The 72,089-nt window shown below is 39.1% G+C and overlaps 1 protein-coding gene across 1 annotated transcript; it reads left to right on the top strand.

The window, feature by feature from the left end:
* Nucleotides 1-36,544: 36,544 nt before the first annotated feature.
* LOC117377273 (uncharacterized) lies at nt 36,545-62,776 on the top strand. Its single transcript, XM_033973656.2, is given in 20 exon segments — nt 36,545-36,956; nt 51,454-51,560; nt 51,956-52,234; nt 52,326-52,419; nt 52,498-52,565; nt 52,652-52,891; nt 52,986-53,012; nt 53,094-53,204; nt 53,369-53,419; nt 53,506-53,580; nt 53,668-53,736; nt 53,808-53,879; nt 53,963-54,028; nt 54,136-54,151; nt 54,240-54,424; nt 54,762-55,019; nt 56,550-58,163; nt 58,245-58,568; nt 58,570-61,569; nt 61,572-62,776. Coding segments are annotated over 20 exon segments (8,268 nt in total). The 3' UTR covers nt 62,772-62,776.
* The last annotated feature ends 9,313 nt before the right edge of the window (nt 62,777-72,089 follow it).

Here is a 72,089-nt window from a genome sequence, read left to right as displayed (position 1 = left end):
CAACTACCTTTCTCAAAAGACAACAATCAAATGTGTGATGTGACTGCACCCCACTCGCAAAAGATTTCTTTGTCTCCACAGTTGACAGCACTGAAGTTGGATCCTGATCTGGACGGTACCCATCCGACTTGTCACACCGATCCGCCACTGTACACAACACCACAGCCAAATGGACAATTACAATCCCAGCTGAACAGAAGTGATCTTCCTCAGCAAAGTGAAGTGCACTCACAACGGACAATCTCACCAAATGCACCCCTTGCTGTTGCACTGCAGGAGTCACCTCCTATTGCTCACAGATTACGCCAATGACAGGAAGAGACAACATTTAACATGCCCATGGTTGAGGTCTCAGGACCAGAAGGATTTTCTCACACGATTAACTGAACTGTACAACACTCATAGTGGATTTACAAGACCTGTTACATTAGGGGACACTCGTGATGTGTGGGAAACATACTTATGTACGTATTTTTTAAATGGACTAAAGCCAAAAATTGCTTCAGCTGTCAAGCAGTCATGTATTGGGTGGAATGCTGCCCCTCTAACTGAGCTAAAAAGACATGCCACACATGCACAAGAACAAATACTCAACAAGAAAAAAACAAAACAAGACAAAATGCAGAAAGAACTTCATATGGCTGCAATAACCATGTACAAGGCAAACACAAGACATGACTATGGAAGCCGCCATCACAACACACATTTTCGTCATGGGGGACACACAAGGCATGAACTCAAGAGAAGATCAGCCCTTCCTCATGATGTATGCTATCATTGTGGACAAATGGGACATTGGGCACGCAACTGTCCACTTTCTTCAGAAGCTTCTTCAAATACGAGACTATTGGCTATAACTAACACATCAGAGTGACTAGAGTCGGATGGGACCGGAAAGAGACGGGCTCCAGCTGATGAGCCTGATCAACCTACAACTTAAGAGAAAGGTAGTGCACCACATACTCCCACAGTACAAAATAGTACCCCTACAACATATGGTCAAATGTATGTTCAATATACATCTGAAAACTTTAAAAAATTCCCACAATACTGTTTAACAATCACAGATCAAAATGTATCGTTTTTAGTAGATTCAGGAGCAACACATTCTGTCCTAAAAGCCATACAATTTAATCCTAAATCTCCATTAAGTGGAAAACATGTGTATTTAATTGGGTCATCAGGTCAAACAATCAAAGAAAACATCACCATTCCGCTACAATGTGAGGATGGGCCAAATTCAAAATTCACACACTCATTCTTACTCTCACAACTATGTCCCATCAACCTCATGGGAAGAGACCTCATGTGCAAATTAAATCTGTGCTTAATCTCTACACATGAAGGCATTAAAGTATGTAAAATGTCTGATTTGGCTTCTAAATTCTCCAACTCTTTTGTACAATGTGCCACTGAAAACCTCAACTATACTTACTATTGGCAAATGCAAAATTTACAGTTTTTTTTTCTCACACCTTTTAAAGATATTCAAAACAAAATTTGCCCAGTGGCAACAGAATTTCAAACACCGGAGAATCTGCAATGTATCTCCTATGTGTCAGCCGGACCTGATGAGCAATATGAGAAAGGTTGGTGGAGAGAAAGAACTGACACACTTTCACTTGATCATGTCTACTGGAACCAAAACAAATGTGCTGTGTCTGTATCTCTCACACCAACCCAACTCACCTTCTTTTCTATTGCTAGCTCTGTGCCACATATTCCTATGTCTAAACGCACCTCTGATAATTGGTATGATTTGGGCCCTTTTGTTAAAAGTTGTCAACAAGCAACTGATTGGACACAAACGTCTAATCCGTGATTTTTTTTTTTTTTTTTTCTCCATCGCTGCAATGTTTTTGTAAAAAATTACAAGGTATTTTGCATGCATTGAGAACAGTCCAGCTGGCACCTGAAAGCGCTTATGAATCAAGCTGTTTCCTAACGGAAGAACAAGCTGCAGTTGTTCCAGCCCTACAAGAAGTTCCTATAACTCTGTGGGCTGTCAGCAAATATGATGTTGGCCTCATCAAAAATTGTGAACCTGTTGTGATCACACCAAAATCTGACTTCAGACCATGTAAGCCACAATATCCCCTCAAGCGTGAATCAATTGAGGGAATAACACCTGTTTTTGAATCTCTAAAAGCATCAGGAGTAATTGTTCCGTGCGATGACTCCCCTGTGCGAACACCTCTATTCCCAATTAAAAAGATTAGAGAAAAAGAACAGCCTACCGAATGGCGCTTTATTCAAGACTTACAAGCAGTAAACGCTGCAGTTCAGCCTCGAGCTCCAAACGTTCCTAACCCATATACTATTCTGTCCCAAGTTCCTCCTGATTCAAATCACTTTTCTGTTGTAGACCTGTTAAATGCCTTCTTTAGTGTACCAGTCCACCCTGACAGTCAATATTGGTTTGCATTTAACTTCAATGGCCGAGCTTACACATTTACTCGTTTGTGTCAAGGGTATTGTGAAAGTCCGACCATTTACAATGATGCGCTCAGGAAAAGTCTTGAATCCCTAGTCCTTACTCCAGGGACAGCCCTACTTCAGTATGTAGATGACATAATGATCTGCACTCCAACTAAACAACAATGAGAAAGGGACACAGTCAAACTCCTGCAACACCTTGCTGCAGAGGGCCATAAAGCTAGTCTTTCAAAATTACAATTTGTTCAAGAAAAAGTCACATTCCTGGGTCACATCATTACATCAAAAGGTAAAAGTCTGTCTCCAAAACGCGTTGAAGCCATTCAAAATCTTCCAAAACCAATTACAAAAAAAACAAAATGATGTCTTTCCTGGGAATGTGCTCTTATTGTAGACAATTCATTCCAAATTATGCAATTTTAGAAGCCCCGCTCAGCTCCCTAATTCACGGTAAAAATTTGCAATCGCATGACAAACTCACATGGACACCTGATGCTGATCATTCATTTACCACATTGAAAATAGCTCTCCAAACCACTCCCACTCTTGGGTTACCAGACCCAAACCGAACATTCACACAAATGGTTGATGAACGTAATGCTTGCATGACATTTGTTTTGTTACAGGATCACGGGGGAAAAATGCGACCTGTTGCTTACTTTTCAGCCAAACTGGATCCTGCTGCTGGCATGCCAAGATGCCTTAGAGCAGTAGCTGCTGCTGAAAAACCCATAATGGCATGTAGGGACATTGTTGGTTATTCTGATTTAACTCTTCTTCTTCCTCACGTTGTATTTTATTTGAACAGAAAACATCTCATCTCTCAACCGCTCGATGGCTACGTTACAACACTGTGCTTTTACACATGCCTGTCATCACAGTGAAATGATGTAATGTGTTTTATTTGTTACAGGAGATGTGGATGTTGCATATTTTATTTTATTTTTTTTGTCTTTTTCATGTTCATACGACATACTCACACACTAACAACACTAACAACTAACCAATAACAGTTTTTGGCTTCACAAAATGTTCCTTTCAGAACAGCAATTTACATGTTCTCTTGCAGCAGAAGATAACTACGCCAAAATTGACACATGTATATATACATACATATAAATGTGTCAAAAGGAGGGATGTTAGATGTAATAGCGGTGGAACATTGGTTCACTAAAGACAATTCCAATGACACAGGCTGCTCATCCTCCATCAGAACATCCATTTGAACACCTAATGAAGGACTTCACTGAATTGACATCGGCACAAGGTAAAAAATATTGTTTAGTAATGGTAGACATGTGGTCAAAGTGGATTGAAGCATTCCCAGCTAAACATCCAAGAAGTCAAGCGGTAGCAAAAGCTTTATTAACTTAAGTTGTTTCACGATGGGGAATACCAACCAAAATCAGCAGTAATAATGGAAAACATTTTGTTAACACAGCAATTACACAAATAAGCAACTTCCTTGGCATTGATTTAAGAAAACATTGTGCTTATCATCCAGCCAGTGGAGGGGCTATCGAAAGAGAAAACGGCACTCTAAAAAGTAAATTAGCCAAATGTTGTGAAGAAACAGGACTATCATGGATACAAGCCTTACCTATTGTTTTAACTCACATGAGAATGCAAAAGAGGTCTAGAGTAAATATGAGCCCTTTTGAAATCCTATTTGGCAGACCACCATCTCTAGGACTGGGTCCTAGTGTTAGACCGCTCCCCTCCACTGGATTATGCGAAGATGATATGTTACAATACTGCAAAAACTTATCTCCCACTCTCTCATTTCTCAACAGGTGAAAACAGCCCTTCCAACTCCCGCATCCAAACACCTACACAACTTCCAACCTGGTGACTGGGTGATGGTAAAGGACCTGTGGAAGAAGCATTGGTGTTCCAGACGCTGGCAAGGTCCTTTCCAGGTTCTCCTGACAACACACACGGCCGTCAAGATTGCTGAAAGAGCAACGTGGATACACAGCAGCCACTGCAGGAAGGTCCCACATCCCAGAGACGACCCAACATCTACAGAGAACCTCCAAGCACCAGCCGCAGAACCAGCTCCCCAAGGCACAGCCATCTAACGACTACATCTACTACGATGGCAGATCTTTCTATCCATCTTCACGTCTCAACCGGCACACAGCTGTACAACACAGTGTGGATCATATTGGTCATTTTACCTTTGCCCTTGGATACACGAACACTGTCAAGCCTACAAACACTCGCCAACCGTGAGAGTGCAACAGAGATGGATGAGAGTTTTCTGGGAAACTATCATGCCAAACAAGCTCTTACTAAATGCAATCACAACACTGCATGCGCTCAGTTGAACAAACAGGACTTACAGATTGATGGGAACTGTTGGATTTGTCATGCACTGTCAAACGGATGGCAAGCAGAACCATTGACAACAAAGTCAGTGCTACAGACTCAAACAATACAGCAGTCCTAGTCATCTTGCCCTATTCCCCATGGAATGATGCTGCTGCTTCCACATCCCAGATGAATTCAACAATATCACAGACATTATTAAACACATGCAAGACTCCCCCCAGACTGACAGACAACTCATGGCTCTCGTGGCTTCAGTCCTGGAGCCAAGACTGGCTGTCTTGGATCTTAACAACGATCATGCCCATTGTCCATGTCCCAGATGAAACCGAAAATCAAAAAGCCTATCAAACGGACTCTGATTCAGATGATGAATTATTTGTATTGAACTAGTCACATGTGTGTTGTACTACAGATTGACCTTGCAACACTGTGAAACAACAATGATGATGCATTTTAAATCCATTCGGAAATAATGTGTTTGATAACAAGTTGTTTTATCAAAAAAATGCTTCAATTGTATATACATTTTAGGTCATTTTTATCTTTTGCGTTAAGATCTTTGCGTTATTTTAATTTTTGTGTTTATCATTCTTATTGGTCTTGGTATTATTATTATTATTTTTTTGTATTTTTGTTGGTTATGTTCCTGATACAGTAATGTTGAAGTAAACATGTGACATGATTAATGAATAATCAAAAGGAGGGATGTGTAATGTAAATGTAAATATTGTGTCATTATTTTACCTTTTAGAAATCACATGGTCTCATAACTAAAACTAATTTGGTTTGGTCGTCAAAGACAGTGTTAGAAAAACCTTTCATGTCAACCCTTTTGTTCCCTTTTGGTGGCTAGACTTGTTAAGAAGTGTTGTAATGCAAGTGAAAGTAGATGCAACCAGACCATACAGTCAGCCTTCAATCCCTCCTTAGTGACCCCCTGAGGGGACCCAACTCATGAATATCTGCAGGAGCTAGTCTGACCACACCTCAGCAGAAGTACCACACTCTCTCCCCTGAAGTGTTCCATATCTAGTATTGTTTCTACTCCACATGCTACTTCACACCTTGTATTGTCTCTACTCCAAATGTTACCTCCTGAGGGGAACCGGCTCCCGAATGTCTCCAGGAGTCGGTCTGACCACCCCTCAATGGAAGTGTCACATGCTTACTTTGAAATGTATGTCCTCTGGTCATCTCAACCTATATAAACCGTGTGCTTTCCAGCATTCGGGGTCTGACATAAGGGGGAGATGCTGTCGGACCTATTTCTTGCAAGAAATAAACTCTTGTCTATGCTTCAACATTCACCAGAGCCTGCAAAAGGAGTCTTATTTCCACGACAGTCCTCAAATCCGTCACCTCATCAGAGATTCTGAGTTTGAAAACTCAATGAACGAAGTGGAACTGCAAGCATGGAAGGCTTTTGTTCTGGTCGTGAAGAACTTTCTTGGCAACAACAAGGCCAGGAACTATGCAGAACTTGTCACCAATATGCTGACTGCTTTCAGAAACCTTGGATCCAACATGAGTATCAAAATGCATTACTTATTCTCACATATGGATCGGTTTCCTGAGAATCTGAGATCACTGAGTGATGAGCAGGGGAGAGATTCCATCAGGACATAAAAGAGATGGAGACCAGGTATCAGGGACGCTGGGATGCAGTCATGATGGCTGATTACTGTTGGACTTTGAAGAGAGACATCCCTGCTGCTGAACATTCAAGGGGTTCAAAGAAACGGAAGTTCATGTCCTGAATTTTGCACAATGATAATGTAACTTTCAAATTTACATGCACTTACCTTTATCAATTAACATAACGTAACATTTAATTAATACATTCTGTTAGAAAACTATTTTTTTATCTCCTAAAACATTTTTTGGATGAGAAATATTAAGGAAAATCAACTGATAATGTCACAAAATTGTAATCAATTTAGTCAGAAGATCGGACTTTTCTAAATCAAATTAGCATAAAAACTTGACCTGATTGTGAAAAAATTGATATCATTTTTGGATTCAGCGGTGCAAAATTGTCCAAATTCAGTTGAAAAAACACAGACAACTTTCACATTTTTTTTTTTTTTTTTTGTAACCCAGTGTTATAATTATGCAGACAGGACATATGTCAGAAGACAGCAGGTGAGTCAGTTTATTATACTGGCTGTTTTTGATTGTGGTTCATCCTTTTGTGATCTAAACTGTGAGGTGATGTGAGTGTAGTTAAAGCAAGCTCTTGTTGTCAGATAAACAAAGCTGATTATGGCAGAAACCTGACTTTGTTACATCTGCTGGACGAAAGAACAACCTGTGAGTGACTCCTGAATGCATTGTGAATGCTCATTAAAAGGGATGCACCAATACCACTTTTTGCAGAATGAGTACAAGTACTTTGTTTTGAATATTCACCGATGTCATGTACCGATACCAGACATTATTTGTACTGGTCTTTTTAGAGGCTGCTTTAAAATTCTACTGTAATCACTGCAGTTAGGTATAAATCCAATATATTTTGTTTAGATAAGCACCTGTATTTACCACTTCATCTTTGCAGATTGCACTCTGCGCTAACTGCTAATGGGACATTGTTAGCATAACAGGGAGTGTTGTCTTTGTTTTACCACAGCCACACTTTCACCAATATGGACATGTTATAGCTCTTTTAAAAGCTCTGCTCTATTCAGTCACTAAATTTGTTCCTAAATTGCAATATTGTACAATGCGCGCAAAAGCAAATAATCACCAGCACCACTTAGCAATGTTAGCATGCTACTGTTATAAACACAAACACTGCACTATCCTTTGTGAACTATAAAAAAAAACTAACCTAAATCTTTTTATAGTTCATGTGACAGTCACAAATGACTGAAACTGAGCTTAATGTGCAGAGCAATTAAAGCAAAACTAAGTAACTTTAGTGGTAGTGCTCCCCCTACAGGTTGCTTGTGAGAATGCACTGCCTGGGTGCCGCCTGGCACTGCAATTAAAACACTATAAAAAAAAAAAAACATATGTGATCAGTAACAACATGGCCAGATGTGCGTGGCTTCTCTTTCCTTGAGTGGTCTCCAGACTGACTCGCGCGTGAGTCAGTCTGGACTCACGTTTTCTATTTCCTTGCGTCCTAGACAAAGGCTTCCTGTCTTTTATCTAGCTGTGCCATGACACCTCATAAATGAACATTGGACATTGGACATTTATTCTTGTTGTGAACTGTGTCACTAGCTCAGTTACCTGTGTGTATGTTGTGTATATTGAAGTGCTGTAAAGCGATTTGTCAAAGCAAGAACGAGAACAACTGAGAGCTGACCTCGAGTCGGTGGCAACCAAATTTCATATCTGTTTTTTTTCCCGCTCAGAGACAGCGGCGGACTCAGCAGACCTGTCAAACAACCCAAAATCACCTTTGTGACCAAGACATTAAATAAGTTTAAAATGTTGCTTAGTTCTGCTTTAATGTGCTTCTTTATGTTCACTAGGAATGGAGAGAGGGAGAGATAGGGGGAGGGAGATGCTCTGATTCACTGCTAGAGACAGAGAGAGAGAGAGATACTACAAAAATACAGAGAAAGAGAGGGAAACTACAAAAATACAGAGAAAGAGAGGGAGAGAAAGAGAACAACTACAAAAATACAGAGAATGAGAGGAGAGAGAGCGAGAGACTACAAAAATACAGAGAGAGAGAGAGAGAGAGACTACAAAAATACAGAGAGAGAGACTACAAAAATACAGAGAGAGAGAGACTACAAAAATACACAGAGAGAGAGAGACTACAAAAATACAGAGAGAGAGAGATATGTTCAGAGAATACACAAGAAGAGAAGAAATATACAGAGCGAAACAGAGGGAAAAGCTGAGAGAGGGTGAAAGAAAGCAATGAGAGAGAACAGAGAAGGTGGCAGAGAATTAGAGAAGAGAGACTGAAATAGGGAGAAAAATACACCTCTGATCTAGTGAAAGAGAGAGAATAGTAAGAATGAAAGGATACGAGGAGGGAAGAAAAATGAAGATACACAGATACAGGGAAAAGAGAGAAAACACTGATCCACTACTTTACTCACAGATATAGCTGTGAGAAAAGCCTGTAAAATGACTACTCAAAAAACAAATGTGTTGTCAAATTAAAGCCCCTGTACCTGAGTTTTACTGTTAAAAACAGGACAAACAGAACTTGCAATGGCTGGTTTGCAGGGGTCCAAAATGATGACTTATGCAGTCTGAGCATCCTAATTATTACATTATAAATGCTCTCAGAGGCTGTTGTGGAGCATGCCATCACAGTAGTGCGAAAAACAACTAGCATGCTAACAGTAAGCTTAGTGATTCCCAGATGACAAAAAACAGTTCTGATTAGATCTGCATCTAATCACAGTACACAACAGCGATAGTTTGACCTCAAGAGCTGCTTCTACAAAATCTGTGCTAGGACATGACGCACAAAGGTTTTTCAACTCAGATAATACAAATTGCATTATCTGAGTTCAAATGTCAGGTAAATTCCATACATACCTTCTAAGTCATTTTTCATAAATAAATAAAACCATTGTGTTGAGTTGTTGATGTTGTTGAGTTTAGTGAGATCTAGTTCAGCTTCCCCCTAAAGGCTCTGCTCTCAAATTTCATTTTCATTTTACATTATAGTTCAACTTCTTCTATTGTATATTTACATAATAAAAAAAATAAATAAAATAAAAAACATCAATTAAACATAGCAACTGTTTGTTTAGGCAGTCTGCGTGTTTATCATCATGTTTCCGCATCGCAACCTCACAATCTGTAATCTGTTCTATGTTGTCGCACTGGTCTGTAAGTAGTGTGCAGATGATCCAGGTGTTGGCAACAGCTGAAGTTACAGGACAGGAACAGGCTCAATCCCATAGACTACTGCTCAGCGTTGCTTTCAATTTGGACTATTGGTTTGTCCCAGCCTTATCAGTGAACTGGGTAGCTTAATCACACCCCGTTACTCCCCATCAAGCAGACGTTGTTACCTCAATAATGAGGTTTTGTTTTGGATTTAATTATTTTGTTAACAATTCTGTGGTAAATTATTATATTTAGATTTGACTTATATCATGGTTTATTTTGTTTGAGTAAAAAAGAAAAATAAATATAAGTATAAATAGTCACCAGTATAAATAGTATATATATGACAAATATTATTATAAATGTTAGCATGATTTGACGACAACAACAACAACAACGACAACAAATTGTATTATTGATTGGATATTTCTTTGAGGTTTTTCACCTTTTGGAAATAAACAGAGTGAAACCATTCTGTGTGAAGCCATTCCTTTCCAGTGGGAAAGCTTTAAGGTTAAAAAGCACTTGACACTGTATGCCAGTAGTGGAACAGTATTTGACATGCAATCAAAATGTACACATGTTAGTCAGAAAGAGATTTCCTTTCCACACACACTTCCTCCAGTTCTTCTGGTTTCAGTGCAGTCAAAAAAAATCTTAATTTCCAGTTTCTTTGACAACCACACATGGCTTCACATTTTATGAAGGTTACATGCCACTGGCCACTATAGCCCCCTTAAAATGCTGGGGCTGTTGCTGGTCAGAGGCGGGTGCGTGGTAGGACTGTGTACAAAGTGGCTTGTAGCTTTAAGTTCTGAATTTCATTTACCTGTTGCAGTTTTCTGTATTATTAGAAGAAGTGTCCAAACTATTGTTATCAAAAGCCACATAATGACATGCAGACAACCATAGACTGGTTGTCAACACAGTCAATAATTCAAATTCAGCACAGGTTAGACTGAGTAATCAGAACTCAAAGGATTCAAATCTACATGAGACACACTTAAGGCCAATGCACACCTGAACGCTTTGTCGCTCTGCAAAAATCAGTCTCCTCCATTATTTTCTATGAGCATGTGCACACCGGGTGCTCGCCGCACACTGCCCGTGTGCAACAGCTGCAGTAAAGACAAAGAAAGGCCCTGCTCCTCTTCCACTTTTCTCCCACTCCTCTTTCGCTTCTCTCCCACTCCTTTCCCGCCGCTTAAGAAATCAAACATAGAATAGAGCACACAGCATAGCAGGGACCGGAGAAGATAAGGATGGACTGATGTGTTATGAGTCAGCTGTTTACATGTTTTTAAGTAGACTGTATGAGGTTAGGTCTCTGATGCTGCCATTGCTGAGAGAATGTGATAGAAAAAGCACTCTGACTGAATCTACTTTTCCTCAGAGGAAGTATGCAGTCTGCTGCACTACCCCTTGAGTGAGTCCACAAATTTTTATCCAGTATTTTTATTGTTTACACAGTGATTCTATGGGTTTTAGGGTTGCTTGGTTTGCCTGATATCAAGTTGTTAAACAGAAAGTGATGTGTGATAGAATTAATAGTTTTGTGCTTTGCTCACTGATTCCACAGAAATCCACAATGTCTGTCAGTCCTGTGTATTTTTTCCCCCCACTTCGTAACTCATTATTTGGTAAATTGCTTCATTTGAAACCCATCACAGAGGCACAAATAATGGAGAAAATGTATGTATTCATCATTTATCTTTAATTTGTGGTAAGAAAATTAGTTTGGCACAATTGAATATGGGTTCAGATTATATTTTACAACCATGCTTGTTTATGTGTTATGCATCCACGTTTCGTTTTTTACCCAGACATAGTTACAAATCTGCTGCAATGCAGCTTTATTGGAGTCACAAGCAGCACTGACAGTTTTTACAATATTCTTTACCATTTTAGGTAGAATTATATCATGATATAATATAATAATATGACAATATAACAATATACTAATATTCAAATATAATAATGTCTTGCCCCAGCAAACCTCCGATCTGCAACTTTCTTGCACACTTTAAAAACTCTCTCTCGCACACTTTAAAAACTGTCTTACACAGTCTAAAAATTTTCCCATCACTTTCCAAAACGTGTTGACACTTTCCATAACGTTCCCATCTCTTTCCTAAATCTAATAAAAGTCTGTTAGTCCATGGTTCTTTTGTCATAGTAGTAGTTCAATTATATTTTTAAGTTGTCAATTTTGCAGTGATGGAGGAGCTACTATATTGTTGCAAATAAATTTGTGAGACCGAAAACCTAATTTTCACTTAAAAATAAAACTTAAGTGACCATTGTTAAAGAAAAAGAAATGGAATCACTATGTAAGTTATTGCAATTTCCTCTTCAGGTGAGGGGGAAAAAAGCAAATGTTGATAGGAGACAGTGGGGGCAGGGGTGATAAGACAGTGAACAGACGAGGATAAGGTAAAGGAGGGGTGAGGGGCAGAGAAGATTTAGTATGACAGGGGGTGATAAGACTCACAATAATGGTACTATTCACTAAGTACCTACTTGAGGAGAAAGCCAAAATTGTAATTGAGTACAAACTGTCTCTTTCCACCACTGCAATTCTGTTCGTCTCTAAGTCTGTTTTCACCTTTATGTGATATTATGATGTGCATTATTAACTTTTTAATAAGTTGCATACCACGGTAAATTACGTAGATAAAGCCAGTGTGGCTACAAGTTTTTCAGAAAATGACATGTTTGCAGTAGCTAGCGCCTGATGCTAGTAGACTTTTCCCCGGCTTTTTCCTGCTAATAAGGCTAATGTGGCATTACCAGTGGTTACAAACATTAGATGTTACATTTTTTGCAACAATGCCAGAACGTAATTTTCAGATTTGTACGTATAAAATTACAAAGTTGTAAGCATAAAACGATATTTGTAAGCGCAAAACGAAATTTCCATCCATCCATTTTTTTCCACTTATCCAGGGCCGGGTTGCGGGGGCAGCAGTCTAAGCAGGGACTCCCAGACTTCCCCTCACTCCGGACACAGTGTCCGGTGTTGCCAGTGTGTAAATCAATATTTAAACACTCAAATCTTTTGGAATTGTACATTCATACTCAATCACCCCCTCTATCCACTCTTGAAAAAAAAAAAAAAAAAAAAAAAAAAAAAAAAAAAAAAATATATATATATATATATATATATATATATATATATATATATATATATATATATATATATATATATATATATATATATATATATATATATTAGATTCAAAAGGACAGGTTTCATTTTTATTTTTTATATACTATTTTTGTGAGTAAATCTAAAGAATCATCTCTGCGGTTTTGCAGAGCTTGGAAAGCAGATTTCCAAGAGGACATAACAGATGAGGAATCGACAAAAGCATGTCAGTTAGCTCAGACTCTGTCCATAACTACACACTCAAAGCTGTTGCAGTATAAATGGGTAAGTAGATGGTACATAACACCGATTTAATCCCAGTATACCAGAGAAGTGCTTGAAATGTAAAGACCAAAAAGGTACACTGTTTCATTGTATGTGGAAATGTCCCCTCATATTGTTATTTTGGGGTAATGTTTTGAACATTGTTAGTAGAATTGTGGGTAAGGATGTCCCTATTCATCTTAATCCTAAAATGTGTCTGTTGAATATTTATTCAGTAGATTTGCCTAAAAATATGGTATCTTTGCTGTGTATTTGTTTTCTGGAAGTCAATAATTGAATAGCTACATCGTGGAAATCAGGTATCCTTTGTACTGCTTCTCAATGGTTGAAAGGAATGACTTTCTATCTGGCATTGGAAGAGATAAGCTACTTTACAAAAAACAAACTTCACAAGTTTTGGGAAATAAGGACAATATTCTACAATTTTCTTGTGAATAACAACATGTCTGTTGACGGCTGGGTAGATGATACTGGTTAATTATTTTGTTTTATATATTTATATTTAATTAATTTTTGATCTGGTTTTACTACTATTATCATTATTTGAACTACTAATACATCTTTTTTTTAATTCATACCACCTTTATCATCATTATGTCTATGTGCCTTGTTTGTTCTTTGTTCATGTTGTTAAATGGAAATGAAAAATGAAAAACACATGTTTAAAAAACTTATTACCATATTACTCTGCTGTTACCTGAGCAAAGGAGGATGATGCTTTACATGGACTCAGTGGCTAAAACATGAGTGGTACCATTCAGTGGTGCAGGGTGCAGTCCCTCTGATATTGTGTCCTAAATTTCAAAACCAAAACTTACCTGACAGGAGCGGGGTCGAAATTTTGTAACAGCCTGCCACCACCTTCCTTTTCAGGATCCCGTGCCTACGACATAAAGTTATATATATTCACTCTTCAAAGTTTATAACATTATATTTGGCAAACTGTGAGCTTTAGTAACTTACTGTGTGTTTTGGCAGACAGAAATATGACCTAATATCCACTCTTGTAACAGTGTATCAGAGCATCTCCCTTCTTTCTCTCTCTCCCTCCCTCTCTCTTCTTGTAGCAGTAGTCCTAGATTATGTAGATTTTCACTTCATGCCAGCAAACTGAGGAAGTCACTCAACTTCTCTTTACTCCTTTCTTTCAACTGTCTCTTCCTTCATCTCTCGCTTTTTCTTCCTCTGCTCTTTTATTTCTTCCTCTTTGTCCCCCTTTCTCCCTATCTTTTTCTCTTATCTTTATCTCCTCTTTCGCCTTTACTCATACACTTGCTTCCGCCCTTCTCTTTCACTTCTGTTCCCTCTTTCTCCCTCCTCGTACCAACCTTATGTTTTACTCCCTTCTTTCACTCCCCCTCTTTTCCTCTCCTCTCTCTCCCTTCTCAATCTTTTCACCATCTTTATCTCTATTTCCCTCTCTCTTCTCCCTCTCTATCCCTTTACTATTTTATATATCTTCCTCCCTTCTCTTCCCCTTTTTTCTTACTCTCCTTCCCCTTCTCTCGTCCCCTTGTTCTCTCCCCCCCCCCCAACCTTTCTCTCTCCATCTCTCACTCTTCCGCTCTCTCTCTCTTCCTGTCTCCCTCTGTGTCTTATGAGGATCATGCACCCGATTGTCCTCACTCGAGCACTCAAGCTTGAGGTGTGACACGCAGCAAAGGATCTTTGTAGGAAATCCGCTTCCACTCCAAATTTCCACAGACTACACTGAGGGAAGGAGACACAGAGAGAGAGAAGGAAGAAAGAGAGACAGACAGAGGGATAATGTGTGCTTGCTTGTTTAAGGTGATACTTGCATTGCCATTTGGTGCATAATACTTGTTTAATCCTGGTTTAGTCCTGGCTTAGTCCAGGTTTATTTCTGCTTTAGTCCTAGCTTGGTACTCTTAGCCTGTTTAATTTATCTCACATGAGTTACATCTTGGGATAAGCTGGACTACAAAGTGGGTTAGTAACTCACTTCTCATTTGATTATCAGCGATGAATTACACAAAACTACAAATATATTCTGAACAATTGTTTTATAAAATACACGAACATTTTCAAATGAACTTGAACCATGTTTTGAATCTGGCTAAAATGTACTAGTTAAATTTTTATGTTTTATTTTTTTTCTGCTTTGTGCAACTGCTAAACACATGGACGTTTTGCACCATTGACTGTAGAGTGAGAAAAAAAAATGGGATTGAGATTAATGTTAGTTAAGGTTATCAGTCAATACCCTTCTGGCTTTTAGCATCCTGCACCGTTTGCTGTCCTCTGGTAGTCTTTATCATTCAGTCTAAGAAATTGAAGTTATCTCCCCCTGAATGCTATGTGCTAACAGAGCCATGCTTTTGTTGTAAATACAGTTTGACTGTAGAATGAGTCCAGTGACAAACTTAAAAAACTGTGCAGGAGAAGTCTGGAGTTTTATTTGTGACACAACTAAACTGGATGTGAACAGAGCATAAACACAAATACAACTCTAGGTATGTTTTTGATGAGGGGACATCAATATAACACTGTTAAAATGCATAATATGTCCCTTAAATCTTTCTTTCTATTATTCTCTCTTTCTTTCCCTCCCTCCTCTCCTCCACTCTAGTGTGAAGTATCACGCTGAGAGGATGACATGCTGTTTTGGCAGTGACTCAAGGGGAATCCTCTCTCTCTCTCTCTCTCTCTCTCTTTCTCTCTCTCTGTGACCATCCCTCTCTCCAAATCCAAATTTCTCTCCCCTCTCTTCACTTTCTCTCTCTCTCTTTCATGTATGCTCTCTCTCTTTCTTCTCTTTTTATCTTCTCTCCTTTTCCTCTGCCCAGCTCACTCTTATTCCTTTCACCCCTCCCATCTCTCTCTCTCCTCTCTGTCCCCTCCCTTCTATGTCCTTCTCCCCTCCTTGCCTATCTCTCTATTTCCCTTCTCTATGTCTCGTTCCCCCTCCTGTTGGTCCCTGGTGAACTGTCATGGCCGATTGGTTGAACAGCCTGGAGAGGACACATTTGGCCAGTTCTTTTGATGAGATCGGGGATGACATTATGTTTGGAGGCACTCCAAACATAACAACTCTCTCTCCTCTGTCTCCCTCCTATCCAACCAATGACTGAATTTACTTCACAAATCATCAGTGGCTATATATATATATATATATATATATATATATATATATATATATATATATATATATAGCCTCTGATGATGAGAGATAAATCAAGGCCAGTTATGTCGCTGGAGCCAGGCCTGTGGTGGGTGCACCTGGTGGCCGGGCTTCTACCCACGGAGCCCGGCTGGGCTCAGCCCAAAGGAGTGACATGGGGCCATCCTCACATGAACCCACCACCTGCGAGAGGATCTGTAAGGGGCCAGTGCATGGAGATCTGGGCGGCGGTCGAAGGTGGGGGCCTCAACAACCGGATCTCCAGACATGGAGACTGGCTCTGGGGACATGGAATGTAACCTCGCTGGGGGGGAAGGAGCCGGAGCTTGTGCGGGAGGTTGAGGTAGACGTTACCGACTAGATAAAGTCGGCCTCACCTTCACGCATAGTTTGGGCTCTGGAACCCAACTCCTTGAGAGGGGCTGGACTCTCCATTTCTCTGGCATTGCCCACGGGGAGAGGCGGTGAGCTGGTGTGGGCTTGCTCATTGCCCCACAGCTCAGCCGCCTCGTGTTGGGCTTCACCCCGGTGAACGAGAGGGTCGCGTCCCTGTGCTTTCGGGTCAGGGACAGGTCTCTCACTGTTGTGGCGGCCTGCGGGCCAAACAGCAGTGCAGAGTACCTGGCTTTCTTGGAGTCCCTGGGAGGGTTACTAGACAGTGCACCGACCGGGGACTCCGTTGTTCTCCTGGGGGACTTTAATGCCCATGTGAGTAACAACAGTGACACGTGGAGGGGCATGACTGGGAAGAACGGCCTCCCTGATCTGAACCCGAGTGGTGGTCTGTTATTGGACTTCTGTGCTAACCACAGTTTGTCCATAACGAACACCATGTTTGAGCACCATCAGTGCACGTGGCACCAGGACACCCTAGGTCGAAGGTCGATGATTGACTTTGTTGTAGTGTCATCTGATCTCTAGCTGCGTGTCTTGGACACTTGGGTGAAGAGAGGAGCTGAGCTGTCAACCGATCACCTGGTGGTGAATTGGAACCACTGGCGAGGAGGAAGCCGAAACCCGGTGGTGGACAGTGGAAGTAAGGGATGCCGTCACGCTGAAGAAGGAGTCCTATAGAGCCTTGTTAGCTCGTGAGACTCCTGAGGCAGCCGATAAGTACTTGCGGGCCAAGCGTGCCACGGCTCGTGTGGTCACAGAGGCAAAAACTAGGGGTTGGGAGGAGTTCGGGGAGGCCATGGAGGAGGACTATCGGATGGCCTCAAAGAAATTCTGGCAAACCGTCCGACGCCTCAGGAGGTGGAAACAGTGCTGTTTACAGTGCGGGTGGAGAGCTGCTGACCTTGACTGGGGATGTTGTCGGGCAGTGGAAGGAATACTTTGAGGATCTCCTCAATCCCCCCATCGTGTCTTCTTAAGAGGAAGAGGAACCTTGGATGGACTCGTCCATCACCCTGGCTGAAGTCACAGAGGTGGTTGGCAAGCTCCTCGGTGGCAAGGCTCCGGGGGTGGACAAGATCCATCCCGAGTACCTCAAGTCTCTAGATGTTATGGGACTGTCTTGGCTGACACATCTCTGCAACATCACATGGCGGTCGGGGACAGTACCACTGGACTGGCAGACCGGGGTGGTGGTCCCTCTGTATAAGAAGGGGGAACGGAGGGTGTGTTCCAATTACAGGGGAATCACACTCATCAGTAAGGTCTACTCCAGGGTACTGGAGAGGAGAAACCTCAGATCCAGGAGGAGCAGTGGACCAGCTCTCTACTCTCCATCGGGTCCTCGAGGGTTCATGGGAGTTTGTCCAACCAGTCCACATGTGTTTTGTGGACCTGAAGAAGGCATTCGATCGTGTCCCTCGTGGTGTCCTGGGGTCTCTGGGAGTATGGGGTCCAGGGCTCTTTGCTAAGGGTAGTAGTAGTTAGTTTATTCAGACACACACAGAAAAATAAATAAAACATTGTCACAGTCACATACACAGAATTTGTTCATTGTGAGTGAAAGGCATTGGCTGAAGCTAAGCTGCCTGCCTAATTCCACATATAAAGAACAATATACACAACAAGAGAAAACACAACAATTTCAAATAATTTTACAATACAGAAAAAATGTATTTGTTTTTATATTCTTATGGTTACCTCTGGGTTTATATATATATATATATATATATATATATATATATATATATATATATATATATATATATATATATATATATATATATATATATATAGGAGCAGGAGCTGTGTTCGCATTGCCGGCAGTAAGTCGGACCTCTTCCTAGTGCATGTTGGATTCCGCCAGGGCTGCCTTTTGTCACGGATGGACAGAATTTCTAGGCGCAGCCAGGGGCTGGAGGGGGTCTGGTTCAGGAACCACAGGATCTCATCTCTGCTGTTTGCAGATGATGTTGTCCTGATGGCTTCTTCGAGCCAGGACCTGCAGCAGGCACTGGGGCGGTTTGCAGCCGAGTGTGAAGCAACTGGGATGAGAATCAGCTCCTCCAAATCTGAGGCCATGGTTCTCAATTGGAAAAAGGTGGTTTGCCCTCTCTGAGTGTGTGGAGAGCCTTTGCCTCAAGTGGAGGAGTTCAAGTGTCTTGTTCACGAGTGAGGGAAGGATAGAGCGTGAGATTGACAGGCAGATCGGTGCAGTGTCTGCAGTGATGTGGTCGCTGTATCGGTCCGTTGTGGTCAATTTACCGGCCAATCTACGCTCCTACCCTCACCTATGGTCATGAGGTCAAGATCGCGGATACAAGCGGCCGAAATGGATTTCCTCCGTAGGGTGGCTGGGTTCATCCTTAGGGATAGGGTGAGGAGCTCAGTCACACAGGAGGAGCTCGGATTAGAGCCGCTGCTCCTACACGTCGAGAGGAGTCAGCTGAGGTGGCTTGGGAATCTGCTCAGGATGCCTCCTGGATGCCTCCCTAGGGAGGTGTTTTGGGCATGTCCCACCGGGAGGAGGCCCAGGGGAAGACCCAGGACACGCTGGAGGGACTATGTCTCTCAGCTGGCCTGGGAACGCCTTGGGGTCCCATGGGAGGAGCTGCAGGACGTGTCTGGGGTGAGGGAAGTCTGAGAGTCCCTGCATAGACTGCTGCCCTCGCGACCCGGCCCCAGATAAGCGGAAGAAAAAAAAAAATATATATATATATATTCCTCAGCGTAAAAATCTTTGGACTGATGTCTCAGCCAGTCGCTCACAACACTTTTGACTTCATCGTCACTTTCAAACTTCGTGCCTCTCGTGAACGCTTTCAAGGGACCAAACAGGTGAATGTCTGAAGGGGCAAAGTCTGGGCTATAAGGGGGATGAGGGAGCAGTTCCCAGCCCAGCTCATTGATGGTCTGCACCGTACAACATGTTATTGAGTCACTCCTCTGTGACTCATAGATCTACGTGAATGGACTCGTTTCAACAGTAACTCAGAGTGAATCATGCTGCACATTTTAGCCTCAGTATCACATCCCCAACTGGAGCATGACTACTCTCTTTAGAGAACACATATTTTAAGTACAAGCGGCACATTTATAAGACAAAATTCAGTGAAATACTTTAATAAGTTTAATAACTGCAGGTTATAATATTGGTCTTGTGGTCATTGGTTACCAAATAGCTGATTAGCCCTGAGTTTTCAAACTTTTAATATACAATTTTTATTTTTATTTTTATTTTTTTTTAAACTGTGATTCCACCCATATAAAATGTGTATATTTCCAAAATTCGCATCAGAACACCACATAACAAATGTGACTTTCCCCATTTCCATTAAAGCATCTGAGCACATAACTGGGTGTTGGTTACCTGGTTACAGGTGCTGCTGTCTTCTGTGTCATGACACCGCTAATCCCACAGAGGGAGCGCTGTGCCAAATTTGGTTTGGCTTGGCCGGAGACACAATTTCTCTTGCATTTAGGTGTTTGCTCTACACATCTATGTCATGTCTAATAGTTAGTATGTTCTTTACATTGTAATAATGCTATAGATGTGTTTTGCCACAAAGCTAAAGCTTGCTGCCTCAGTCTTTGCCAAAGTACGGCACTGAAGATGAAAAAGAACGACTTGCTTTAGTCCCGCAACAATCACTAATGAAGATCTGATAGTGTAAATGTGTCCCTGGGCAAGTCATTAGTTGACCACCATTGTTTTTAACTTGATCCTCAAAAATTGTGCGAGGTAACAAAGTTTGTTTAGTGGTGCTTCTCTGGAGAATTTTGGGCCAACCATAACCAACATGGCGGGACTATTTTGGCTTTGTTCATCACCAGTAGCCCCTCTGGTCCAATGGAGCTCTATATTCACTATGTGAGTGAATGTATATGTATTTTCACCTTTCAAATGGGCTTTAATGTGATTTATCTTAATAATAATAATGGCTTACACTTGTAATGTGCTTTACAGACTTGTCAAAGCCTCTCAAAGCGCTACACTATGGTCATCATTCATTCATTTCCACACTTGGTGATGGTAAGCTACTATTGTAGCCACAGCTGCCCTGGGGGCAGTCTGACAGAAGCGAGGCTGCCAATCTGCGCCATCAGCCCCTCCGACCACCACCTATCATTCGAACACACACCACTTTCATACTAGGCAATGTGGGTGAAGTGTCTTGCCTAAGGACACAACAATCTTAAATCAAAATACACCTGAATAGAGCGAATAAACTTTTATATGACTTTCTTATTACTTGCGTTATTTGTGCGAATCTTCAAAATGCAAAAAAATTATAATTTAAAAAATGATGGTAACACAACTACTGTTGAGCTCTATTAGCATAGCATTCACAGAGGATAAGGACTTCATCTGTTTATTTTCTGTTTGTCTCTTCCCATTGCTGACAACAGAGGCAGCTACAATACCTAAATGCCCCATTGAAAATGGAGGTGCAGTTTATATGTACACCATGTAGACATTATTTTAATTTAGAAAATGTGAAATACTTTTCCCAGGGTCATCCTCTGTCATCAACAAAAATGAAGAAAGAGGTCACATTATTCAACCGTAAAGACATGATTGTTATCACATGAAAATAGGTTAAATCCCTAACTATTAACGTTAAAATTTAACATTAGAGGACCATAAGTTTGGATGTTTCAATCTCCCATAGAGTTCTACAGACTGCTGAAGTAATGACATTCCGTAACATGAATGCATTTATTGGCTCCTTTGGGCAAAGAAGCACAAAAATACAAAACCAGGTTGAGGGCAGTGAATAAAAGCATCAGGAGAGAGCCCTTGAAGGGAGAGGTTTAAAGTGCTGTGTTTGAGGAGGTCACAGCAATTCATATATTAGAACTCGACAGGTTTCTATGGTTATACACAGGAGAGGAGAAAAAGCTTTATATCAACCAAGAGAGAACTATGGTGAAGTAAACAGTTGCATGGGACCTTTTAAATACATTTATTTTGTATAGCCCAAAACCACCACATACATATATAGAGGGATATCAGTTGGGTCACCTCTCCCTTCTTTGCATCTTGAACCAGAGCCAAATATGGCTGCCCAATCAGATTTGTTTATTTCATTGCATGTGAAATGAAGGAGCCCCTCAGTTGATTCTGCAGAAATTCACAATGTTTTAGTCCCGTTATTATTATTATTATTTTTTTTTTTTTCTTTTTTCCTCGTAAGCAGCCATAGTTGTTTTAATACGGGCGGATGCCGCATGTCCCTGACTGGCATCAATCAAGCCCATCCGAACTCGGGGAGATTCACTGGAGCCCAGGCTCACATGTTCACAAAGTATTGAAGAAGTGTGTATTCTGGATCCTGGGCAAATTGTGTGGAACATTCCAGGCAAAGTAATGACATCTCCATGGTGACAAGCAGGTGACGCCTAATTCTGTAGACTAAATCCTAACTATGTTCTACCACAATAGCATATAACTCTAGAACTATTGTTCTTGTTCAAGTGGTTTTTCAAGATGGCTGCCTGGTTTTGTCGACCAGCGCTGTTGACTTATGCTCCCCAGTGAGCTCCACTCTCATACATCAGAGGATAGATGTAAACGCACATGGATTAGACCGCAATAGTGGTCTATGTATAAATATATAAACTAGATTCCCTATTCACTCACCCTGTATCATATATCCGGCATTTGCATTCTAATGTGTCTATGGTCTCTCTCTCCCTTCCATTAATTTTACTGTTGTCAATTAACTATGCAGATTTTCGCACCTCGCAAAAGGGGGAGGGATCAGGAAATAAATGGCATTTGCATTCTAATGTGTCTATGGTCTCTCTCTCTCCCTTCCATTAATTTTACTGTTGTCAATTAACTATGCAGATTTTCACACCTCGCAAAATGGGGAGGGATCAGGAATTAAATGGATGCTATTATGATTGGAATATTTATTAACTGATTAAGCTTTTAGGTTTTAGAATTATAATGAGTAGTGTCATATAGTGTTTAAGTGCAGGAAAGACAACTCCATTAGAACACAGGTAACACGATTTTATATAAGTGGGAATTCGAGTCATTTCAATGGAGAAGTTTTGCTGCTAAAATATGATATGGAGTAGGTTGATTTGTGTAAAATGTTCCATGTTCATGTGACCACCAATTCAACACTGCCTCTCTGGGAGGCTTTGAAACAGCTCTGTAGTCCATACAGAACTTATTTGCTGTCAAAATAATACAACCCTATTGACATTGGTGGCACCCACGGTAACTTCACAGTTGATTTCTAGCTTTTTTTTTTTCTTTTTCTTTTTTTTCCCCATATCATTAAACAAGAGACAATTACCTTTTTTTTTTTTTTTTACCACAAATTGTATCAGATATGTAAACAAATTCATAATTATTGGAATATCACTGTGTATATCGCACTAACTGCTGGTTACAGCTAACACTAGCTTCTTACCTCAACTTTGTACACTTACAGACACATTTATAAACTTGTTTGATTTAAATGACTGCAATCCATCTTTAATGTAAGATGTTATTGCTAAAAAAAAAGAGGAAATTATAAACATGTTCACTGATGGACCTTGAACCAGGAAGTGACATCACATTTAACGACTACACTAACCACTCAAAATAAGAGTTCTGTCAAATATATTACTTGTATTATTATATTATTATTAACTTTATATAACTATATATTATTAACTTTATTAACTAAACGCAGTCATCTACCTGCTGCACCGCTCACTGTCTCACCTGGAGAACCCCGGCAGCACTGTGAGGATTCTCTTCTTTGACTTCTCCAGTGCTTTCAACACCATCCAGCCACTGCTCTTGAGGGACAAGCTGGAGACCGCCGGGGTGGACTGTGACCTGGCAGACCGGATCCCGGACTATCTCACAAACCGGCCCCAGTTTGTGAGAGCCAAGAACTGCGTGTCTGATCTCAAGACCTATGGTGTGGGGGCGCCCCAGGGCACTGTCCTCGCGCCCTTTCTTTTCACCCTTTACACTGCAGACTTCAGACACAACACGGACAGCTGCGTCCTGCAGAAGTTCTCTGTTGACTCTGCCATCATTGATCTCATCAAGGATGATGACGATGTGGAGTACAGAGGACTAACGCAGGACTTTGTGGACTGGTGTCAGCAGAAGCACCTCATCATCAATGCAGAGGAGCAAGACCAAGGAGATGGTGGTGGACTTCTGCAGACGCCACTCTACTGCCCCCTCAGTGAACATCCAGGGAAGGGACATTGAGAGAGTGGACTCATACAAGTACCTGGGTGTTCATCTGAAAAACAAACTGGACTGGACTCACAACACAGATGCACTGTACAGGAAGGGCCAGAGCAGGCTCTATCTCCTGAGGAGACTCAGGTCTTTTGGAGTGAGAGGGCCACTCCTTGAAGACCTTCTATGACTATGTGATGGCATCAGCCACCCTGTACGGTGTGGTCTGCTGGAACAGCAGCATCACAGAGAGGGAGAGGAATAAGCTGGACAAGGTCATCAAGAAGTCCGGCTCCGTCCTGGGCTGTCCTCTGGACTCAGTGCAGGAGGTGGGGGACAGGAGGGTCCTGGCTAAGGTCATTTCTATGCTGGACCATGAGTCTCACCCCCTGCGGGACGCTCTGTCTGCCCTGGAGAGCAGCTTCAGTGACAACTGATTCACCCTTGCTGTGTGAAGGAGAGGTTTCGCAGGTCTTTCCTATCTGCTGCTGTCAGACTGTACAATGAACACTGTTAACACTGAACATGTGTCATTCATCCATACCTATGTGCAATACTCAAGTCACTTTATGAAGATGTTATATTAGAGTCTATTTTTCGTTTATTTTTAAGTATATTTTTTAAATTATTTTAAACTATTTATCTATTATCTTGTTTTATTGCATGTACCATTTTCCTTCTGTTCTTTAACTGTGCGGTGCAATACTGGAATTTCCCCACTGTGGGACTATTAAAGGCATATCTTATCTTATCTTAAAGTTATGGTCTGAAAACAGGTCTGCGAAGTAATGTTACTAAGTACTACACATCTCATACAAATCACAACTAAATTCTACCACAGTTACTCAATACAAGATCAATTATTTCAAGGCATTTCTTGTTTTGCTGGGCAGGATTTGGTATGGTTGGGGATAGATAATTTTTATTGACTAAGATAATCATTGTTAATATCCCTCTCTCCTTATTTCCACAGCAAAGCCCCATGAGACTTATCTGTCTGCGATATAGACTCAGACCTGGTTTATGGGTCAGTGCTAATCCAGTGTGCTCCTGGTATGCTGCAAAAACAGGAAAAAATTGTTTAAACTTGTCAGGACAACAAAATACCCTCCTCCAGAACTGAGCCTGGATCCTGGTCAGTAATAGATGTCCATATTTATTATCTGTACATGTCAAGTGAAATATTTATTTGCCTGCTTAAGTTACAACCTCAGTAGAGGTAGTATTAGGTCGTATTAGTAGCAACATCAGTAGTAGTAGTAGTAGTGGTGGTAGTAGTAGCAACAGCCAAAGTAGTAATGAGTAGTTATCTTGGTCTTAAAATGTTCATATTAACCTGGTCTGTTTTTATTTCACTATTTTGTTTGTGATTCAATATATGAATCAATAACCCACAAATCAGATGCCTTATTTGCCTTATGCTGCTAGTGTTAGCAACAGGTTTAACTGACAGCGTTGCTAAGCAACCTCTCTGTATTAAACCAGCGGTGTGGGCGGGAAGGGGTGTTACTTTCAACAGCCTCTCTCCGTTTTGGTTCTTTTGTTGCTATGATACTCATGGTTGAAATTCCAAATTAATTAGTCTCCAAATTTGCCGCCATAACTGCGAGCCTCGATGAGCATCATTTAGCTTAGTCCACTTCTTTATGGATTGACAAAGTAATTTTTTTATGTACCATTAAAAAATTTCAAGGTATGTGTAAATTGCATATCTATGCACCAAGATCAAGATTTTGAACAAAATGTATATGAATGCCGGAAAATGGAAAACTGCGTGTTTGAGCTACGGGCCATTTAAAACTTCAAAAAACTTCTTATTTATTTGCAGGCTGGCCACACCCACATTTTATGATGTAGAAAAATCCAAGACAGTTCCCTATAATCCCACATGGGTCTAGTTCATTTTGACCAATTTGCAAGTTTTTTGAATGAAAATCCAAGGCGCAAAAAATCCAAATGTGAGAGGTAAAATTTTGAAAAAATGAGGTTCCGCCCACAATGGACGACTTACTGTAGGGTTTAGGGTGGGGTCATAATATAATTTTTTACTTGTCTTCATATGTTCTAAGTTTATACCAAATTTCATTTGTCTACGATGAAAAAGGTCTCCCATTGCCGTAATGTATTTCAAATTTTAAGGTGGCGCTATTGAGTCAATTTGAAACATTAATTTTTTTAAACATCATAATAATACATTTTTCGCCAACCTTGAATTTTGGGTGCAATTAAAATTAACTTTTCGTTAACGTTCAGGGGGTCAAAAGTGGCTTCAATTCGGCCACCAAAATAATAATAATAATAATAATAATAATAATAATAATAATAATAATAATAATAATAATAATAATAATTATTATTATTATTATTATTATTATTATTATTATTATAATAATAATAATAATTAAAACAGCAAGCAGTGATAAAGGCCCTCGCCACCCCTTGCGACCGCGGGGTACACGCCACCACGGAGATCCTGCCTTTTGTTCCCCATTACATCGCCCCTCCTCCCAAAATCAGCGACTGAGTAATACTACTCCATTCATTCCAATGAGACCATTTATGACATTGTCACGCCTGAACGGTTGGAAATAGAAGTTTGTCTTCATTGGCTTTTTTGTTCAGTATAATGAGAGGAATATGTGTACCAAATTTCAATGGTCTATGACAGAGTAAATATTTTTCATCCTATTTAACCAAAACCCATGTATTTCAATGAGAACTGTCAGACGTTGCCATGGCAACACCTTTAAAAATGGAGGTATAGTGTCATGGACTTTTTTGTTCAGTAACAGAATAGGGATGTTCATGCCAAATTTCAAATGTTTGTGACAAAGTATTTTTTTTACATGCCATTTAAAAATTTCAAGGGGGCGCTGTGGAGCAATGTAATATTTGAGATGTGTAAATTGCATATCTATGCACTCAGATAAAAAAAATTAAAAAAAATGTATATTAATGCCGGGAAATAGGATACTGCATGTGTGAGTTATGCTCACTTTAACACGTCAAAATATTGCTTTTTTCTTTGATTGGTGGCCACACCCACATTTTATGATGTAGAAAAATCCAAGATAGTTTCTTGTAATCCCACATGTGTCTAGTTAATTTTCACCAATTTGCAAGTTTCTTGAATGAAAATCCAAGGCGCAACAATTTCAAATGTGAGAGGTAAAATTTTGAAAAAATGGGGTTCCGCCCACAATGGCCGACTTCCTGTAGGGTTTAGGGTGGGGTCATAATATAATTTTTGACTTGTCTTGACATGTTCTATGGTTGTACCAAATTTCATTTGTCTACGATGAATAAGGTCTCTCAATGACGTAATGTATTTTGATTTTTGAGGTGGCGCTATTGAGTCATTTTGAGACATAAATTTTTTTGCACATGAAAATATTTTTTTATTTGCCAAAATTGAATTTCAGCCATAGTTTGATGAGTGTAGAGCATCTATTTAGTCTACAACAAAGTCCAGTACTCTGAACCCCATTCATTTCAATGACACATTTATTATGTTACCACGGTAACATAGTTGCAAATAGAGGTATGTTCTCATTGACTTTTTTGTTCAGTATGTCAAGGAGGATGTATGTGCCAAATTTCAAATGTTGCAAAAAAAAAATGCATTGGGGATGTAGGGGGCGCTACTGAGTCATTTTTCAATATTTTTACAAACAAAGGTAGACAAAAATTTTTTTACACCAGTCTTGAATTTTGGGTACAATAAAATTGACTTTTCGTTAACGTTCAGGGGGTCAAAAGTGGCTTCAATTCTACCACCAAAATAATAATAATAATTAAAACTGCAAGCAGTGATAAAGGCCCTCGCCACCCCTTGCGACCGCGGGATTTATGCCACCAAAAACCATACCACCATCCTACATACATACATAACTTCCATTGTATATGTCACACTGCTGTTTGTACACCTGGAGAGCTAGCAGCCTGATTCCTGAGATGGATTTGGTCTGAGCGGGACTCGATCCTGTGACCTTTGGGTTGGGGGACCACCGCTGTAACCACTGAGCCACTGTCTCCCCACTAAAAACTGTACTTAGTTTGATATTTCCATTAGGTGTTATATCTGCAGAATCACAGTGGTCCAGATATATGTGATTTTATTCTTGTTCTTGTTCTGAATTGTGAAACTATTCAGGAAAAGTAAGTATTTGTTCTGTGAATGTGGCTTTTTCAGTTTTGCTACTTGTTCAAAGAAGTAGGTAAATTCTATGTTTTATAATGATTTGTATGTGATTTTAATGAGTATCATTTCTTGTTTTTTGGTATATGTGTTTTTGACTACTCAGGACTCAGAGTTGGGCCTGTCATATGTAAAATTCTGGAGCCATTCACAGCTTTGACAGCTTTTGGTCTTCTGCACAGTCCACAGCCATAAGCAGTGTTTTACATATGTATGCAGATGAAGCTCACCCTGAGAACATGATAAACTACTAATTTATAAGTATTTGGAGTATGTTTGTTTCACTATGTATTACTGGTTTCAGTAGCTTATAGTCTGCAACTGTATTTAAGAGTAAATGGTAACATAGAGCTGTAGGTACAGTCTATAGGCAAACATGATGAGTCAGTAACTGCTCTGAGGCTGTGTTAGAACATATATTTTTAATGTTTGTATTGGCCTTGTAATGATCAGAGACAGCAGTTTGGATACAGATTGAATAATTTGTGCATTCATTATGGCACAACAAGGCGAGCACATGTATAAAGGTATATATTTAGAATATAAATGATTATTATATGACTAAAGAACTGGAAGGTGAGCTTGTTCTCACAGATGTGTTTTTAATTCATGTAGAAGCTGATTCAGACAGGTCAGAGTCAGAGTTTAACTCAACACTTTGTGGTGTTTAATTCAATGGACTGTATTTTTGTGAAATTGCAACAACAGTTTCCCCTTTGCCCTGTTGGAATCATTGATTGAACCAAGAAAAAGTTAGATTAGCAACATTCATAGTTAATGTTGTTAATGCTAAGCACTGCTCCTAGTCATGTGTTCACTTCAAGAAACAATTATATTTACATTTGTGGGAGTGTCCTTAGTGTGGAAAGTAAGTAATGACACATATATATGTGTAATTTAGTAGATGTCTTGGGTAATGTCCTTTTTAAGAGTATTAAAGATGTACTTGTAATTCAGTATAATTTCTAAATTAAAAAAATAGTTACATTTAAAAACACTGGGTTGTCTTACACGCTAGCAGCCTGATTCACAAGCACACACACAATGACAGAACTTGGTCCAAGCAGGACTTGATCCTGCAACCTTCAGGTTGGGGGACCAACACTCTAACCACTGAGCCACTGTCTCCCCACTAAAAACAGTACTTGGTTTGATATTTCCATTAGGTGTTATATCTGCAGAATCACAGTGGTCCAAATATATGTGATTTTATTCTTGTTCTGATGCAGTGTAACTGAATTGTGAAACTCTTCAGGAAAAGTAAATGTTTGTTCTGTGAATGTGGCTTTTTCAGTTTTGCTACTTGTTCAAAGAAGTAGGTAAATTCTATGTTTTATAATGATTTGTATGTGATTTTGATGAGTATCATTTCTTGTTTTTTGGTATATGTGTTTTTGACTACTCTAATGGAGTAATGATTTATGTGGTTTACTGTACTGTATTTTCCAGCTAATTATTTCAATAATCTTACCTACATTGTTTTGTTGTAGAGGTAAGATCTTAAGCCCAAGCCCGAGTCCGAACCCGACCCGGCCCGAAATTCAGGTCGGGTCGGGCCTAAATGTCAATCATTACGTTCGGGTCGGGTCGGGCCGGGCTTCTCTCTAGCTGACTTTTTTAAAATAAATATATGTTTATAAAAATGTATACTAAAACGATGTGTGGATACTAAACTTAGGAATTAAAGAAAAGTACATTTGTCAGAGGAATTACATTTGATGCAAAGGACCAAGGTATTAGAATGAGAAGATATCTGTGTATTCATGAAGAATACAGTATAACATTAGTCATAAGAACAAGCTACTTTGTTCTTATATGTATTTTCTTCTATGGTAGTCTGAGGTTTTCTGTTTTTTTTATAGTTGCATTTGATACATTTATGATGATGTCTGTACAGTGCAAAACAGAAGTGTTGACATTAAAATGTCTGGTCAATGAGAATGACTTGGGGTTGGGGGGTAGAGTTGTGATAGGGCTATTTGACTTGTACTATTCATATGTAATCAGAGTCATTACAGCTGAGAGTTTGGGCCCAACAGCCATCAGCAGAGAATACAATAACATATTAGTCTTGTTTCCATGTGAATACAGGTCAAGAAGTATGTAGCAAGCTCATGTCCAAAGAGGCTGAAACTGAATTTGATTTCAGTACTAACATTAGAGTCTATTCCTAATTACAGTTTTGTAATTTACTGTAACTTTGTGGTTACTATTTAATGAGTTTATTAAAGGTAACATAAAGTTGCATTATGTGGAACGGTGGTGTTCATGTAAACCTGATCCTATTATTTTATGTGTAGTATATAGTATGTCCATTTTATATCATTATTTATGAACGTTGATATTGTGAGAGCAGTAGTGTTTGAACAGAGATAAACACTGTGTTTGTAGCAGGAGGAGTTCAGAAATGAAGGGCAAACACGTGTATCTTGCTTAAATATGTTGGTGTTGTCATGGTGTTTATCTTAATAATATTAGTTATTATAAGTTTGGATTTCTGTTGTTTTATAAGCTTATGAGACAAGCATTTGTTCTTTTGAAAGGGCAGTTTTTCAGGATGATATTAATAACATTAATGTTTGTAAGGATAATGAACATATTATGATTATACTATGAATGTTGGCATCTTATTTAGAGTTCAGCTCAGTTTTTGAAACATAACTATCAACATGTATTGTACATGTGGCTACGAAGTTGTTGTAGTTTGCCAGAAGAAAATAGAAGAAAAATAAATAAGACAAAGGTGGAAAGTTGCACCTAAAGGCTGCAAATATCTGGAAAAAAATATCTGAAAAAATGGGGCTGGGGGAAGGGGGCTGGGTTATCTGCAAGGGGTGTGGCCACACCTGGGAAGACCAGGTTAAAAGTCAGACATTCGAAAGAGCTCGTGTCTTTGATTGGCAAGCCATTCAGAAGACTCCCATTCTGCGAGGAAGTTTACTTTTTCTCAGTTTGGATACTTTCCCACTCTACGAGGAAGATTACTTTCTTTTAGTGTGGACCATTCACTTTTACTTTTTACTTTGATATTTTTGCGACGACTACTATCAAGTCACAGCTTCTTTTGACTGCATCAAGGTATGTGTACTACTTTGAATTATATACAGTTATAATGTCTGTTTTTATGTCTAAACTGTGTTGCCTTTTTAATGGTCTACTATTATTACTGTCAGTCTACTTTAATACTTGAAAAGGAACCATAGTTATGTTTTTGGGAAAGTGCATCTGATCTCATCAGAGCCAAATAAACAACATGATGTTTCTTGGACAAATTACTAACCTCCTAGGTGTTTAGAGTTTGTCTTGACATTATAATGATAATGATGAATTGATTACGTACTAATTTTGTATTTTCAACCATTTAAAATGTTTTATTTTTGTTTGTTGTTTCAGGTGTTTTGAACAGGTGCTGTTCAGGTGTTCTGTTCTAAGCACTGCCAGAGTTTCGTGATGTCTCCTGTGTTTGGTATGGGTTTATTTTGTATTATATTATTACTGATTGTGTTGTGTATGTGAGCAGTTTAATTACAAGTTGAGAGATTAAGAATACAATCTTTTTGTATCTTTATAGCGCCGATCGGGACGGGATGGCGTCCTGCTGCGCGCCACTGGACACGCTCCTCTTTCACCAGGAAACAGCTGAGAGTCTGCATCCCACCTGAATCCCCCAACAAGGAGGTATGTCCAATTTATTTTAAAAGTTTATAGTGTGTAGACACAGTGATGTGACATTTTTAAGAGGTTATTTTAGTCTGTCAGCCAGGTGTGTAAATGCAGTGCTGCCAGCCTATGCATATTAATTGTGCACATTAACCATGGCTCAACAGCCACCATCATCTCCATTAACATATGAACTGGCATCAGCAGAGTTGCGAAATGTTGTTTTGGGAGTTGTTAAAAAAGAAAACATGGTTGTATTTCACACTGTAGCAGCAGATGCAAACACATTGTACATTTATTGGTGTAAAACAAATCATGGATAGATTATTAGTAAACTGTTAACTAAAATTAAAAATAAATTGGGTTAATATTAAACACTTCAGTGTTTAATAAATGCTGTTCTTGTTTTCCAGTTGGTCTTGGTTATCGGGGATTCACATCTCAGATCCTTCGTGGAGAGAGATGTGGACATCAGAGCAGATGGCCCATACTCCTTTGGGTACATTTGCTCCCCTGGTGCTACATCTGACACCCTAGAGACTGACGTACGCCATTCCACTGTTGACCAACGCGTGTCAAAATGTGTGGTGCTGGCTACGGGCAACGACTCTTCCACCAGGGGCCAGACAGTGGAGCGGGCACAGAAGAACTTCCAGAGTCTTCTGTCTACAGTAAAACATCTTTGCCCAAAGGTATGCACTCCCGACTGTGTCATATTTGTTATCACCAAAACACACTGTCACCTCAAATAGTTTGTGAGCTAAACTTTTGTATTTTTTTTAGACATGTGTGGTGGACTTCCCTGCTCGTCATGTGGTCAGTGTGACGAAGCAGAACCAGTTTCGTGAAGCATACATGGAATCAGCAGAGGCAGAAGGTAAGACAAAGTACATGTGCTTGAGTAAAAGTGAAATATGTAAGAGTATATTTTAAATTGTATTATGTCTTTTTGTAGGGCTGCAGTATGTCTCCTGTGTGCACCACTTCCCTATGAAGAACCTGCGTCTCTGGGCTAAGGATGGTGTAAGTAATACAAATACTTGTTTGTGTGTTGACGTAATGTATGTGTGACATAGCAGTGTAATAATTCATGTTATTGTCTTTATGCAGATCCACCTCAGTGTACCTGAAGGCATGCGAGTCTTGTCAGACTTGATCTGTAAGGCCATCAGGGAGCTGTCTGAGAGCACCGTGGATTCTGCCCACCCAAGCCCGAAGACACCTGCCGCCCCGTGTGTGAAGCCCCTGCCGAAGACCCCAGATGTGGTTGTGACCTGTCCCACATCCAGAGCAGTCCGAGTCCCATCTACCACTCCACAGACGGACTCTGAGGGCTGGGAATTTGGAAAGGTAGAGAAAGTGTACAATAGAAAATATATGCTCTGTTATATGTGCCGTGGCCAAATTTCTTATGTGAAAGTGCTAACTGACTTTATGTTTTCAGAAGAGAAGAAATGTTCCCCTGCGACAGGTTAGTAAAATGTTAACATTATTTTTCAATTCATCAATCAATGTTAGGTCTAAAAATCCTCACTGAAACCATATTTTTCAGGTCACTGGTCTGTGTGCTATTCCCGTGTCTGCTGGCCGCTTTGCTGTTTTGTCTGCACCGCAGAAGACTCCTGCAACCTCAAAGAACCCAACTACCCTGGCAACAAAGAAGGTAAAACAAATGGGCAAATCTATTGATTGTTTACATTTGTGAATGTAAAACATAAAACTGTTGTTTAAATATAGTTTTTGTTTGTGAATCTAAAACATAAAAATGTCGTTTAAATATAGTTTTTGTTTGTTGATCTAAAACATAAATGTGTTATTTCAATATAGGTGAGTGAAGCAAGGACTGCCGTGCCAAGTAGAAGTCAGCCAAAGAGACAGGTATATCTCAAGATCATGTTTATATGTGCTGTTGAAAATGAAATTGAAATCTGTTTGACAATAACTACCAATATCTATGTTTTTAGATGAAGCATGCAGCCAGAGTTGGGGAAGCAGCGAGCTCAACATCAAGCTGGCAACCTCGAGTTGTGCTGAAAAAGGTTTGATAAAATATTTACTTCATATTTGGATAGAAAATACATAATACAAGATTTAATTTGTCTGATTGGTATTTGGTTCTTTTTTAGCTGGAGACAACTGTGGCAGAGACGCCAGTCAGACCTGCTATCAACACAGCACCAACAGAAGATCAGCAGGTATATATCATTTCAAAATATTTGTGGGTGGGGTGTCTGGATATATCTAAATCTGACATCTTCTGTTTTAGGTGCAGACTGATGCTGTTTCAGTGATACCACGTCCATCTACCTGCACAGAGGCTGAAGTGACTGTAGAGCTGGTATGTTCAGGCAAAATGTTTTATATCGAAGTAAGTATTATTTGGTTAAGTCATGTTCATAACAATATCTATTCTGTGTGCAGGTGAAGCCTGATGTGAAGAGACCCCGGAGGACCTCCAGTCCTGTTCACAGAGAAGCAGATGTGCAGGTGTGTTAATAAAGTGCTAATAATAAAAATTGACACGCAATATAATATTGATTAAACATTATTGTTTAATTATGTCTGTATGTGTCTGTATGTGCTGTGTTTCTGAGTGTGAATGCTACATGTGTGCTGCTGAGTGTGTATGAGTGTCTTTTTTAATAGAAACTGTTTCAAATTAAATGGTAATAACATTGTTGTTGATGTTTTTTTAGGTACAATGAAGAAGGTCTGCTGTGGAAAGCAAGTCCCTGTCGTCAGACTGCAGCGGCTGTCACCCAAAGGGGGCAAAGCAAAAGTGGCCAAGAAGGATTCCTGCCATGAAAAACAAGCATCTGTCCAACTGCAGCCTCTGCAGCATGAAGACAGCAAAGCTAAGTCTCCTCACTTTGATAATATTGTTGGGTCATTTCATCAAGGACACACAATATTTAATCCAGAAAGTAGAGGAAAGCAGTGCACGGCCATTGCTTTGGCTGCAATTGTTAAACACACATACCAGTGAGAGGTGTATAAATGGTCTCAGAAAGATCTAAACATGACTATTGGAAGGTGATCGCCTGTACAGAAGGAAGAAGCCAGCTATTACTGGGGGTCACTTTTATTTGGGAGCTTTTGATTTTAAAAATGAGGAGAAGTTGTTTGGCAAGACGTTTTGTTTGTATTGTCCCTGTTATGGGACGTCTGCTTTCAGTCACCATCCCTTTTGAGAAAGTATGCTTTGTTACTTTGAAGACAGCTCTGGAAGAACATCTTGCTACTGACAACGCTTGTCTCTTCACCATGTTAGCCACTACATATGCTATTATTGCTAAAAATGGCATGTATGCTATTGTGGACTCCCATGCACGCAGTAAATCTGGGATGGTAGATGGTAATGGTTCAAGTGTTGTTGTGTTTTTCAAGCGCATCAGTGAAGTTTACTACCACCTAATCCAACTTGCAGGAGGATTTGGTGTGCCAAATGTTCAGTTTGAGCTTAATACTGTGACAGTGAGTTTGAAAGGTGAGAGTGAATGTGATGGTGTGCCTGCTGAACCTGCAGCTGTCGAGAGTGTATGCGAGGGTGTGTCTGCTGAGCCTGCAGCTGTTGAGAGTGTATGCGAGGGTGTGTCTGCTGAGCCTGCAGCTGTTGAGAGTGTATGCGAGGGTGTGTCTGCTGAGCCTGCAGCTGTTGAGAGTGTGTCTGCTGAGCCTGCAGCTGTTGAGAGTGTATGCGAGGGTGTGTCTGCTGAGCCTGCAGCTGTTGAGAGTGTATGCGAGGGTGTGTCTGCTGAGCCTGCAGCTGTTGAGAGTGTGTCTGCTGAGCCTGCAGCTGTTAAGAGTGTATGCGAGGGTGTGTCTGCTGAGCCTGCAGCTGTTGAGAGTGTATGCGAGGGTGTGTCTGCTGAGCCTGCAGCTGTTGACAGTGTGTCTGCTGAGCCTGCAGCTGTTGAGAGTGTATGCGAGGGTGTGTCTGCTGAGCCTGCAGCTGTTGAGAGTGTATGTGATGGTGTGCACAGAAAGCGAACCAGGGTAGAGTTAAAAAGTGGATCTTCTATTGTTCAAGGCAACCATATTGTGAAGAAATCCAAAGTGTATGATGCCAATGACATCACAGTTGTTGGTAGTGAGGAAAATACTTTGCAGTTTAATCCTCTTTCAGAAAACGTGTGTAAGACAATTTGCAAATTTCTCAGTGTTGAATTTGAAAATTGCAATGTTAAAGAGTCCTTATGCGCTGGTGATGCGGGGGTGCCATGTCATAATGAAAGCATTGTTGCCGATGGTAACTGTTTTTTCCGTGCCATTTCTCAAGCCATAAGTGGGACACAGAAACACTATAGGAGAATCAGACTGAATGCAGTGAAGCACTTAGAAAAGAATCCGGAAAAATATCACTGCCTTTTGAATCAAGAACATCAGCATTTGTCTGTGGCAGAGTACATTAAACTGCAAAAAATGTGTTATGTCAACACCTGGGCAACACAAGCTGAAATTCAAGCCACAGCTGATTGCATTGGGGTTGATATTTACACTTTCTATCAAGGCAAATGGTTAAGATTTAAAAACAGTGAACAACAACTGTCAGCTGAAGGCATCTACCTACAGAATCATGGAGATCATTATGAACATGTTGTTTGTGTGAAACACGGCCAAAGAAATGACTGTTATAAATTGTGTACATTTGGTGAGCCTCAGGGATATATCACCAGATCGAGACATACGGACGAAGGGGCCTTCAGTGCAATTCCTGATGATTCTATTGGCAGATCACATGATAATAAATACATCGTTTTGTCAAAGTATTTAAGGAAAAGGAAGGCACAGAAGAACAGAGAATGTAAAATGGTGAAATATCACAACGAGGAGGAATATCGATTGAAAGCAATAGAAAGCAGTATGAAATACCAAACAAATTTGGAATATAAAGAGAAATTGAAAGCACACAGTTACAAAAAATACAAAACGGACATGGAACATCAAGAGAAATTGAAAGGATACAGCAAGGAAAAATACCAAACCAACCTGGAACGTCAAGAGAACTTGAAAGGATACAGCAAGGTAAAATACAAAAGCAACCTGGAACATCAACAGAAAGTGAAAGCATACAGCAAGGACAAATACACAACTGACCTGGAACATCAAGAGAAAGTGAAGGCATACAGCAAGGACAAATACACAACTGACCTGGAGCATCAAGAGAAAGTGAAGGCATACAGCAAGGACAAATACACAACTGACCTGGAGCATCAAGAGAAAGTGAAGGCATACAGCAAGGACAAATACACAACTGACCTGGAGCACCAAGAGAAAGTGAAGGCATACAGCAAGGACAAATACACAACTGACCTGGAGCACCAAGAGAAATTGAAAGCATACAGTTGTGAGAAATACAGAAAAGACTTGATACACCAAAATAAAGTCAAATGTGAAAGTGTCAAAAATTATAAAGCAAATCCTGATCTTCGACAAAAATTGAAATCAATAAATAAAGCCAAATACCACAAAGACAGTGCTTTTAGACATAAAGTCCTGGCTAAAAAACGATTCAACAGAAATCAAGATAAAGTACTAACTGATCAGATTAATTCTGTAATGAATGAGTTTTTAAAGAAATCAAATGATGGACCTGAATTTGTTTGCTGTGTATGTTTCCGATCCATGTTTAAAGCAGCAGTAGTTCCATACAAACAAAAGAACTACAAAAACAAAGCAGCTCAATTAACGGCAGAAACATGTGTCTCGGATGAGTATTTGCATAAATGTACCTCTCAGTGCAATACACCATGTTCATTACAAGAATCAAGAGGCGAGCTTTGGATGTGCAAGGTCTGTCATTCAAAGATCCGAACAGGTGTAACCTCAGCAGAATGGTGGGGAAACAATTTACAATTGGATTCAATTCCTCTTGAGTTATCTTGTTTGAATCATCTGGAAAAACATCTGATTTCTTTAAACATTCCATTTATGAAAGTGTTAGCTTTACCAAAGGGTGGTCAAAATGGATGCCACGGACCAATTTTTTGCATCCCTTCTTCAGTAAATAATACTTGTTCTGTTTTGCCTCGGTCAAATCTAGAAGGTTGTCTGTTACGTGTTAAATTAAAGCGCAAGCTATCTTACAAAGGACATTATGAATATCACTTTGTTGACACAAATCACCTGCAAGAAGCACTTAAATATTTAAAAGAAAACAATCAATATTATCAAGACATAGAAATAAATGAAGAATGGGTGAATGAGTTTGCTAAGGAAGAAGAAAACCAAGCACAAGACAACTCTAATGATAATGTACAAAAAAACAGTTCCCATGCGGATGCAGAAGACAAATCTCAACATGAAGAAGAAAAACATACAGAAGAAGTCTCAAACAATAATTCAAAACAACCTGAGTCTCCTGATGAAGAAGATGAAACTCTACATGACCGGCAGAACCACTGTATTTATCAAGATTCTTGTTCCATGCCTGTTGATCTTGGTCAAGAAACTCTTGATCAGGGTTTTGAAGATATAATTAATCTGGCACCTGCTGAAGGAAACAATCCTGTGCGTATTTTGTCAGATAAAGATAATGAAGCAAAATCCTTTCCATATCTTTTTCCATCAGGGAACAATACTTATCATACGCCCAGACAGCACTACTTGACATTGGCACGATATTTTAATAACAGAATATTGCACGCTGATGGAAGGTTTGCAAAGTGCGTTGAATACATTTTTTTTTGCACAGTATATGTCAGAAGTTCAGCAAGTCATTCAGCAAGTGTCAATAGCATCACGCAAAGGACACACAAATCCTGCAGGCCAAAAAGACAATGCTCCACAGAACATTGAGTCTTTGCAGGACATCATTAAGACTGATGAAGGATATCGTTTTCTGCGGCCAATAAGAGGTACTCCAAGCTTCTGGCAAGGTGCACAAAAAGATTTACTTGCCATGGTGCGGAATCTGGGGAAACCAACGTTCTTTTGCAGTTTTTCGTCTGCAGATTTGCGCTGGGGAGGGCTTTTAAATTCAATTTTGAAGCAAGAGGGGAGAACTGAAACTTCTGAGAGTTTGGAGTATGCTGAAAGGTGTGAACTGTTGCGTAATCGTCCTGTCACTGCAGCACGCATGTTTGACTACAGGTGGCATCTCTTGTTGAATTATGTGTTACTATCTTCATTGAATCCAATAGGAAAGATTAAAGATTACTTTTATCGTGTAGAATTTCAACAACGTGGATCACCCCATGTACACGCTTTATTTTGGATTGAAGATGCTCCTGAAATTGGAAAAAACACAGATGAAGAAGTGGTGCAATTCATCGACAAGTACATAACATGTGAAATACCCACACAAGATCAGCAATTAGCTGAAACTGTTACCTCCGTACAGCAACATTCTCAACGGCATTCGAAAACCTGTAAGAAAAAAAATACAGCCTGCCGGTTCAATTTCCCACACCCTGTATCTGAACGTACTTTCATCACCAATACACAGAAAATACCAAAGTGCCCAAAGTGCCAGGGTGACACTGCAACAAACTGCCAAGAACAAAATAAAGACACTGTTGAATGCATATGCTCTCAAAATGAACAGAACTTTATGAAAGAAGAGGATGCAATGAAAATACTGACAACTGTTAAAAAAGCACTTCTGGATAAAGACAATCCCATTACGAGTATCCAGCAACTGTTTCAAAATGTTGGCATTACGCAGGAAGTATGGGAGAAAGCACTTAAATGTGTTGAAAAACGCATGCAAATTGTCCTGCAAAGAGATGTCAATGAAATTTGGATTAATCCATATAATCCACTTTTGTTGAAATGTTGGAATGCCAACATGGACATCCAGTATGTGGTTGATGTATATGCTTGTATTGTTTATATTATAAGCTATATGTCCAAATCTGAGAGAGAGATGGGGCTGTTGTTGAAACAAACACATCAAGAGGCCACAAAACAGGGAAATGCTGATGCCAAAGAAGCTATGAAGAAGATTGGTCAAGCCTACCTCCATAACCGTGATGTGTCTGCACAAGAAGCTGTGTACAGAATCACTCAAATGCACCTCAAAGAATGTTCAAGGAAAGTTGTGTTTATCCCCACAGGTGACACAATTTTCAAACTCACCAAACCACTAAATGAACTGAAAAAGTCAGGAAACAATGACATTTGGATGACTGGATTTGTGGATCGATATAAGAACAGACCACAGAATGACACTTTTGATGATATGTGCATAGCCACATTTGCTTCAGAATATCGTGTGTTAAGTACATCAGAAAAGAAATCCAAAAATGTGATTAAGTTACAGAATTCATGTGGATACATTTCAAAACGTTTCAGAACCAAACCTGCTGTTGTGCGCTATGCACGGTTTTCGGAAACAAAGAATCCTGAGCTATATTACAAAAGCCTGTTACAGCTGTTTTTTCCTTATCGTCATGATAACGACCTGAAACCTTCATCATTTCATTCTTTTGAACAGTTCTACAAAGAGGGCACAGTGCAACTTGGCAACCAGACTGTTTCAGTGATGTCAATTGTGAACTCAAATAGATCTCACTATGACATTGAAACTGAAGATTTGGAAGAGATTAAAAATAATCTGGACTCTAATGAAATATTAGAGGATGCTTGGGCCATGCTTTGTCCTGAGCAAGAAGCTGAACGTTTGGAAGCCACTGATGAACTTGCACAGAGTAAACTGGATGATGAAGACCCCTTGCTCCATATTCCAGATTTGGGGATAGCTAACAGAGAAACTGCTCATTTAGAGAAACAACACAATGCGATGACTCGAGCTGAAGGTTTGGATTTAATTCGATCTTTAAATGACATCCAGCTGTCTATATTTTTCAAAGTACAAAAGTGGTGCATACAAAAAGTCAGTGGAAATGATCCAGAACCTTTACATGTGTTCATCACTGGTGGTGCTGGCACAGGGAAAAGCCACTTGATTCGGGCCATTCAGTACGAAGCCAATCGTCTGTTTGCTCCAATGCGACGCCACCCAGATAACATGAGTGTTTTAATAACAGCACCCACTGGTATGGCAGCATACAATCTAAATGCATTTACACTTCACAGTGCATTTAGCATTGGAACAGATGTGACACTTCCCTACATACCATTAGGTGAAGAAAAACTCAATTCTCTCCGTGCCAAATATATTGACCTGAAGTTAGTAATCATTGATGAAATATCAATGGTTTCTCATAAACTGCTCACATATATACATGGACGGCTGAGGCAAATCAAGCAAAGAGGTGATGTTTCCCCTTTTGGAAATGTCAGTCTTATAGCAGTTGGTGATTTCTATCAGTTACCACCAGTTATGGCAAAAGGCTTGTACACTGACAATCTACCTGTGAACTTTTGGTCAAATTTCCAAATGGCTGAACTGAAAACAATTGTCAGACAGAAGGATACCACATTTGCAGAATTACTGAACAGATTAAGAACACGATCGAAAGGGACACCCATGCTTCATGAAGACATCCACATTCTACAAAGTCGTGAAACTGGAGAGCAGTCTTCTGCTCTACATATTTTCCCAACAAATTCACAGGTAAATGAACATAACTTTAACCAGCTCCAAGCCACTTGTCCTGACTATCAAACAATAGATGCACAGGACTATCACTACAACAGGAAAACTGGAAAAATGGAAAGCAAAGTCACACCTCACAGTAAAGACAACTTCACCAGTCTGCAGAAACAGCTATTTTTGGGGGTGTTCCTGCTAGAGTTATGCTGTGTAAAAACATTGATGTGGAAGATGGATTAGTCAATGGAGTCTGTGGAACTGTAACACATATTAGTGAAACAGAAATAAATGGACTTCCTGAAGCTGTGTATGTTCAGTTTGATGACATCAATGTTGGTACACAGAGACGAAAGAAGTACCCATCCACTGCACCTGCTTTAATAAACTCAACACGGATACAGCCAGAGGAGGAAAGGGCTAACAGCAAAGGGGGAAAACGTCGTCAGTTTCCTCTTGCACTTGCCTGGGCTGTTACAATCCACAAAGTACAAGGCCTGACTGTTGACAATGCTGTGGTGTCGCTAAAGCAAGTGTTTGCCTCAGGACAATCTTATGTGGCTTTAAGTCGTGTAAGAAGTCTAGATGGCCTTATTATCCAGGACTTTGATGAAAAGGCTATTTATTGTAATGACGAGGTAAAACATGCCTTGGAAGCTATGCCACGCTTTTTGGACGAGAATGTGTCACAAGCCAAACAGTCAGCTGATGTGTTCACCTTGTTTTTAATGAATGTTCAGGGTTTAGTAAAACATGTACCTGATTTGATGTCAGCCACACAGCATTTACAGCCTGACTGTATAGTTGTGACAGAAACATGGTTAACATCTCAGTCTGCACTTCATAGTGTTGACATAGACGGTTACAGTTTTCACAGCCGTCCACGAAGTCTGGCATACGAACACAGCAAGCATCCGGCTCTTACTACACTCAAAAGTCAACATCACGGTGGAGTGGGTATATACTGCTCCTACAACACTAACTATCACTTTCCTGATGTTCCCCAATTTAATTTGGAGTGCTTAATTTACAAAAATGTAAATCATCAGGTTTTAGTTGCTGTTGTGTATCGTCCACCAACATATCCCATGTCAGTGTTCAAGCAGAATTTGAAAAAACTGCTAACTTGGCTACAGGCACAAAGCCAGTCCATTGTGGTTATGGGAGATTTCAATGATGACATATTGAAATCGTCATCAGTGTGCAATTTTATGACTAGTTACGGATATGTTCAAAATGTCACATCTCCAACTACAGAAAGAGGCACTTTGATTGATCATGTCTATGTCAAATCTGAACAATATGAGATTTCATCAGAAGTTGTTCCAACATATTTCAGTGATCATCAGGGCATAGCCTGCTCTCTTAAGCTGAAGTCTGTTTAGATTTTTTTTTTCTAATCCAAATGTTTTTTATTTTTTGTTCAATATGAATTCAGACTGTATTTTCTGCTTATTGTAAATGTGTTCATTACTTTATATGTAAACGTCTGTAAGTAACATTTGTTCTGTCAATTATTATTTATTATTATTATTTATTATTATTTATTATTATTATTATTTATTTATTTATTTATTTCAGGGACAGTGCATATTAATCAACATCTCTGTAAATATGCCAGAATTAGCCAAAGGCTATTTTTCATCCATCGTCCCTTGACAGCAGATACTGTCCACCTAAAAATACCTAAAAACAAGAGTAAAAATTACAATACAATAAATACATAGAAAACAGTCGAGAAATATTACATAAAATGGCAGACTCACAACAATCATTCAGCTATACACCACCACTCATAAAGAAAGCACATACATACACACGCACACACACACGATAATCGCACACAGACATAGGGCAAGAGACCAGCAGGGGCAGTGACAGTGGATAAAGTCAATGTTCATAGATCTGGTTTGCATTTATACAAAATAAAACCTCTGTACATAGATCAACAAACAAAATGTGTCTACTGCTTTTGTAAGAATCTCACATTACATATATTGTAAATTTAAAGGTATTAATATATCTGTAAATAAATTGCAAAAAAAACAAAAAAAAACAAAAACAATTCCTCTAGTGCTTTTCTCAGCATTTTTTATTATATTTATGCACAAATTAAGGGCTTTCTTGGAATATTTATTGAGATATCCTCATTAGCAAACACTTTTTGGCATTTTAATTTTAATTTCTAACATATGTATTTCAATAGGTTTTTTTTGTTTGTTATTTTCGATTACCATGGCAACATACTTGCAAATACAGATATGTTCTCATTGCCTTTTTTGTTCAGTATTGCAAGACGGATGTCAGTGCCAAATTTGATTTGTCTACAATAAACAAAATATGGTGGCATCTTTCAAAGTTTCAAGGGGCCAGTGTAGAACAGTTTTATATCATATCTATACAAGTTTAACATCGCTATGTTCAGGTCATCAATGCACACAAATTGGGTCTGGCTCAGTTCGACATCACCTATGAGAAATACAAACGTTTTTAATCTTTTATTAAAATTTTAATTTTTGTAGGTTTGAAAACATTTGGCCTCTTCTTCCATTGGCAGTTATTTTGACTTTTTAAGGGGGCGCCATGGAAACTTTTTTCATCTTTTTTAATTGTGCTTTTGGATTACTCCTTCTGTTGGGAAACTTGAATTTTAGGCCAGGATTAATGTAGTGCATCTATTTAGTCTACAACAAAGTCCAGTACTCTGAACCCCATTCATTTCAATGACATATTTTTTTATGGTACCACAGAAACATGGTTGCAAGTAGATGTATTTTCTCATTGGCTTTTTTGTTTAGTTTGCCAAGCCAGATGTCCATGCCGAATTTCCAATGTTTATGACAAAGTAATTTTTTTCGATCCAATTTGAAAGTTCAAGGGGGCGCTGTGCATCAATGTAATGTCTCCCCTATGTAAATTCTATACCACTGTGTTCAGATCAAAATTTTAAACAAAATGTATATTAATGCCGGGAAATAGGACACTGCATGTTTGAGTTACACGCAAATTAATATTTAAACAAATGACAGTTTTGTTTGCAGGCTGGCCACACCCAGATTTTATGACTTTGAAAAATCCAACAGCATCGAATATAATCCCACATGGGTCTAGTTCATTTTGACCCATTTCCCAGTTTCTTGAATGAAAATCCACAGCGTCAAAAATGCAAATGCGAGAGGTAAAATTTTTAAATAATTGGGTTCCGCCCACAATGGCCGACTCCCTGTATGGTTTAGGGTGGGGTCATAATATATTTTTTTACTTGTCTTGACATCTTCTATGTTTGTACCAAATTTCATTTGTCTACGATGAAAAAGGTCTCTCATTGCCGTAATGTATTTCAAATTTTGAGGTGGCGCTATTGAGTCATTTTGAAACATTAATTTTTTTGAATATCAAAACACACATTTTTTTGCCAATCTTGAATTTTAGGCCATAGTTTGATGAGTGTAGAGCATCTATTTAGTTTACGACAAAGTCCAGTACTCTGAACCCCATTCATTTCAATGACACATTTATTATGTTACCACGGCAACATAGTTGAAAATAGAGGTATGTTCTCATTGACTTTTTTGTTCAGTATGATGAGAGGAATATGTGTACCAAATTTCCATGGTCTATGACAAAGTAATAATTTTTCATCCCAGTTATCCACAACCCATGTATTTCAATGAGAAATGTCAGACGTTGCCATGGCAACACTTTTGAAACTAAAGGTATGGTGTCTTTGACTTTTTTGTTCAATATAGCAATATGGATGTCCATGCCAAATTTTAAATGTTTATGTCAAAGTAATTTTTTTGGTCCAATTCAAAAGTTCAAGGGGGCGCTGTGGAGCAATTTATTGTCTGACCTGTGTAAATTGTACATCTATGTGTTCAGATTAACAATTTGAATAAAAAAGTATATTCCTGCCGGGACATAGGACACTAACTGTGTGAGTTACACGCCTTTAAAACATTAAAAAAACGTCTTCTTTCTTTGCAGGCTGGCCACACCCACATTTTATAAAATAGAAAATTCCAAAAGAGTTGCTTATAATCCCACATGGGTCTAGTTCATTTTGACCAATTTTCATCTTTCTTGAATGAAAATCCGAGGCGTAAAAAATTCAAATGTGAGAGGTAAAAATTTGGAAAAATGGGGTTCCGCCCAAAATGGCCGACTTCCTGTAGGGTTTAGGGTTGGGTCATAATATAATTTTTTACTTGTCTTGACATGTTCTATGTTTGTACCAAATTTCATTTGTCTACAATGAAAAAGGTCTCTCATTGCCGCAATGTATTTCAAATTTTGAGGTGGCGCTATTGAGTCTTTTTGACACATTAATTTTTTTGAACATCAAAATAATAAATTTTTCACCAACCTTGAATTTTGGGTTCAATAAAATTGACTTTTCGTTAACGTTCAGGGGGTCAAAAGTGACTTCAATCCGGCCACCGAAATAAAGAATAATAATAATAATTAAAACTGCAAGCAGTGATAAAGGCCCTCGCCACCCCTTGCGACCGCGGGATTTATGCCACCAAAAACCATACCACCATCCTACATAACTTCCATTGTGACACTGCTGTTTGTACACCTGGAGAGCTAGCAGCCTGATTCCCGAGCGGGATTTGGTCCGAGCGGGACTCGATCCTGCGACCTTTGGGTTGGGGGACCAACGCTGTAACCACTGAGCCACTGTCTCCCCACTAATAACAGTACTTAGTTTGATATTTCCATTAGGTGTTATATCTGCAGAATCACAGTGGTCCAGATATATGTGATTTTATTCTTGTTCTGATGCAGTGTAACTGAATTGTGAAACTATTCAGGAAAAGTAAGTATTTGTTCTGTGAATGTGGCTTTTTGAGTTTTGCTACTTGTTCAAAGAAGTAGGTAAATTCTATGTTTTATAATTATTAGTATGTGATTTTAATGAGTATCATTTCAGGTTTTTTGGTATATGTGTTTTTGACTACTCAGGACTCAGAGTGGGGCCTGTCATATGTAAAATTCTGGAGCCATTCACAGCTTTGACAGCTTTTGGTCTTCTGCACAGTCCACAGCCATAAGCAGTGTTTTACATATGTATGCAGATGAAGCTCACCCTGAGAACATGTTAAACTACTAATTTATAAGTATTTGGAGTATGTTTGTTTCACTATGTATTACTGGTTTCAGTAGCTTATAGTCTGCAACTGTATTTAAGAGTAAATGGTAACATAGAGCTGTAGGTACAGTCTATAGGCAAACATGATGAGTCAGTAACTGCTCTGAGGCTGTGTTAGAACATATATTTTTAATGTTTGTATTGGCCTTGTAATGATCAGAGACAGCAGTTTGGATACAGATTGAATAATTAGTGCATTCATTATGGCACAACAAGGTGAGCACATGTATAAAGGTATATATTTAGAATATAAATGATTATTATATGACTAAAGAACTGGAAGGTGAGCTTGTTCTCAAAGATGTGTTTTTAATTCAAGTAGAAGCTGATTCAGACAGGTCAGAGTCAGAGTTTAACTCAACACTTTGTGGTGTTTAATTCAATCGACTGTATTTTTGTGAAATTGCAACAACAGTTTCCCCTTAGCCCTGTTGGGATCATTGATTGAACCAAGAAAAAGTTAGATTAGCAACATTCATAGTTAATGTTGTTAATGCTAAGCACTGCTCCTAGTCATGTGTTCACTTCAAGAAACAATTATATTTACATTTGTGGGAGTGTCCTTAGTGTGGAAAGTAAGTAATGACACATATATGTGTAATTTAGTAGATTCTTGGGTAATGTCCTTTTTAAGAGTATTAAAGATGTACTTGTAATTCAGTATAATTTCTAAATTAAAAGTAATTTGTTACATTTAAAAACACTGGGGTTGTCTTACAGTCCTGGTTGTCTCAGAGGCTAGCAGCCTGATTCACAAGCACACACACAATGACAGAACTTGGTCAGAGTGGGACTTGATCTTAAGACCTTTGGGTTGGGGGACCAACGCTGTAACCACTGAGCCACTGTCTCCCCACTAATAACAGTACTTAGTTTGATATTTCTATTAGGTGTTATATTTGCAGAATCAGTGGTCCAGATATATGTGATTTTATTCTTGTTCTGATGCAGTGTAACTGAATTGTGAAACTATTCAGGAAAAGTAAATATTTGTTCTGTGAATGTGGCTTTTTCAGTTTTGCTACTTGTTCAAAGAAGTAGGTAAATTCTATGTTTTATAATGATTTGTATGTGATTTTAATGAGTATCATTTCTAGTTTTTTGGTATATGTGTTTTTGACTACTCTAATGGAGTAATGATTTATGTGGTTTACTGTGCAGGTATTTTCCAGCTAATTATTTCAATAATCTTACCTACATTTTTTTGCTGTTAGTTGTTACTGTGTCTAGTGTTTCCTCTGTGGGAGCTGTTTGCACCAGGAGTCGTTTGCACAATGGGCCTGTCATCAAACCATTATTTTGGAGTCAGTACATTTGAGCTGTGTTTTTTTTTTAAAGTGAAATAAAACTCTTGAGGGGGATCTTTTTTGTAGTTGTAGTAGTTGTAGTAGTAGTAGTAGTTAGTTCTAGTATGTCGTGCTCCTTTCTGTTAAAGGAAAAATTTTGCTTCTTACATAAAAGTTAATGCCACAGCAGGCACAGGTGGAGAAATGTAAATGTGAATTGAAATGAGCTGAACCCAGGACCTTGTTGGACAACAACATCAGGCCCTGTGCATTAGTGAAGCTCAGCGAAGACTTCACTTAATGTGACTGTGCTTAGATGTGTAAAAAAGAAGACACTGAAATTAGTTTAAATTGAAACTGCATTTGTATTGTCTGTAGTAGTACTGACAGAGATGAGGCTTTGAGTGTTATTGGGGGAGGACTCAGAGTTGGGCCTGTCATATGCAAAAGTCTGGAGCCATTCACAGCTTTGACGTTGGTCTCCTGCACAGTCCATCCACACATCAGCAGTGTTTTACATATGTATGCAGATGAAGCTCACCCTGAGAACATGTTAAACTACTAATTTATAAGTATTTGGAGTATGTTTGTTTCACTATGTATTACTGGTTTCAGTAGCTTATAGTCTGCAACTGTATTTAAGAGTAAATGGTAACATAGAGCTGTAGGTACAGTCTATAGGCAAACATGATGAGTCAGTAACTGCTCTGAGGCTGTGTTAGAACATATATTTTTAATGTTTGTATTGGCCTTGTAATGATCAGAGACAGCAGTTTGGATACAGATTGAATAATTAGTGCATTCATTATGGCACAACAAGGTGAGCACATGTATAAAGGTATATATTTAGAATATAAATGATTATTATATGACTAAAGAACTGGAAAGTGAGCTTGTTCTCAAAGATGTGTTTTTAATTCAAGTAGAAGCTGATTCAGACAGGTCAGAGTCAGAGTTTAACTCAACACTTTGTGGTGTTTAATTCAATTGACTGTATTTTTGTGAAATTGCAACAACAGTTTCCCCTTAGCCCTGTTGGGATCATTGATTGAACCAAGAAAAAGTTAGATTAGCAACATTCATAGTTAATGTTGTTAATGCTAAGCACTGCTCCTAGTCATGTGTTCACTTCAAGAAACAATTATATTTACATTTGTGGGAGTGTCCTTAGTGTGGAAAGTAAGTAATGACACATATATATGTGTAATTTAGTAGATGTCTTGGGTAATGTCCTTTTTAAGAGTATTAAAGATGTACTTGTAATTCAGTATAATTTCTAAATTAAAAGTAATTTGTTACATTTAAAAACACTGGGGTTGTCTTACAGTCCTGGTTGTCTCAGAGGCTAGCAGCCTGATTCACAAGCACACACACAATGACAGAACTTGGTCCAAGCAGGACTTGATCCTGCAACCTTCAGGTTGGGGGACCAACACTCTAACCACTGAGCCACTGTCTCCCCACTAAAAACAGTACTTGGTTTGATATTTCCATTAGGTGTTATATCTGCAGAATCACAGTGGTCCAAATATATGTGATTTTATTCTTGTTCTGATGCAGTGTAACTGAATTGTGAAACTCTTCAGGAAAAGTAAATGTTTGTTCTGTGAATGTGGCTTTTTCAGTTTTGCTACTTGTTCAAAGAAGTAGGTAAATTCTATGTTTTATAATGATTTGTATGTGATTTTGATGAGTATCATTTCTTGTTTTTTGGTATATGTGTTTTTGACTACTCTAATGGAGTAATGATTTATGTGGTTTACTGTACTGTATTTTCCAGCTAATTATTTCAATAATCTTACCTACATTGTTTTGTTGTAGAGGTAAGATCTTAAGCCCAAGCCCGAGTCCGAACCCGACCCGGCCCGACCTGAATTTCAGGTCGGGTCGGGCCTAAATGTCAATCATTACGTTCGGGTCGGGTCGGGCCGGGCTTCTCTCTAGCTGACTTTTTAAAAATAAATATATGTTTATAAAAATGTATACTAAAACGATGTGTGGATACTAAACTTAGGAATTAAAGAAAAGTACATTTGTCAGAGGAATTACATTTGATGCAAAGGACCAAGGTATTAGAATGAGAAGATATCTGTGTATTCATGAAGAATACAGTATAACATTAGTCATAAGAACAAGCTACTTTGTTCTTATATGTATTTTCTTCTATGGTAGTCTGAGGTTTTCTGTTTTTTTTATAGTTGCATTTGATACATTTATGATGATGTCTGTACAGTGCAAAACAGAAGTGTTGACATTAAAATGTCTGGTCAATGAGAATGACTTGGGGTTGGGGGGTAGAGTTGTGATAGGGCTATTTGACTTGTACTATTCATATGTAATCAGAGTCATTACAGCTGAGAGTTTGGGCCCAACAGCCATCAGCAGAGAATACAATAACATATTAGTCTTGTTTCCATGTGAATACAGGTCAAGAAGTATGTAGCAAGCTCATGTCCAAAGAGGCTGAAACTGAATTTGATTTCAGTACTAACATTAGAGTCTATTCCTAATTACAGTTTTGTAATTTACTGTAACTTTGTGGTTACTATTTAATGAGTTTATTAAAGGTAACATAAAGTTGCATTATGTGGAACGGTGGTGTTCATGTAAACCTGATCCTATTATTTTATGTGTAGTATATAGTATGTCCATTTTATATCATTATTTATGAACGTTGATATTGTGAGAGCAGTAGTGTTTGAACAGAGATAAACACTGTGTTTGTAGCAGGAGGAGTTCAGAAATGAAGGGCAAACACGTGTATCTTGCTTAAATATGTTGGTGTTGTCATGGTGTTTATCTTAATAATATTAGTTATTATAAGTTTGGATTTCTGTTGTTTTATAAGCTTATGAGACAAGCATTTGTTCTTTTGAAAGGGCAGTTTTTCAGGATGATATTAATAACATTAATGTTTGTAAGGATAATGAACATATTATGATTATACTATGAATGTTGGCATCTTATTTAGAGTTCAGCTCAGTTTTTGAAACATAACTATCAACATGTATTGTACATGTGGCTACGAAGTTGTTGTAGTTTGCCAGAAGAAAATAGAAGAAAAATAAATAAGACAAAGGTGGAAAGTTGCACCTAAAGGCTGCAAATATCTGGAAAAAAATATCTGAAAAAATGGGGCTGGGGGAAGGGGGCTGGGTTATCTGCAAGGGGTGTGGCCACACCTGGGAAGACCAGGTTAAAAGTCAGACATTCGAAAGAGCTCGTGTCTTTGATTGGCAAGCCATTCAGAAGACTCCCATTCTGCGAGGAAGTTTACTTTTTCTCAGTTTGGATACTTTCCCACTCTACGAGGAAGATTACTTTCTTTTAGTGTGGACCATTCACTTTTACTTTTTACTTTGATATTTTTGCGACGACTACTATCAAGTCACAGCTTCTTTTGACTGCATCAAGGTATGTGTACTACTTTGAATTATATACAGTTATAATGTCTGTTTTTATGTCTAAACTGTGTTGCCTTTTTAATGGTCTACTATTATTACTGTCAGTCTACTTTAATACCTGAAAAGGAACCATAGTTATGTTTTTGGGAAAGTGCATCTGATCTCATCAGAGCCAAATAAACAACATGATGTTTCTTGGACAAATTACTAACCTCCTAGGTGTTTAGAGTTTGTCTTGACATTATAATGATAATGATGAATTGATTACGTACTAATTTTGTATTTTCAACCATTTAAAATGTTTTATTTTTGTTTGTTGTTTCAGGTGTTTTGAACAGGTGCTGTTCAGGTGTTCTGTTCTAAGCACTGCCAGAGTTTCGTGATGTCTCCTGTGTTTGGTATGGGTTTATTTTGTATTATATTATTACTGATTGTGTTGTGTATGTGAGCAGTTTAATTACAAGTTGAGAGATTAAGAATACAATCTTTTTGTATCTTTATAGCGCCGATCGGGACGGGATGGCGTCCTGCTGCGCGCCACTGGACACGCTCCTCTTTCACCAGGAAACAGCTGAGAGTCTGCATCCCACCTGAATCCCCCAACAAGGAGGTATGTCCAATTTATTTTAAAAGTTTATAGTGTGTAGACACAGTGATGTGACATTTTTAAGAGGTTATTTTAGTCTGTCAGCCAGGTGTGTAAATGCAGTGCTGCCAGCCTATGCATATTAATTGTGCACATTAACCATGGCTCAACAGCCACCATCATCTCCATTAACATATGAACTGGCATCAGCAGAGTTGCGAAATGTTGTTTTGGGAGTTGTTAAAAAAGAAAACATGGTTGTATTTCACACTGTAGCAGCAGATGCAAACACATTGTACATTTATTGGTGTAAAACAAATCATGGATAGATTATTAGTAAACTGTTAACTAAAATTAAAAAGAAATTGGGTTAATATTAAACACTTCAGTGTTTAATAAATGCTGTTCTTGTTTTCCAGTTGGTCTTGGTTATCGGGGATTCACATCTCAGATCCTTCGTGGAGAGAGATGTGGACATCAGAGCAGATGGCCCATACTCCTTTGGGTACATTTGCTCCCCTGGTGCTACATCTGACACCCTAGAGACTGACGTACGCCATTCCACTGTTGACCAACGCGTGTCAAAATGTGTGGTGCTGGCTACGGGCAACGACTCTTCCACCAGGGGCCAGACAGTGGAGCGGGCACAGAAGAACTTCCAGAGTCTTCTGTCTACAGTAAAACGTCTTTGCCCAAAGGTATGCACTCCCGACTGTGTCATATTTGTTATCACCAAAACACACTGTCACCTCAAATAGTTTGTGAGCTAAACTTTTGTATTTTTTTTAGACATGTGTGGTGGACTTCCCTGCTCGTCATGTGGTCAGTGTGACGAAGCAGAACCAGTTTCGTGAAGCATACATGGAATCAGCAGAGGCAGAAGGTAAGACAAAGTACATGTGCTTGAGTAAAAGTGAAATATGTAAGAGTATATTTTAAATTGTATTATGTCTTTTTGTAGGGCTGCAGTATGTCTCCTGTGTGCACCACTTCCCTATGAAGAACCTGCGTCTCTGGGCTAAGGATGGTGTAAGTAATACAAATACTGTTTGTGTGTTGACGTAATGTATGTGTGACATAGCAGTGTAATAATTCATGTTATTGTCTTTATGCAGATCCACCTCAGTGTACCTGAAGGCATGCGAGTCTTGTCAGACTTGATCTGTAAGGCCATCAGGGAGCTGTCTGAGAGCACCGTGGATTCTGCCCACCCAAGCCCGAAGACACCTGCCGCCCCGTGTGTGAAGCCCCTGCCGAAGACCCCAGATGTGGTTGTGACCTGTCCCACATCCAGAGCAGTCCGAGTCCCATCTACCACTCCACAGACGGACTCTGAGGGCTGGGAATTTGGAAAGGTAGAGAAAGTGTACAATAGAAAATATATGCTCTGTTATATGTGCCGTGGCCAAATTTCTTATGTGAAAGTGCTAACTGACTTTATGTTTTCAGAAGAGAAGAAATGTTCCCCTGCGACAGGTTAGTAAAATGTTAACATTATTTTTCAATTCATCAATCAATGTTAGGTCTAAAAATCCTCACTGAAACCATATTTTTCAGGTCACTGGTCTGTGTGCTATTCCCGTGTCTGCTGGCCGCTTTGCTGTTTTGTCTGCACCGCAGAAGACTCCTGCAACCTCAAAGAACCCAACTACCCTGGCAACAAAGAAGGTAAAACAAATGGGCAAATCTATTGATTGTTTACATTTGTGAATGTAAAACATAAAACTGTTGTTTAAATATAGTTTTTGTTTGTGAATCTAAAACATAAAAATGTCGTTTAAATATAGTTTTTGTTTGTTGATCTAAAACATAAATGTGTTATTTCAATATAGGTGAGTGAAGCAAGGACTGCCGTGCCAAGTAGAAGTCAGCCAAAGAGACAGGTATATCTCAAGATCATGTTTATATGTGCTGTTGAAAATGAAATTGAAATCTGTTTGACAATAACTACCAATATCTATGTTTTTAGATGAAGCATGCAGCCAGAGTTGGGGAAGCAGCGAGCTCAACATCAAGCTGGCAACCTCGAGTTGTGCTGAAAAAGGTTTGATAAAATATTTACTTCATATTTGGATAGAAAATACATAATACAAGATTTAATTTGTCTGATTGGTATTTGGTTCTTTTTTAGCTGGAGACAACTGTGGCAGAGACGCCAGTCAGACCTGCTATCAACACAGCACCAACAGAAGATCAGCAGGTATATATCATTTCAAAATATTTGTGGGTGGGGTGTCTGGATATATCTAAATCTGACATCTTCTGTTTTAGGTGCAGACTGATGCTGTTTCAGTGATACCACGTCCATCTACCTGCACAGAGGCTGAAGTGACTGTAGAGCTGGTATGTTCAGGCAAAATGTTTTATATCGAAGTAAGTATTATTTGGTTAAGTCATGTTCATAACAATATCTATTCTGTGTGCAGGTGAAGCCTGATGTGAAGAGACCCCGGAGGACCTCCAGTCCTGTTCACAGAGAAGCAGATGTGCAGGTGTGTTAATAAAGTGCTAATAATAAAAATTGACACGCAATATAATATTGATTAAACATTATTGTTTAATTATGTCTGTATGTGTCTGTATGTGCTGTGTTTCTGAGTGTGAATGCTACATGTGTGCTGCTGAGTGTGTATGAGTGTCTTTTTTTAATAGAAACTGTTTCAAATTAAATGGTAATAACATTGTTGTTGATGTTTTTTTTAGGTACAATGAAGAAGGTCTGCTGTGGAAAGCAAGTCCCTGTCGTCAGACTGCAGCGGCTGTCACCCAAAGGGGGCAAAGCAAAAGTGGCCAAGAAGGATTCCTGCCATGAAAAACAAGCATCTGTCCAACTGCAGCCTCTGCAGCATGAAGACAGCAAAGCTAAGTCTCCTCACTTTGATAATATTGTTGGGTCATTTCATCAAGGACACACAATATTTAATCCAGAAAGTAGAGGAAAGCAGTGCACGGCCATTGCTTTGGCTGCAATTGTTAAACACACATACCAGTGAGAGGTGTATAAATGGTCTCAGAAAGATCTAAACATGACTTTATTGGAAGGTGATCGCCTGTACAGAAGGAAGAAGCCAGCTATTACTGGGGGTCACTTTTATTTGGGAGCTTTTGATTTTAAAAATGAGGAGAAGTTGTTTGGCAAGACGTTTTGTTTGTATTGTCCCTGTTATGGGACGTCTGCTTTCAGTCACCATCCCTTTTGAGAAAGTATGCTTTGTTACTTTGAAGACAGCTCTGGAAGAACATCTTGCTACTGACAACGCTTGTCTCTTCACCATGTTAGCCACTACATATGCTATTATTGCTAAAAATGGCATGTATGCTATTGTGGACTCCCATGCACGCAGTAAATCTGGGATGGTAGATGGTAATGGTTCAAGTGTTGTTGTGTTTTTCAAGCGCATCAGTGAAGTTTACTACCACCTAATCCAACTTGCAGGAGGATTTGGTGTGCCAAATGTTCAGTTTGAGCTTAGTACTGTGACAGTGAGTTTGAAAGGTGAGAGTGAATGTGATGGTGTGCTTGCTGAACCTGCAGCTGTTGAGAGTGTATGCGAGGGTGTGTCTGCTGAGCCTGCAGCTGTTAAGAGTGTATGCGAGGGTGTGTCTGCTGAGCCTGCAGCTGTTGAGAGTGTGTCTGCTGAGCCTGCAGCTGTTAAGAGTGTATGCGAGGGTGTGTCTGCTGAGCCTGCAGCTGTTGAGAGTGTATGCGAGGGTGTGTCTGCTGAGCCTGCAGCTGTTGAGAGTGTGTCTGCTGAGCCTGCAGCTGTTGAGAGTGTATGCGAGGGTGTGTCTGCTGAGCCTGCAGCTGTTGAGAGTGTATGCGAGGGTGTGTCTGCTGAGCCTGCAGCTGTTGAGAGTGTGTCTGCTGAGCCTGCAGCTGTTAAGAGTGTATGCGAGGGTGTGTCTGCTGAGCCTGCAGCTGTTGAGAGTGTATGCGAGGGTGTGTCTGCTGAGCCTGCAGCTGTTGAGAGTGTATGCGAGGGTGTGTCTGCTGAGCCTGCAGCTGTTGAGAGTGTGTCTGCTGAGCCTGCAGCTGTTGAGAGTGTATGCGAGGGTGTGTCTGCTGAGCCTGCAGCTGTTGAGAGTGTATGCGAGGGTGTGTCTGCTGAGCCTGCAGCTGTTGAGAGTGTGTCTGCTGAGCCTGCAGCTGTTAAGAGTGTATGCGAGGGTGTGTCTGCTGAGCCTGCAGCTGTTGAGAGTGTATGCGAGGGTGTGTCTGCTGAGCCTGCAGCTGTTGACAGTGTGTCTGCTGAGCCTGCAGCTGTTGAGAGTGTATGCGAGGGTGTGTCTGCTGAGCCTGCAGCTGTTGAGAGTGTATGTGATGGTGTGCACAGAAAGCGAACCAGGGTAGAGTTAAAAAGTGGATCTTCTATTGTTCAAGGCAACCATATTGTGAAGAAATCCAAAGTGTATGATGCCAATGACATCACAGTTGTTGGTAGTGAGGAAAATACTTTGCAGTTTAATCCTCTTTCAGAAAACGTGTGTAAGACAATTTGCAAATTTCTCAGTGTTGAATTTGAAAATTGCAATGTTAAAGAGTCCTTATGCGCTGGTGATGCGGGGGTGCCATGTCATAATGAAAGCATTGTTGCCGATGGTAACTGTTTTTTCCGTGCCATTTCTCAAGCCATAAGTGGGACACAGAAACACCATAGGAGAATCAGACTGAATGCAGTGAAGCACTTAGAAAAGAATCCGGAAAAATATCACTGCCTTTTGAATCAAGAACATCAGCATTTGTCTGTGGCAGAGTACATTAAACTGCAAAAAATGTGTTATGTCAACACCTGGGCAACACAAGCTGAAATTCAAGCCACAGCTGATTGCATTGGGGTTGATATTTACACTTTCTATCAAGGCAAATGGTTAAGATTTAAAAACAGTGAACAACAACTGTCAGCTGAAGGCATCTACCTACAGAATCATGGAGATCATTATGAACATGTTGTTTGTGTGAAACACGGCCAAATAAATGACTGTTATAAATTGTGTACATTTGGTGAGCCTCAGGGATATATCACCAGATCGAGACATACGGACGAAGGGGCCTTCAGTGCAATTCCTGATGATTCTATTGGCAGATCACATGATAATAAAAACATCGTTTTGTCAAAGTATTTAAGGAAAAGGAAGGCACAGAAGAACAGAGAATGTAAAATGGTGAAATATCACAACGAGGAGGAATATCGATTGAAAGCAATAGAAAGCAGTATGAAATACCAAACAAATTTGGAATATAAAGAGAAATTGAAAGCACACAGTTACAAAAAATACAAAACGGACGTGGAACATCAAGAGAAATTGAAAGGATACAGCAAGGAAAAATACCAAACCAACCTGGAACGTCAAGAGAACTTGAAAGGATACAGCAAGGTAAAATACAAAAGCAACCTGGAACATCAACAGAAAGTGAAAGCATACAGCAAGGACAAATACACAACTGACCTGGAACATCAAGAGAAAGTGAAGGCATACAGCAAGGACAAATACACAACTGACCTGGAGCATCAAGAGAAAGTGAAGGCATACAGCAAGGACAAATACACAACTGACCTGGAGCATCAAGAGAAAGTGAAGGCATACAGCAAGGACAAATACACAACTGACCTGGAGCACCAAGAGAAAGTGAAGGCATACAGCAAGGACAAATACACAACTGACCTGGAGCACCAAGAGAAATTGAAAGCATACAGTTGTGAGAAATACAGAAAAGACTTGATACACCAAAATAAAGTCAAATGTGAAAGTGTCAAAAATTATAAAGCAAATCCTGATCTTCGACAAAAATTGAAATCAATAAATAAAGCCAAATACCACAAAGACAGTGCTTTTAGACATAAAGTCCTGGCTAAAAAACGATTCAACAGAAATCAAGATAAAGTACTAACTGATCAGATTAATTCTGTAATGAATGAGTTTTTAAAGAAATCAAATGATGGACCTGAATTTGTTTGCTGTGTATGTTTCCGATCCATGTTTAAAGCAGCAGTAGTTCCATACAAACAAAAGAACTACAAAAACAAAGCAGCTCAATTAACGGCAGAAACATGTGTCTCGGATGAGTATTTGCATAAATGTACCTCTCAGTGCAATACACCATGTTCATTACAAGAATCAAGAGGCGAGCTTTGGATGTGCAAGGTCTGTCATTCAAAGATCCGAAGAGGTGTAACCTCAGCAGAATGGTGGGGAAACAATTTACAATTGGATTCAATTCCTCTTGAGTTATCTTGTTTGAATCATCTGGAAAAACATCTGATTTCTTTAAACATTCCATTTATGAAAGTGTTAGCTTTACCAAAGGGTGGTCAAAATGGATGCCACGGACCAATTTTTTGCATCCCTTCTTCAGTAAATAATACTTGTTCTGTTTTGCCTCGGTCAAATCTAGAAGGTTGTCTGTTACGTGTTAAATTAAAGCGCAAGCTATCTTACAAAGGACATTATGAATATCACTTTGTTGACACAAATCACCTGCAAGAAGCACTTAAATATTTAAAAGAAAACAATCAATATTATCAAGACATAGAAATAAATGAAGAATGGGTGAATGAGTTTGCTAAGGAAGAAGAAAACCAAGCACAAGACAACTCTAATGATAATGTACAAAAAAACAGTTCCCATGCGGATGCAGAAGACAAATCTCAACATGAAGAAGAAAAACATACAGAAGAAGTCTCAAACAATAATTCAAAACAACCTGAGTCTCCTGATGAAGAAGATGAAACTCTACATGACCGGCAGAACCACTGTATTTATCAAGATTCTTGTTCCATGCCTGTTGATCTTGGTCAAGAAACTCTTGATCAGGGTTTTGAAGATATAATTAATCTGGCACCTGCTGAAGGAAACAATCCTGTGCGTATTTTGTCAGATAAAGATAATGAAGCAAAATCCTTTCCATATCTTTTTCCATCAGGGAACAATACTTATCATACGCCCAGACAGCACTACTTGACATTGGCACGATATTTTAATAACAGAATATTGCACGCTGATGGAAGGTTTGCAAAGTGCGTTGAATACATTTTTTTTTGCACAGTATATGTCAGAAGTTCAGCAAGTCATTCAGCAAGTGTCAATAGCATCACGCAAAGGACACACAAATCCTGCAGGCCAAAAAGACAATGCTCCACAGAACATTGAGTCTTTGCAGGACATCATTAAGACTGATGAAGGATATCGTTTTCTGCGGCCAATAAGAGGTACTCCAAGCTTCTGGCAAGGTGCACAAAAAGATTTACTTGCCATGGTGCGGAATCTGGGGAAACCAACGTTCTTTTGCAGTTTTTCGTCTGCAGATTTGCGCTGGGGAGGGCTTTTAAATTCAATTTTGAAGCAAGAGGGGAGAACTGAAACTTCTGAGAGTTTGGAGTATGCTGAAAGGTGTGAACTGTTGCGTAATCGTCCTGTCACTGCAGCACGCATGTTTGACTACAGGTGGCATCTCTTGTTGAATTATGTGTTACTATCTTCATTGAATCCAATAGGAAAGATTAAAGATTACTTTTATCGTGTAGAATTTCAACAACGTGGATCACCCCATGTACACGCTTTATTTTGGATTGAAGATGCTCCTGAAATTGGAAAAAACACAGATGAAGAAGTGGTGCAATTCATCGACAAGTACATAACATGTGAAATACCCACACAAGATCAGCAATTAGCTGAAACTGTTACCTCCGTACAGCAACATTCTCAACGGCATTCGAAAACCTGTAAGAAAAAAAATACAGCCTGCCGGTTCAATTTCCCACACCCTGTATCTGAACGTACTTTCATCACCAATACACAGAAAATACCAAAGTGCCCAAAGTGCCAGGGTGACACTGCAACAAACTGCCAAGAACAAAATAAAGACACTGTTGAATGCATATGCTCTCAAAATGAACAGAACTTTATGAAAGAAGAGGATGCAATGAAAATACTGACAACTGTTAAAAAAGCACTTCTGGATAAAGACAATCCCATTACGAGTATCCAGCAACTGTTTCAAAATGTTGGCATTACGCAGGAAGTATGGGAGAAAGCACTTAAATGTGTTGAAAAACGCATGCAAATTGTCCTGCAAAGAGATGTCAATGAAATTTGGATTAATCCATATAATCCACTTTTGTTGAAATGTTGGAATGCCAACATGGACATCCAGTATGTGGTTGATGTATATGCTTGTATTGTTTATATTATAAGCTATATGTCCAAATCTGAGAGAGAGATGGGGCTGTTGTTGAAACAAACACATCAAGAGGCCACAAAACAGGGAAATGCTGATGCCAAAGAAGCTATGAAGAAGATTGGTCAAGCCTACCTCCATAACCGTGATGTGTCTGCACAAGAAGCTGTGTACAGAATCACTCAAATGCACCTCAAAGAATGTTCAAGGAAAGTTGTGTTTATCCCCACAGGTGACACAATTTTCAAACTCACCAAACCACTAAATGAACTGAAAAAGTCAGGAAACAATGACATTTGGATGACTGGATTTGTGGATCGATATAAGAACAGACCACAGAATGACACTTTTGATGATATGTGCATAGCCACATTTGCTTCAGAATATCGTGTGTTAAGTACATCAGAAAAGAAATCCAAAAATGTGATTAAGTTACAGAATTCATGTGGATACATTTCAAAACGTTTCAGAACCAAACCTGCTGTTGTGCGCTATGCACGGTTTTCGGAAACAAAGAATCCTGAGCTATATTACAAAAGCCTGTTACAGCTGTTTTTTCCTTATCGTCATGATAACGACCTGAAACCTTCATCATTTCATTCTTTTGAACAGTTCTACAAAGAGGGCACAGTGCAACTTGGCAACCAGACTGTTTCAGTGATGTCAATTGTGAACTCAAATAGATCTCACTATGACATTGAAACTGAAGATTTGGAAGAGATTAAAAATAATCTGGACTCTAATGAAATATTAGAGGATGCTTGGGCCATGCTTTGTCCTGAGCAAGAAGCTGAACGTTTGGAAGCCACTGATGAACTTGCACAGAGTAAACTGGATGATGAAGACCCCTTGCTCCATATTCCAGATTTGGGGATAGCTAACAGAGAAACTGCTCATTTAGAGAAACAACACAATGCGATGACTCGAGCTGAAGGTTTGGATTTAATTCGATCTTTAAATGACATCCAGCTGTCTATATTTTTCAAAGTACAAAAGTGGTGCATACAAAAAGTCAGTGGAAATGATCCAGAACCTTTACATGTGTTCATCACTGGTGGTGCTGGCACAGGGAAAAGCCACTTGATTCGGGCCATTCAGTACGAAGCCAATCGTCTGTTTGCTCCAATGCGACGCCACCCAGATAACATGAGTGTTTTAATAACAGCACCCACTGGTATGGCAGCATACAATCTAAATGCATTTACACTTCACAGTGCATTTAGCATTGGAACAGATGTGACACTTCCCTACATACCATTAGGTGAAGAAAAACTCAATTCTCTCCGTGCCAAATATATTGACCTGAAGTTAGTAATCATTGATGAAATATCAATGGTTTCTCATAAACTGCTCACATATATACATGGACGGCTGAGGCAAATCAAGCAAAGAGGTGATGTTTCCCCTTTTGGAAATGTCAGTCTTATAGCAGTTGGTGATTTCTATCAGTTACCACCAGTTATGGCAAAAGGCTTGTACACTGACAATCTACCTGTGAACTTTTGGTCAAATTTCCAAATGGCTGAACTGAAAACAATTGTCAGACAGAAGGATACCACATTTGCAGAATTACTGAACAGATTAAGAACACGATCGAAAGGGACACCCATGCTTCATGAAGACATCCACATTCTACAAAGTCGTGAAACTGGAGAGCAGTCTTCTGCTCTACATATTTTCCCAACAAATTCACAGGTAAATGAACATAACTTTAACCAGCTCCAAGCCACTTGTCCTGACTATCAAACAATAGATGCACAGGACTATCACTACAACAGGAAAACTGGAAAAATGGAAAGCAAAGTCACACCTCACAGTAAAGACAACCTCACCAGTCTGCAGAAACAGATATTTTTGGGGGTGTTCCTGCTAGAGTTATGCTGTGTAAAAACATTGATGTGGAAGATGGATTAGTCAATGGAGTCTGTGGAACTGTAACACATATTAGTGAAACAGAAATAAATGGACTTCCTGAAGCTGTGTATGTTCAGTTTGATGACATCAATGTTGGTACACAGAGATGAAAGAAGTACCCATCCACTGCACCTGCTTTAATAAACTCAACACGGATACAGCCAGAGGAGGAAAGGGCTAACAGCAAAGGGGGAAAACGTCGTCAGTTTCCTCTTGCACTTGCCTGGGCTGTTACAATCCACAAAGTACAAGGCCTGACTGTTGACAATGCTGTGGTGTCGCTAAAGCAAGTGTTTGCCTCAGGACAATCTTATGTGGCTTTAAGTCGTGTAAGAAGTCTAGATGGCCTTATTATCCAGGACTTTGATGAAAAGGCTATTTATTGTAATGACGAGGTAAAACATGCCTTGGAAGCTATGCCACGCTTTTTGGAATGTTAGAATGTGTCACAAGCCAAACAGTCAGCTGATGTGTTCACCTTGTTTTTAATGAATGTTCAGGGTTTAGTAAAACATGTACCTGATTTGATGTCAGCCACACAGCATTTACAGCCTGACTGTATAGTTGTGACAGAAACATGGTTAACATCTCAGTCTGCACTTCATAGTGTTGACATAGACGGTTACAGTTTTCACAGCCGTCCACGAAGTCTGGCATACGAACACAGCAAGCATCCGGCTCTTACTACACTCAAAAGTCAACATCACGGTGGAGTGGGTATATACTGCTCCTACAACACTAACTATCACTTTCCTGATGTTCCCCAATTTAATTTGGAGTGCTTAATTTACAAAAATGTAAATCATCAGGTTTTAGTTGCTGTTGTGTATCGTCCACCAACATATCCCATGTCAGTGTTCAAGCAGAATTTGAAAAAACTGCTAACTTGGCTACAGGCACAAAGCCAGTCCATTGTGGTTATGGGAGATTTCAATGATGACATATTGAAATCGTCATCAGTGTGCAATTTTATGACTAGTTACGGATATGTTCAAAATGTCACATCTCCAACTACAGAAAGAGGCACTTTGATTGATCATGTCTATGTCAAATCTGAACAATATGAGATTTCATCAGAAGTTGTTCCAACATATTTCAGTGATCATCAGGGCATAGCCTGCTCTCTTAAGCTGAAGTCTGTTTAGATTTTTTTTTTCTAATCCAAATGTTTTTTATTTTTTGTTCAATATGAATTCAGACTGTATTTTCTGCTTATTGTAAATGTGTTCATTACTTTATATGTAAACGTCTGTAAGTAACATTTGTTCTGTCAATATATTTATTTATTTATTTATTTATTTATTTATTTATTTATTTATTTATTTATTTATTTCAGGGACAGTGCATATTAATCAACATCTCTGTAAATATGCCAGAATTAGCCAAAGGCTATTTTTCATCCATCGTCCCTTGACAGCAGATACTGTCCACCTAAAAATACCTAAAAACAAGAGTAAAAATTACAATACAATAAATACATAGAAAACAGTCGAGAAATATTACATAAAATGGCAGACTCACAACAATCATTCAACTATACACCACCACTCATAAAGAAAGCACATACATACACACGCACACACACACGATAATCGCACACAGACACAGGGCAAGAGACCAGCAGGGGCAGTGACAGTGGATAAAGTCAATGTTCATAGATCTGGTTTGCATTTATACAAAATAAAACCTCTGTACATAGATCAACAAACAAAATGTGTCTACTGCTTTTGTAAGAATCTCACATTACATATATTGTAATTTTAAAGGTATTAATATATCTGTAAATAAATTGCAAAAAAAACAAAAAAAACAAAAACAATTCCTCTAGTGCTTTTCTCAGCATTTTTTATTATATTTATGCACAAATTAAGGGCTTTCTTGGAATATTTATTGAGATATCCTCATTAGCAAACACTTTTTGGCATTTTAATTTTAATTTCTAACATATGTATTTCAATAGGTTTTTTTTGTTTGTTATTTTCGATTACCATGGCAACATACTTGCAAATACAGATATGTTCTCATTGCCTTTTTTGTTCAGTATTGCAAGACGGATGTCAGTGCCAAATTTGATTTGTCTACAATAAACAAAATATGGTGGCATCTTTCAAAGTTTCAAGGGGCCAGTGTAGAACAGTTTTATATCATATCTATACAAGTTTAACATCGCTATGTTCAGGTCATCAATGCACACAAATTGGGTCTGGCTCAGTTCGACATCACCTATGAGAAATACAAACGTTTTTAATCTTTTATTAAAATTTTAATTTTTGTAGGTTTGAAAACATTTGGCCTCTTCTTCCATTGGCAGTTATTTTGACTTTTTAAGGGGGCGCCATGGAAACGTTTTTCATCTTTTTTAATTGTGCTTTTGGATTACTCCTTCTGTTGGGAAACTTGAATTTTAGGCCAGGATTAATGTAGTGCATCTATTTAGTCTACAACAAAGTCCAGTACTCTGAACCCCATTCATTTCAATGACATATTTTTTTATGGTACCACAGAAACATGGTTGCAAGTAGATGTATTTTCTCATTGGCTTTTTTGTTTAGTTTGCCAAGCCAGATGTCCATGCCGAATTTCCAATGTTTATGACAAAGTAATTTTTTTCGATCCAATTTGAAAGTTCAAGGGGGCGCTGTGCATCAATGTAATGTCTCACCTATGTAAATTCTATACCACTGTGTTCAGATCAAAATTTTAAACAAAATGTATATTAATGCCGGGAAATAGGACACTGCATGTTTGAGTTACACGCAAATTAATATTTAAACAAATGACAGTTTTGTTTGCAGGCTGGCCACACCCAGATTTTATGACTTTGAAAAATCCAACAGCATCGAATATAATCCCACATGGGTCTAGTTCATTTTGACCCATTTCACAGTTTCTTGAATGAAAATCCACAGCGTCAAAAATGCAAATGCGAGAGGTAAAATTTTTAAATAATTGGGTTCCGCCCACAATGGCCGACTCCCTGTATGGTTTAGGGTGGGGTCATAATATATTTTTTTACTTGTCTTGACATCTTCTATGTTTGTACCAAATTTCATTTGTCTACGATGAAAAAGGTCTCTCATTGCCGTAATGTATTTCAAATTTTGAGGTGGCGCTATTGAGTCATTTTGAAACATTAATTTTTTTGAATATCAAAACACACATTTTTTTGCCAATCTTGAATTTTAGGCCATAGTTTGATGAGTGTAGAGCATCTATTTAGTTTACGACAAAGTCCAGTACTCTGAACCCCATTCATTTCAATGACACATTTATTATGTTACCACGGCAACATAGTTGAAAATAGAGGTATGTTCTCATTGACTTTTTTGTTCAGTATGATGAGAGGAATATGTGTACCAAATTTCCATGGTCTATGACAAAGTAATAATTTTTCATCCCAGTTATCCACAACCCATGTATTTCAATGAGAAATGTCAGACGTTGCCATGGCAACACTTTTGAAACTAAAGGTATGGTGTCTTTGACTTTTTTGTTCAATATAGCAATATGGATGTCCATGCCAAATTTTAAATGTTTATGTCAAAGTAATTTTTTTGGTCCAATTCAAAAGTTCAAGGGGGCGCTGTGGAGCAATTTATTGTCTGACCTGTGTAAATTGTACATCTATGTGTTCAGATTAACAATTTGAATAAAAAAGTATATTCCTGCCGGGACATAGGACACTAACTGTGTGAGTTACACGCCTTTAAAACATTAAAAAAACGTCTTCTTTCTTTGCAGGCTGGCCACACCCACATTTTATAAAATAGAAAATTCCAAAAGAGTTGCTTATAATCCCACATGGGTCTAGTTCATTTTGACCAATTTTCATCTTTCTTGAATGAAAATCCGAGGCGTAAAAAATTCAAATGTGAGAGGTAAAAATTTGGAAAAATGGGGTTCCGCCCAAAATGGCCGACTTCCTGTAGGGTTTAGGGTGGGGTCATAATATAATTTTTTACTTGTCTTGACATGTTCTATGTTTGTACCAAATTTCATTTGTCTACGATGAAAAAGGTCTCTCATTGCCGCAATGTATTTCAAATTTTGAGGTGGCGCTATTGAGTCTTTTTGACACATTAATTTTTTTGAACATCAAAATAATAAATTTTTCACCAACCTTGAATTTTGGGTTCAATAAAATTGACTTTTCGTTAACGTTCAGGGGGTCAAAAGTGACTTCAATCCGGCCACCGAAATAAAGAATAATAATAATAATTAAAACTGCAAGCAGTGATAAAGGCCCTCGCCACCCCTTGCGACCGCGGGGTACACGCCACCGCGGAGATCCTGCCTTTCGTTCCCGCTAACATCGCTCTTCCCCCCAAAATCAGCGACTGAGTAATACTACTGCATTCATTCCAATGAGACCATTTATGATATTGTCACGCCTGAATGGTTGGAAATAGAGGTATGTCTTCTATGGCTTTTTTGTTCAGTATGATGAGAGGAATATGTGTACCAAATTTCAATGGTCTATGACAAAGTAATTAATTTTTACCCTATTTGACCAAAACCCATGTATTTCAATGAGAAATGTCAGACGTTGCCATGGCAACACCTTTGAAAACAGAGGTATGGTGTCTTTGACTTTTTTGTTCAGTATCGGAATTGGGATGTCCATGCCAAATTTCAAATGTTTGTGACAAAGTAATTTTTTTACGTGCCATTTAAAAATTTCAAGGGGGCGCTGTGGAGAAATGTAATATTTGATATGTGTAAATTGCATATCTATTCACTCAGATCAAGAGTTTGAACAAAATGTATATTAATGCCGGAAAATAGGACACTGCATGTTCAAGTTACGGATCATTTAGTATTTCAAAAAAATTCTTTTTTCTTTGAAGGCTGGCCACACCCACGTTTTATAACTTAAAAAAATTTAGGAGAGTAGCCTATAATCCTACATGAGTCTAATTTATTTTGACCAATTCGCAAGTTTCTTGAATGAAAATCAAATGTGCAAAAAATTCAAATGTGTGAGGTAAAATTTTGAAAAAATGAGGTTCCGCCCACAATGGCCGACTTCCTGTAGGGTTTAGGGTGGGGTCATAATATATTTTTTTACTTGTCTTGACATGTTCTATGTTTGTACCAAATTTCATTTGTCTACGATGAAAAAGGTCTCTCATTGCCGCAATGTATTTCAAATTTTGAGGTGGCGCTATTGAGTCATTTTCATACATTAATTTTTTTGAACATCAAAATAATAAATTTTTCACTAACCTTGAATTTTGGGTCCAATAAAATTGACTTTTCGTTGACGTTCAGGGGATCAAAAGTGGATTCAAAGTCGCGACCAAAATAAGAAGAAGAAGAAGAATAATGGAAACGCATTTTCCACCCATTATTTTTCTCCTAAACCATAACAGCTACAGTCATGTGACTTTCTCACATTGTGCCCCATCACAAATAAGGCCCCTGTGAATTTTTTCACACGTCCACGACAAATTGCTTGTCTTCTACGAATTTTTGAAAATTAAATTTGAAGAGGGCGCTAGAGAGCCATTTTGTGAGAGAGTGCCTTGATTTGCATACCATTGCGTTCAGCTCACAAATGTGCATAAACCCTGTATTAGCATTCTCACAACAAAAAATGTGTGAAAGAGAAATATTTTATTGAAATATTGCAGAAATTGCGATTTTGTTGAAAATTCACCCTGACCACACCCAAAGTCATAATCAAAATGTAATTGATAATCTTTAATCACACATGGGTTTAGAGGGATTTGGCCAAATTTGAAGTGTTTGTGATGAAAACTGGGCGAGAAAATGTCCTGAATGTGAGGGTGTGCACTTTTGTCGTTCCCGGGTTTGATCCAATATGGCCGACTTCCTGTACATTTTAGGGCGGGGCCATAATATCATTTTTGTCATGTCCCGACATGTACTATTTTTTTATGTGAGTTTTGGATTTTTACGTCGACTTTTTTCCGAGTCGGGCTCCCATTGGCCCCATGAAAATCAAAGTTTGAGGTGGCGCTACCGAGTCATCTTTCGTTGTTTTTTGTCAGGGTCTTTTGTGACAATTAGAGCTCGTCGAGTTCTAATTTGTGACACCACTCACTGCCATGTCGGGGCGTGTTTACTACTTGATTTTTGCCATTTTCCGGGTTTCGGACGCGGTTTTAATGAGTCCCTCGCCGGGACGGAGTCCCAGGCTCGGGCCTAATTAAAACTGCAAGCAGTGATAAAGGCCCTCGCCACCCCTTGTGACCGCGGGGTACACGCCACCGCGGAGATCCTGCCTTTCATTCCCGCTTACATCGTCCCCCCCCCAAAATCAGCGACTGAGTAATACTACTCCATTCATTCCAATGACACCATTTATCACATTTTCACGCCTGCACGGTTGGAAATAGAGGTATGTGTTCATTGGCTTTTTTGTTCAGTATGATGAGAGGAATATGTGTACCACATTTCAATGGTCTATGACAAAGTAATTATTTTTCATCCTTGTTGACCAAAACCCATGTATTTCAATGAGAAATGTCAGATGTTGTCATGGCAACACCTTTGAAAATAGAGGTATAGTGTCATTGACTTTTTTGTTCAGTATCGGAATAGGGATGTCCATGCCAAATTTCAAATGTTTGTGACAAAGTAATTTTTTTGTGTACCATTTAAAATTTCAAGGGGGCGCTGTGGAGCAATGTAATATTTGATATGTGTAAATTGCATATCTATGCACTCAAAATAAGATTTTAAACAAAACGTATATTAATGCTGGAAAATAGGACACAGCATGTTCAAGTTACGGACAATTTAGTATTTCAAAAAACGTCTTTTTTCTTTGAAGGCTGGCCACACCCACATTTTATAACTTAAAAAAAATTTAGGAGAGTAGCCTATAATCCCACATGTGTCTAATTTTTTTTGACCAATTCGCAAGTTTCTTGAATGAATATCCAATGCGCAAAAAATTCAAATGTGTGAGGTAAAATTTTGAAAAAATGGGGTTCCGCCCACAATGGCCGACTTCCTGTAGGGTTTAGGGTGGGGTCATAATATAATTTTTTACGTGTCTTGACATGTTCTATGTTTGTACCAAATTTCATTTGTCTACGATGAAAAAGATCTCTCATTGCCGCAATGTATTTCAAATTTTGAGGTGGCGCTATTGAGTCATTTTGTTACGTACATTTTTTTGCACATCAAAATACAACATTTCTTGCCAATCTTGAATTTTAGGCCATAGTTTGATGAGTGTAGAGCAGGGGTGCCCACACTTTTTCAGCATGGGATCTACTTATAAAGTGACCAAGTCAAAAAGATCTACCACCTTCTATAAAAAATGTTAAACATATTTAATTATATTTTTTATACTGAACAATGAAACTTACATTTTTGTCACTCTGATGACTGCACTGAATGGAATCAGCCAGGGATCCATAGTCCGGAGAATAGCTGCTGATAACCGGCCTCAGGCACGCTTCCAAATGATCATCAGTCAATGTGGAACGGTATTTGGACTTAATAATCTTCATGTGAGAAAAGGCTGACTCGCACAAATAAGTGGAGCCGAATAATGCAGTCAAGGAGGATGCGCACTTCCTCATGTTGGGGTACTTTTCCTCTGTGAGTAAGTTCCAGAACTGTCCATGAGCCCTGGACTTAAGATGAATGTCAGCTTGTAGTGTCAGAATCTCCTCCTCCACTCCAGAAGAGTTCAGGTGAAAAAGTGATGCAATTTTTGTTGACAGCGAATAAACATCAGCATCTTCCAGAAAAGGGTAACACATGAATGTAGCGATTGGCTCCAATAAAACAAAGTCTTGAAAGCGTTTGTCAAACTCCGATAGACAGTTCTCAATCTGCTCTGTGTAGCGTGCACTGTCAAGTTGCACGCACGCCCTGCGTCTCCAACTCTGATGCGAGGTTCTGGAAGTTACCCAAATCATGGCGCTTCATCTTTGACAATAGATGCAGCATTTTCCGTTTGAAAGCATTAACAGAGCTGATCATATTGATCACAGTTTTGTCTTTTCCTTGTAACTCGACATTAAGGTCGTTCAACATGTTGGTCAGATCGGTTAAAAATGCTAAGTCTAGCAGCCACTGGTCATCATGTAGTTGCGTGTATTCTGCATGTTTAGCAACACGGAAAAACTCCTTAATCTCCGGACAGAGCTCTCGAAATCTTTGCAGGAATTTCCCTCGACTAAGCCATCTCACGTCAGTGTGTAGCAACAACTCCGAGTGGTTGCAGTCAGCCTTGTCCAGATGTGCGCGGAATAGCCGTCTTTGGAGCGATCTAGCGCGAATAGAACAGGCAATCTTCGTTGTTACGTCCATTATCTCTCTCATGTTGAGCATTTTTGCGCATAACGCTGGTTGGTGTATTATGCAGTGGTAATTGAGGAAGTCCGGGAAAGCATCATCGTCCCTGCACCTGGCAATAAATCCATTTGAACGGCCAACCATCGCGGGCGCTCCGTCCGTGGTGACGGACACCAGTTTGCACACTGGGAGTTGGGTTTTCTCAATAAAGTTTTTGAAAGACTGAAAAATGTCCTCTCCTCGCGTATGTTCAGTCATGGACAGTAATGTTAACAGCTCCTCTTTTGCAGTCATATCGGAAAATACCATCCTAATAAATACACACAGCTGGGCTGTGTCACTCACATCTGTAGACTCGTCCAGTTGCAGTGAAAAACACTCGCAGGCCGCGATATCCTTCCAAAGTTGCTGGGTCAAATCCTCGGCCATAGCCTCACTGCGCCGTGTAACTGTATTTTTTGATAGCTGGATAGCTTTAATTGAAGATAATATTTCTGGTTTGTTTTTAAAGTCTCGAAACAACGTGTTAGCTGCTTCAACGAATGCCTCTTTTATCATCTCTCCGTCTTGGAAGGACTTCTTGTGCTTAACAATTAAGTGGCTCACCCGAAATGATGCCTCGGTGGCTGCCTTTGCTTTTGTGGTCGGATGTGTAAACAATAACTGCTGTCCGGACAACTGGGATTTTAGATCCTTCACCTTTCTCTTTCTCAGCTCACTATTTGGAGGAAAGTTAGTGTCATAGCTTTTGTGAACAGTCCGAAAATGCCGCTCCACATTTCCTTTCTTTGGAATAGCGACAGTACACTGGCAAATGAGGCAAACGCACTTCGAATATGACATTGTGAAAAAATAGTCCTCCTCCCATTCTGTATGAAAGTGGTAGATTTTTGGCTTCTTACTTGGTCCAGCTCCCGCACTCATTTTATATAATTTATTAAGTTTAGATAGAAAAACAAATTGGAGCTAACTAGATAATGTGATAGCTTGATTTTGTTTGGCCACATTTGGCGCGTTTGTAGACGCATGCGTGTACAAACGCCTGGCGTCTACTTTTTGGGGAATGTCTCGCGATCTACTCGTACTACCTTTGCGATCGACCGGTAGATCGCGATCGACATATTAGGCACCCCTGGTGTAGAGCATCTATTTAGTCTACAACAAAGTCCAGTACTCTGAACCCCATTCATTTCAATGACACATTTATTATGTTACCACGGTAACATAGTTGCAAATAGAGGTATGTTGTCATTGGCTTTTTTGTTCAGTTTGCCAAGCCAAATGTCCATGTCGAATTTCAAATGTTTATGTCAAAGTAATTTTTTTGGTCCAATTCAAAAGTTCAAGGGGGCGCTGTGGAGCAATATAATGTCTGACCTATGCAAATTGTATATGTATGTGTTCAGATCCACATTTTGAAAAAAATGTATATTAATGCCGGGAATTTGCAAACTGCATGTGTGAGTTATGTGCACTTTAAAACTTCAAAATATTGCTTTTTTCTTTGCAGGCTGGCCACACCCACATTTTATGATATAGAAAAATCCAAGACAGTTCCCTATAATCCCACATGGGTCTAGTACATTTTTACCAATTTGCAAGATTCTTGAATGAAAATCCAAGGCGCAAAAAATCCAAATGTGAGAGGTAAAATTTTGGAAAAATGGAGTTCTGCCCAAAATGGCCGACTTCCTGTAGGGTTTAGGATGGGGACATAATATAATTTTTTACTTGTCTTGACATGTTCTATGTTTGTACCAAATTTCATTTGTCTACGATGAAAAAGGTCTCTCATTGCCGTAATGTATTTCAAATTTTGAGGTGGCGCTATTGAGTCATTTTCATACGTTAATTTTTTTCCACATGAAAATACAACATTTCTTGCCAATCTTGAATTTTAGGCCATAGTTTGATGAGTGTAGAGCATCTATTTAGTCTACAACAAAGTGCAGTACTCTGAACTCCATTCATTTCAATGACACATTTATTATGTTACCACGGTAACATAATTGCAAATAGAGGTATGTTGTCATTGGCTTTTTTGTTCCGTATAATGTGAGGAATATGTGTACCAAATTTCCATGGTCTGTGACAAAGTAATAATTTTTCATCCCAGTTATCCAAAACCCATGTGTTTCAATGAGAAATGTCAGACGTTGCCATGGCAACACATTTGAAAATAG

The sequence above is a fragment of the Periophthalmus magnuspinnatus genome, chromosome 10 (assembly GCF_009829125.3).
Source record: "Periophthalmus magnuspinnatus isolate fPerMag1 chromosome 10, fPerMag1.2.pri, whole genome shotgun sequence".
NCBI classification, from domain to species: Eukaryota; Metazoa; Chordata; class Actinopteri; order Gobiiformes; family Gobiidae; genus Periophthalmus; species Periophthalmus magnuspinnatus.
Note: the sequence above shows the minus strand (reverse complement) of the source record. Positions and strands in the feature narration are given on the sequence as shown.